General features: G+C 42.8%; 1 long non-coding RNA gene across 1 annotated transcript; it reads left to right on the top strand.

Moving 5' to 3' along the window:
• Nucleotides 1-38,886: 38,886 nt before the first annotated feature.
• Nucleotides 38,887-70,030, top strand: LOC115089289. The gene is made up of 3 exons (XR_003856042.1): nt 38,887-39,307; nt 39,671-39,762; nt 69,952-70,030. It is a non-coding gene; the product is annotated as an uncharacterized LOC115089289 (long non-coding RNA).
• Nucleotides 70,031-72,089: the final 2,059 nt, after the last annotated feature.

The raw sequence follows: 72,089 nt of genomic DNA, 5'->3' as shown, positions 1-72,089 counted from the left end.
TATTCTTGATATCTGATTTAAAGTTCTGTTTTATTTTCTTTGTACATATGTGATTGGAATTTAATAAAATATAAATTATAAAACAAAAATAAAACAGCAGACACATCAGATAACACCCAATAATTAAAACAAATAAGAATTTTAAAAATCCCCCGTTTTCTATATTTTCCAGTCACCCTGAGATTGTTCTGGATTAGTAGGGGTGAGGGAGTGCACAAACTTTCTCTTCCCTCACACACATGCTTACACACACACACACACACACACACATATACACACTCCTTCGTACCCGCTGATAAATTCACTCACACACACATACCCACTGTTACATACATACAACACACGCTAATTCTCACCTGCTGACACATACGCACATATGCTTCCTCATACTCACTGACACACACACCACACACACTCCCTTACCCACTGATACATTCACTCACATACTCACATGCACACACTCACACATATACACCCATGCTTCCTTGCACCCACTGACACAAACACACACACACACACACACACACTTCCTTGCACCCACTGACACATACACACACACACACACACACATTTCCTTGTACCCACTGACATACACCCACTCCTTCATACCCGCTGATACATTCACTCACATACTCACATGCACCCACTCACATATATACACCCATGCTTCCTTGCACCCACTGACACATACACACACACACACACACACACATTTCCTTGTACCCACTGACATACACCCACTCCTTCATACCCGCTGATACATTCACTCACATACTCACATGCACACACTCACACATATACACCCATGCTTCCTTGCACCCACTGACACACACACACACACACACACACACACACTTCCTTGCACCCACTGACACATACACACACACACACACACACATTTCCTTGTACCCACTGACATACACCCACTCCTTCATACCCGCTGATACATTCACTCACATACTCACATGCACCCACTCACATATATACACCCATGCTTCCTTGCACCCACTGACACATACACATATTGGGCCGGATTTTCAAAGGGTTATGCGCGCCGGGCATATTTTCAAAAGGCCTGGCGACACGCGTAAAGCCCCACGACACGTGTAAGTCCAAGGGCTTTATTAAAGGGGTGAGATGAGGCGGGGCCAGAAGCCTCCGACATAGCAGCCAGAGGCAGGCACAAAAGGTAAGACAAAGGTCAGGGGGGGTTAGAGTAGGGCTAGGGGGTGGAAAGGTTAGGGGAAGGGGTGGGAAGGCCAAGCTAGGGGGAAGGGAACGGGGGAAGGCAGCACGGCTCGGCGCGCACCTACTAAAATCTACCCCATTCTCCCTTGTACCTGTTAACACACATACAGATGTCAGTCACACCCACTGACACACACAATGCCTTGCACCTACTGACACATACGCACACATGCATGCTCCCTGACACACTTCTACTTTCTCTCTTCTCCCCTGTCACATCCGAATATGTAAAAAAAAATACTGGTGGGCAGGAGGGATCCAGGCAGTGCTACCAGCTGATGGCTCTGCTGTGGGAAGAGGTAGGTAGAAAGGCCCAGTGCAGCAGGGTGGGTTATATTTTGCTGTGACCCCAACATAAGGAGGGCCATTGGCAGAAATCAGTCCGATAGGCCAATCTGCCCCTGTCTAAAAGGCAAAGGCACCACTTAGAATTAGATGGTTAAATGTGCACATATTTGTACTTCAGCCTGAAGTCCCCCTGTTTCACCCAGAAACCCCCATCCAGTCATTTTTTCACTTTTAAGATGTTTACAATCACTTACACCCGATATTGAGCAGGAGTAAAAGGTTTCAGCGCGTCACTTTGGCAGGCTGTAAAACAGCGAGCTACCTGCGTGAATGTTGGCCCCTCCCTGGAATGCCCAGGCCTTCCTCTTTTTCACACGCGCACATTTACTCGCAGTCCCTATGTATCTTGCGGTTTTTTAAATCCTTGGGGTAGATTTTAAAAATTTGCGCGATCGCGTACTTTTGTTCGCACACCAGGCGCGAACAAAAGTACGCTGGATTTTATAAGATACGCGCGTAGCCGCGCGTATCTTATAAAATCCGGGGTCGGCGCGCGCAAGAGGGTGCACATTTGTGCAACCTGCGCGCGCCGAGCCCAGGGTGCGCTGCCTGTTCCCTCCGAGGCTGCTCCGATTTCGGATTTCGGGTTTTTAACAGCAACTGATAAATGTGGTTGAAAGGTCTAGCAGGAACAGGATTCCTGACCCTCCTTGATCCAGCAGTAGCCACATAGCATCTCTTAAAAAGATGATCACTGTCTCAGTGCTCAACGCCAACCAAAATTTGGATCACGCTGGATCCTCTTTGACTTCCACCCCAAATCTCTAAGCTGGTAGTTAATAATATTGGCTGTTGATATCTATCAACAGCACTAGGAAAAGAGGAAAGTTCCACTCTTGTGTTTTTACTTCGTGTAAAAAAGGATTTCCTGCTAATACGCATTCATCTCTTATATTGGCTGAAGAAACCGATGCAGATTGTCAAAAGACTTAAACAGTCAGTGTTAATACTGCTTTTTACTAATTCACCTTCTTGGAAAAGCAACAAGGGAAGGTGACTAAAAAAGCTCATTATTAATTTGTTGGTTGTACCTTTAGGAAATTACCACGCTGGCACAAATTTAATTGGCCTGTTTTATTTTTTTATTCTCATGCTGATGCTTTCATTCTGCCTTTTGGGACTGAGAATAGAAAACCAGCATCTGGTGTTGAAGGATGCGAGGGAATTTAGACCGTATTAATGTGTAGCAGCCGTACAGTAAATAAGAATATGAGTAATGAGGTGCTTGGCATGAAGACGGTCCTCAGAAGATGCCTACGGAAGACCAGAGACATGTGCTTCATGAATGTGTCATGGCCCATAGGGGAATTAGCACAAAGATTTCCCAAGCAGAAAGGAGAAGAACCATTAATCAAGGTCGGCAGGTACAAATGAGAGACCTTGTACTCTCTAGCTGTTTACTTTAAAGTTACTATTACAAGAATTTGTGAGTTCTTTTAAATGATGTAAGCTTTTTCTCTGGGCACAGGCAATTGCATGTAAAGAGCCATCTGAATCCTATCTGTACCTCACATATAATTAAATATCACAAAGTTGCTGCTATGGCCTGGAGGTCTGCTCTGCTAGGCAGGGCCAGATTCCAGTGGTGAACAACCACAGGCAATGGGAGGAAAGGAGAAAGGGTATGATTGCCCCCCCTATTAGGAGATGACCTTTTGTCCCCCTCCAAGTCGCATCATCAGCTCCATGGCTTCTGTTCCACAGCAGCAGTAGCAACACTGGAAATTTAAAAAAAATCAGCACGGGGGCTTCCTGCAGTCCTCACATGCTGCCAGATCCTGTGGTGCCACGCCTCTCGCATGGGTTTGCAAGGTAAGAGGAAGCCCATGAGAGAGGAGGGTGGCAGGGCCCCACGGTGACTGTCAGCACACCAGGGATGCAGAAAGCCCTGTGCTGATTTTTTAAAATTTCCAGTTGCTGCTGTTGCTGCTGTTGCAACCGTTGTGGAGCCAGGGATACCTAGAGGAGACAAGTGGTGGCGTGGCAGAAGATCTGGATGAAAACATGGCAGTAGCGGCGATGCTTTGGCACCTATGAAAATTTGGCACTGGAGGCAATTGCCTATGTCTAAATCCGGGCCTGCCCCTAGGCCTGGAGGTGAGAGAAGGAGAGAAAATTTGTTGACAAACACCAGGAATCCTTTCGCTTAAGCTCCATGGACTGGGCAGGATGGTAGATTCTCCATTAAGAACATAAGAACCTGCCATGCTGGGTCAGACCAAGGGTCCATCAAGCCCAGCATCCTGTTTCCAACAGAGGCCAAACCAGGCCACAAGAACCTGGCAATTACCCAAACACTAAGAAGATCCCATGCTACTGATGCAATTAATAGCAGTGGCTATTCCCCAAGTAAACTTGATTAATAGCAGTTAATGGACTTCTCCTCCAAGAACTTATCCAAACCTTTTTTGAACCCACGTGTCGGCACGCGCATGTTATAAAATACGATTCCTGTGTGCACATACGCGCTGGATTTCAATGTCCATGCACACTTGTGCAGGCGGATGGCCTCCTCCGCACACGGGGGAGTGGATTTTAAAAGAATTGTGCGGTGACGCAATCGGGCCTTTGCCCAGTTCCCTAACCCTAACCCTATCCTCCTCCCTAATCCCTAAACCTACCCTAAACTAGGGTTTATTTTCTTGTTGAGCTTACCCACTCCTCTGAGCAGGAGTAAGTTCCGCGTGCCAGCCAGCACCCGGCGCGTGCTTCCCCAGGACAAGGCCTAATGGCCACTGTCCCGGACGTCCTCCTCCCCGCTCCTCCCTGCCCAGACCCCGCTCCCAGCCTGCCCCTTTCTTCAGACCTGGCACTTCTGCGCTTATCAGGAGATATGTGCATGATCGGGCCTTTTTAAAATGTGCTCAGCGCATGCAAGGCCCAGCCACGTGTGTATCTCCCTGATTTAATGCGCACAGGCCTTTTAAAATCTACTTGCTAATTCCCAACGCTGCCCACACTGCTGGTGCAGACAGGCCCTATATAATGTTCTTTTACCCACTTACAGCCTGATTTTTAATCCCCTGCGTGCGTTAAAAACAGAGGTTACATGCATGGCCGGGCCTTGCAGACGCCGCACACATTTTCAAAGGGGCCCGGCCACACGCGTAACTCCCTTTACCCTCAGAAGTGCCGAGCCGAAGAAAAGGGGCTGGAGGCAGCCGGTACAGCAGCCATTTGCCGCTGTACCGGGGAAGGGACGGAAGGTGTGCACAAGTTGCTTACTGCTCCAATAGAGCAGTAAGCAACAAAATAAAATTTGAAAAAGGTAGGAGAAAGGGTTTAGGGGTTGGGGAGGGGAGGGGAGAAGGGACAGGGAGGTTAGGGTAGGGGGTAGGGAAGTTCCCTCCCAGTCCGCTCCTTAATTGGAGTGGACTGAGAGGGAACTGGGGAAGGTTGTGATGCATCACCGTGCGAATTTGCAGAACTTTATCCCCTGTGCGTTATAAAATTGGTCAGTCCATGTGTGCAAGCGCACGCACCTATGAAAATCTACCCCTTACTGGGCAGGGCATTTTTTGAAAAGCCCATTTCTTTGGGTAAATTTCAGTGGTCCGGGTAGGGCTACAGTTTGGGTGCACAATACACGTGTGGACTTTAGCCCAATTTTTCAAAGCGGAGCGGCTTGGAAGGGAACCTCCCTTCCCCCTAACCTAACCTTCCCACCCCTTTCCCTAACCTTTCCCTCCCCAGCCCTACCCTAACCCCTCCAAAATGTTTATTTTACCTTTTGCGCGCGCCGGCAGCCTGCCGGCATGCGATCCTCCAACACAGCAGCAATGGCCACTCTGTCGGAGGCCTCTGGCCCCGCCCCCGCCCCATCCTCAGACCACCCCACCCTGCCCCCAGACCGCCCCTTTAGTAAAGCCCCGATACTTACACATGTCCCAGAGGTTTACACGCATCGCCGGGCCTTTTTAAAATAGGCCTGGCACGCGTAACCTTTTTAAAATCCGGTCCTATGTGTATCACTTTGCACTTGTCCACATTATTTTATTTACTTACTTAATTAATTACTTATTTAACATATTTCTAGTCCACTGATAGTAATATTGTTGTGCTCAGCGGTTTACAATGGAACATTAAAGCACAATTGTAATATGTACACGACAAAGCAAAAAATAAAACATATAACAAAATAATAATTTATAAACATTATACAAAATGTTCATGAAAAAGCTTCAATAACTAATAAACTCTTTAATGTCTTCCTAGAAATCTTCAAATCAGTAAAAAGCCGAAGCTTGTCTGCTGTAGAGAGAGACTATAGATAGTGAGTAGCCAGGGTATGCTGAATACCTAACCAGTAGAAGATGATACACTCACAATTGTAGATATCTGTAGTGGCTTCTATGCAACAGAGAGTCTTCAGTATATTCAGGAACAGGAGCCGTAGGCGAGTGTTGGTTCCTATATGCAGTCTGGAATGAGAACTCACAATATCTGTGTATGAGATGGCTTATGGAATAGAAGAGAGGCTTTGGAGGGTTTTAGGAACATAGGCCCTCGTGGAGCGAGTACCGATTCCTATCTGTAATAGAACTCACTGTGTTCATGTCTGCGATCGCTTCCAGGTAGTAAGGAGTCTTCTGAGCATTCAGGGGACGTAGGCCCTCGAGGAGAGAGTACCGGATCCCGTCTTAGCAATCTGAAATCAAGAAGAGAGAGTGGGGCCCCTGAGGAGCGGGTACCCCTAGGTAAGGTGGTGGAGGCAGAGCAGCGGAGGATGAAGCGGGTCGGAATAATCCCCGCAATCAAACACCATGCTAACTCAACTCGTAGTTGCAAGCAAAGACCTTTTAAGGTGGAAGCAGATGATGTCACTACAGGGGGACGCCCCCGAGGTTCGCGCCCTTGCCGGTAAAAACTCTGGAGCGCGTGCGCGCCCTTACGTCATCAGGAACATGGCGGATCCGCAACGTCAGGTCAGCCCAGGGATTCCAGGAAGTATGGTGAGGAGAAGCTGCGGCAGCATCTGTCCATCAGACCCGAAGGGAGCCGTCTGTAAGGTAGAGAGGGTGGAGCGAGGGCGAGAACAGGCACTTAATAGCAGTGGCTATTCCCTAAGTCAACTTGATTTAATAGCAGTTAATGGACTTCTCCTCCAAGAATTTATCCAAACCTTTTTTAAACCCAGCTATACTAACTGCATTAACCACATCCTCTGGCAACAAATTCCAGCGCTTAATTGTGGGTTGAGTGAAAAAAAATATTCTCTGATTAGTTTTAAATATAAGAACATAAGAACATAAGAAAATGCCATACTGGGTCAGACCAAGGGTCCATCAAGCCCAGCATCCTGTTTCCAACAGTGGCCAATCCAGGCCACAAGAACCTGGCAAGCACCCAAAAACCAAGTCCATTCCATGTAACCATTGCCAATGGCAGTGGCTATTCTCCAAGTGAACTCAATAGCAGTTAATGGACTTCTCCTCCAAGAACTTATCCAATCCTTTTTTAAACACAGCTATACTAACTGCACTAACCACATTCTCTGGCAACAAATTCCAGAGTTTAATTGTGCGTTGAGTAAATATGCTACTTGCTAACTTCATGGAGTTCCCCCTAGTCCTTCTATTATCCGAAACAGTAAATTACCAATTCACATCTACTCGTTCAAGACCTCTCATGATCTTAAACACCTCTATCATATCCCCCCCTGAGTCATCTCTTCTCCAAGCTGAACAGCCCTAACCTCTTTAGCCTTTCCTCATAGGGAAGCTGTTCCATCCCCTTTATCATTTTGGTCGCCCTTCTCTGTACCTTCTCCATCGCAACTATATCTTTTTTGAGATGCGGCGACCAGAATTGTACACAGTATTCAAGGTGTGGTCTCACCATGGAGCGATACAGAGTCATTATGACATTTTCCGTTTTATTAACCATTCCCTTCCTAATAATTCCTAGCATTCTGTTTGCTTTTTTGACCCCGGCAGCACACTGAGCCGACGATTTCAATGTGTTATCCACTATGACACTTAGATCTTTTTCTTGGGTGGTAACTCCTAATATGGAACCTGACATCATGTAACTACAGCATGGGTTACTTTTACCTATGTGCATCACCTTGCACTTGCCCACATTAAATTTCATCTGCATTTGGATGTGCAAATGGCACTTGTAAATGGGTCTCTTTAACTCCAGGGATCTCCAGTAGCTTTAGATGTCCTCACTTTTTATCAATAAATTAAAAGTTATCAAAATCTGATCAGACTAGGGCATGGGGGAAATGGTCAAAATGGTAATGGAATCAAAGACCATGTAAGGCTCCAAAACCATCAACTGATCGAGAGCATGACCAGCCCTGTGAGCGAGGATATAATTCTGCAGAAATAATCCAAATGATGATAACAAAGAAAACATTTTTTAAAAATCCCCCTAGGTGCAAATTAAAGTCACCTATATGCCAATTGAAAGCCTAGGCTCCCAGTCTCACAAGCTCCTCTTGCAATTTCTTCCAGTCTGTTTGTGATTTAACCCGTTTGCAAGTCACAATAGAACTGTGTTAAATGCTTTCTGAAAATCCAGATATACTATATCCACTGGCTTACCATATGTTAACCCCTTCAAAAAATGTATCATATTGGTGAGGCAAGACTTCACTTGAGTAAACCATGTCTATATGTTCAGTAATTTTGTTCTTTAGAATAGTTTTTACCATTTTTCATGGCACTGTCATCAGGCTCACTGGTCTATAGTTCCTGGATCACCTGAGCCTTTCTTAAAGATTGACGTTACATTGGCCACCCTCCAATCTTCATGTTCAATAGATGATTTTAATGATAATTCACAAATTATTAGTAATAGCTCTGCAATTTACATTTTTTAGTTCTTTCAGAATGCTGGGATGTACACCATCTGGTCCAAGTGATTTCCTACTGTTTAGTTTGTCAATTTACCAAGGAGGATATTTCAGTGATGTGATGCACAGAGAGAGAAAGCGGAGAGAGCAAGTTCAAAGGCAAAAGATAGTCTTTCTTGTGTAATTTAGACATAAAGAAATGTGAACTGCATTTAGGAAAGATTAAAACCACTCCCCTGAAGCATGCAAATTACACTGAAACATGGTCCATGTCAACACTGCTGCTAGATAGGATTCATTTCATGTTTTTATTTATTCATTTATAAACCGCTTTTATAACATATGAAATATAAATCAAGCACTGTACAGAATAAAAAATAAAGCATAATCATAAAAACAGCAATAAGACAACACATCAATATATAAAATCACAACCATTATGCATCTCTGTTTTCCTGTCCTGTATAATAACTGCTTGGCTCTGTATAATAACAGCTCCATTCTAACAGCTCAAAACAAACTAGCCTAATGGGGTTATGTGAGCTCCCCAGCCAGTGTCTTCTGTCATACCCATTTCGGTGAAGCACTAGCTTCATGTGTAACAATTTGGGAAATAGTATCCAGGATTTCCAAGTTAACATTTTATATTTTATGTTATTTATAAAAAGACTTAAATTAATTGTTGATCTTGATGGCACATTGTTTGCACTATATCACTCTGTGGTCATTCATAAGCAATTATCAAATAAAGTAAACTTTTACAAGTCTGCAGTATTGCCAGTAATAGTGGGGGAAGAGGTCGTGGCAAGCTTAAAGGGCTTCTGCTCTGAGATGGTCTGACAACAAACTCGGAATATATTTAACAGCAGATTTTTGCAATTTGTAGTCTACAAATAATGGAGGAGATCTACTATACTGTGATATTTTACAGTGGGAGGGGCAGAATATCACAGGGAAGAGTTCCCATGAGATATGGCCATCCCCAGCAAAATACTGCTGCACTTTCCCCCTGATATTTTTTATTGTGGAAAAAAACCGGTATTAAAAAATATTGCGAGGAAACAGGGGAAAATCCACGCTGAAGGCCCCCTTCATCTGAGGCCATCTATTAAAGGGCCGCACGGCCCAAAAATAAGCCCCTCCTCCCAAAGTATAAAATATCTTCTGGGTCTTCATAGTCCCCTGTCCCACACCACCCCTGCCAAATGCCAAGGTGGCTCCACAGTAAAAACAAAATTAAAAATAAATGATTTTAATGGCATTTGGCATCACACTGCCCCTTCACAAAACCCCTCCCCTTTGAATAAAACCCTGGTTCAACTGCCCCCCCCCCCCAGGCATCTTCCCATCCCAGACGCCCCGCCCCCTTCCATGGAATAGAATCCCTGGCCCTTTACATTGAAAATAAACGGGGACCATGAACCTCCCCTTGTCCCCTGGATCCCCTCATTCCTTTATGACATCTCTGGTGATCCAGGGCAGCCTGGAGTGCCCCCTTGCTCTGGGGCCGGTCAACACCATTTTCCAAAATGACTGCTGACCGGCCTTTGCCCCTTTTGGACAGGGACTTATTTTTGGGCCACTTGGCCTTTTAAGAAGCATCCCAGGGACAATCGGATGCATGTTAGGGTCCCGTTGCCCACGGGTTCGTTCATCGACAACTTCTAAGTTTGCGGGATAATAACCTGGCTTGCTTTTTTTGTAATCCACCACTATTAATCCACAACCGTGGGGGTAAATACAATTATGCACCATTCAGAACCCACACTTAACCTACTCTTATATTTTTTTATCTTTTTTATTTAAGTTAAACTTATTTATTTAAACCAAACTTATTAAAATTACTGTGTGAACTCACACCCAAAAACCATTAATTCCTACCATAAGTTTGCTTTTTTTGTAGGCAAGCTGTGTTATTGCATTTGCTTAAAGGTGAATTTTAAAAGCCCTATGCATGCCGAAGCCGGGAGATACGTGCAGAAGCTGGGCTGGCACACACACTACACGGATTCTAAAAAGTGTGCAAGTATGCGCATATCTCACGGTACGCACACAAAAAAGCTTTTACATAAAAGGGGTGGGGTCTGGACGGGGCACGAGCATTCCAGGAAATATGAATGAAACCGGCACGGAAGAATTTCTGCGCACGAGCTCACGCCGGAGTCCCTATCTACGTAACTTTACTTCTGCTGTGGATGGCATGTAACTAATAAAAACAAAAAAAAGGAGGCTAGTTAGCTACATTTTAAGGGTTGGGGCTAAAAGGGTAAAAGGAAGGCTTATTAACTAGGGGGGGGGGGGGGGTTTAGAATGTCCTATCCTATAACTGGGCAAAATGGGAATGGACTGGGGAAACTGGTAATTAAGTTCGGCGCGCATAGCTACTAAAATTCCCCCCTATTTTATATCATGCCTGCATATATGCGCGTTATGTTATAAAATGGCGCCAGCCGGCATACTCATGTACATGTGCGCCGGCATGGCTGTTTAATAGTTACCATCTTAGGATTACCTATGCTCTAGCTGCATTGCATGCATTAATACATTTTATGCATGCAAAGCAGCTAATTTCAATAGGGGAGGACCTTTATGTGAAAAACACATTATTTCATGAATATCACATGATATCATGTGATATCATGTGATATTGGCTGCCCATCCACTTCAGAATAATCTACAAGACCATTCTCACCATTTTCAAAAACATCCATCAATTAGCCCCAATCGATCTCCATATTCCCCTCCGATTACACCATTCCACAAGACCGACAAGAGATGCTTACAAAGGATCACTTCAAGTACCTCCAGCCAAGACTACCAGACACATCACGCTTAGAGATCGGGCATTCTCCACAGCCGGTCCAACATTATGGAACTCCATTCCCCCGGATCTTAGAATGGAACCCAACATCTCAACATTCAAGAAAAGACTCAAAACGTGGCTGTTCACGCAGGCCTTTCCTAACTCCAACCCCATCTAACTCCCTTCATGCAACAAGCTCCGCTAGTATTAGCGTTAATAGCCACCTCTCACAATGTTATTTATACATATATATAACTTTCTAATCTTCATTTCCCTTCTCATTCCAAGTTATTGTTTTCCTTGTTATATGTAACTGCTTTTCTGCACTATTGTTTAAATGGTAAAGTTTATTATAATTTCACCCCTGTTTCTTGTGAACCAGCATGATGGGACCACCGTCTTGAATGTTGGTATATAAAAAACTTAAATAAATAAATAAATAAATATCACTGTAATATGGATATATCGGGCAATTAAGAGTGTTTCACGCACGTTGTACTCTTATCACAGCTTAGTAAATCTACCTGTATCTGTTTGCTAGGAATGAAGGCTCCAGAAAATTGAGAAGTGTATTTTTCAATTTATTTATTTATAGAAATCTTTATTATTTACCTATAACAAATTAGTGCTAAGCGAGTACAATGGTAATAATACAACAAAACAAATTACAATAATGACAAGTGAATATAAAACCAATACGTAGAACAATATTTAAAATAACAGTCTGAGCTACCTGTTTATTGGCCTAAACATGTCTTCTTAGATATTTCCAAAAGCCTCTTGTGAATACAAATGTCTTAAGCTGTCTCCGAAGCATTACTAAATCGTTGCTCTCTCTTATATTATCTGGAAGACAATGCCAGCAGTCAGGTTCTACAACAAAGAATGCACAATTTTTTAGTGCTAGTCAGCCAGACAATTTTAACGGTGCATACCAAAAGCAAAATATTTCCACAATGACCATGCCAGGGTGTAAGGGATGAGAAGAGATTTAAAGTAGGTAGTGCCCCTAAGCTTTAGTACCTTAAATATAATTGTTAAAACTTTAAATTTCAAACACTGTTGTAAGGGCAGCCAATGGGCATTATGTGCTCAGTCCGATGCCCGCCAGGAATCAGGAGGGCCGCGAAATTCTGCAAAATCTACGAAACTTTAATATAAGAGCTTAGCAACACATATTACAGCGAATTACAATAATTGATACAAGTAAGAATAATTGCTTGTAAGATGGTACAAAAATCACTTGGATCTATTATGCAGTTTATAGCTGCTGTAATTGTGGTTTAAATGACAAGAAAGAGTCAAGGAAAAGTAAGGAGGTGGCTGGGAACTACAGGAATCGCTACTAAAACAGAGGATGGTGCAATTTTTGGAATGCAATGGATTGCAAGATCCGAGGCAGCATGGTTTTACCAAAGGTAGATCTTGTCAGATGAATCTGGTCAATTTCTTTGATTGGGTGACCAGAGAGTTGGATCAAGGAAGAGTGCTAGATGTAGTGTACTTGGATTTCAGTAAGGCCTTTGACACAGTTCCACATAGGTGACTTATAAATAAAATGAGTGCCTTTGGTATGGGACCTAAAGTGACAGACTAGGTTAGAAACTGGCTGATTGGGAGGTGACAAAAGGTAATGGAAATGGAGTTTACTCTGGGAAGGGGGTGTACTGCAGGGATTGGTCCTTGCACCAATTCTTTTCAACATTTTCATGAGTGACATAGGGGAAGGATTGTTGAGAATGGTTTATCTTTTTGTCAATTATACCAAAATCTGTAACAGGGTAGGCAGCCAAGAATATGTGGAAAATATGAGGAGGAATCTAGTGAAGCTCGAAGAATGGTCTAGGGTCTGGCAGCTAAGATTTAATGATAAAAAGATGCAGAGTCATACTTTTAAGATGCAAAAACCTAAGAGAGAGGTATAGTATTAGGGGTGAAATTCTAAGTGGGATGTGGGGCTGATTGTACCTGATGATCTTAAAGTGGCCAAACAGGTGGATAAAGAGACAGCAAAAGCCAGAAAGATGTTTGGATGCATATGGAGAGGAATGGACCACACCTTCAAAAGGATATAAACCAGTTAGATTCAGTCCAAAGGGTGACTACTAAAATGGTCAGTGGTTTTTGTTCTAAAGCATATGGGGATAGATTTAAAGATCTAAACATTAATACCCTAAAGGAAAGGCTGTAAGAGTCATTGACCCTTGTTGCTGTGGTGGAGTTAGCTCAACCTACAGGGAAGGTCCTGTAGGTCTCCATTGACAGATGGTGGAACTAGGAGAGAAGAGACAGTTCTGGAGTTTCACCTCTACCAGCCCCTTTTTCCTTAGGTTGAGCCCTCGGGTTCCGGGGCCAGCAGGTCTTAGGCTGGAGCCTCTTAGTACAAGGTTGGAGCATAGGTCCAGAGTCAGGCTAGGGTTAGAGGCAGTCAGAAAGCAAGCATGGTCATTGTCCAGGCTGAGGTAAAGTCCATACGTCAGTGTGAAGATAGGCAAGGAAAGGGACTGGAGATGGCAAAGCAGGCTGGGCAGGGGAGGAGAGGCAGGGAGGGCTGGAGAGACAAGGCAGACAGGACTCGGAGAGAAGTGGCAAGCAAGGCTCGGAGAGATGAGGAGCAGCAACTCACACTACAACGATGCAGGTAACCCTTTGCAGAGCCAAAGAGGAGGCAGCAGGAAAGCCCTTAAATAGGGCTCTGGCAGTGACATCATCTCGGGGGCGCCGCGGCATGTTCCCAGCCTGAGTCCTTTAAATCTGGGGATGCTGGCTGTGCGCATACCATAAATGGACAGCGTCCTGCCTTGTGGGTGGAGGTTGGCCGGCATCTGCTGCGAGTGAGAGGTCCTGACCACCGGCGGTGTTGGGTGAGTGAGTAACAAATGCAAGATAGAGGAGATATGATAGAGATGTTTCCATATACATGACATGGGCCTTTTTCAATGGAAAGGAGGCTCTAGACAAGGGGGTGATAGGAGGTAGACTAGAAGTAATCTTAGGAGATATTTTGTTACAGAGAAGGTGGTGAATGTGTGGAACAGACTCCCAGTGGAAGTGGTGGAAACAAAAGCAGTATCTGAATACAAGAAAGCATGAGATAAACAGAGGGGATTCTCACAGGACAAGCAGGATGGTAGTCCTCACAAATGGGTGACATCGAGGATGGAGCCCTGTACGGAAAACTTTTCTGTCAAAGTTTCAACAAGCTTTGACTGACACTGGCACACTGGGTGCACTGAGCATGCCCAGCCTGCAATTATCCCTGTGAGCCACAGGTGTCTCCCTCAGTCTTCTTTTTTCCGCTCTGCAGTCAGCATAGCGGTTGGAGCTCTGTGAGGATTTTTTTTAACTAATTACCTCATGGAAACACTTAACTTTTCACTTCAAAAAACACTTTTCCCTGCACAGGTCTCCCTCCGCGTACGTTTTTACGACGCTCGGTGAGTACTAATTCTTATTTTTCGGTCGGTTCCTGTCACTATCTTAAGGCTGTTAACTGACTGAAGCCTTCCCTTCCCCCATTTTTCAGTTAGCTTTAAACAGCTTGCGAGTATCTCTGTGACACTCTGCTTGCTTATGCTAGTGGGGTAGGGATTTTTTCCTTAACTTTAGGACCTCTGTAGCTTCAAGTCCTTCGTTCCCTGGTACCCTCACGCAGTCGATACCCTATCGCTACACCGGGACCCTCCTAAACCGCCCTGGGCTTTTATATGTCATCAGCGCCCCTCCCCCCACGGTGCCCTGATGCCTTTATCCATGTTTTTTGCTTTTCAGTGCTACCAGGCTTTTTCCTCCTACGCACTGTTTTTTTCCTTGGGCTTCCTCGGTGCCGTCCCTACCCGGATGCATGCCATTGACGCACACGCTGTTAGTCACTGCCATGCATACTCGGGTCGCCGCCACCGCTGCCCGAGACACTTTTTAACGATCCCAGGGTCACTTCATCGATGCCACCCCCCCTTTTGGGGATGCCATCGATGCCCCATCCTCCCCACCGATGTCCAGCCCTTTTCCATCGGTGGGCATCGGTGCCACATCGATTCGTCGGTGGGCATCGATGCCGGATGGTCCCCATCGGTGGACATCGGTGCCGGATGGTCCCCATCGATGGACATCGGTGCCGGATGGCTTGTCCGTCGATGGCATTGGTGCCGGATGGCCGTCCGTCGATGGCATTGGTGCCAGGTCCTTTTGCATCGATGGACACCGATGCCCAGGTGTTTCATCCATGGGCATCTATGTTAGAATGCATCCATCGAGGGCAGTCGATGCCAGGCTGCTCCCATCGGTGAAATTCGATGCCCAGGTGGGTCCCATCGGTGGGTATCCATGCCGGCTCGATTCCGTGGATGGGCGTTGATGCCAATGCCAGCCTTATGGCTGGCATCGATGCCCATGCCGATTCCAGGACTGGCGTTGATGCCGGGATGGAATTCATCGACTGGGAGATCCATGCCATCGATTCCATACGTGTCCATATCGATGCCACCGACACACGTGTCTGGGGCACCGATGCCATGTACACTTGGAAATCTGAGTCTGTCCAAATCGATACCGTCAACGTCTGTGGCCCTATAGTTGATGCCCGTGGCCATGCCACAAACGGCATAAATGCATTGGGCTTTGTTTCTTTTCTCTAAGCTTGTGCCAAAATTCCCAAGAGTTTTCTTTCTTTCCCACCCTAGAGTAATTGGGGACACTGGAAATTTAGGAAAGTGCTTAAAAGAGAGGAGGGAGGATTAGGCCTTCCCGATTTTCAGACTTATTACCAAGCATATCTGCCTGTTACCTCAGTGCAGTGATGCAAACCTGGCCCCATCAACACTGGGAAGAGCTGGAGAAAGACAATTTTCAGGATTGCCCTCTGTAGTCGTTTCCGGTAGGCAAAGATGACCTGGGCACTCTTATGATCAGTCGAGCATGGAGATCCTTTTGTGCTAAGAAAGCTCTGAGTTGTTTTTTTTCTTCAAATGAATGCTTGTTAATTAGGGTATACTGTACTCAAGTATAGCTTGGAAGGGTGCAGGACAGACTATAGAGCTCAGCCCCTAGTTACATTCTCCTGTTTCGGGAAGGCATTTTAAGCTTCATGCCTAGCTTTCAGGAGAGTTCTGAGTTGGAGGACCTCCTGTTTTTTTGCCTTCCTACAGCTTTCAAACCTCATCTAATATATCTATTATCAGCTTTTGAAACTGGTCTTTAAAAGCATTCAAACCAGAGGTAGGTTAAGTCAGACAGAGGAAGAAGCTAGATGTCTCTTTTCCAGCTATTCAGGTATAGATCAAGAGCTGGGTATGGTCGCTTCTCTAGATGCCTTTTACATTTACAAAATGTTATTGACTTTCAGCATTAATATGCGAAAAGAAGTATGAAATTCCTTGTCGAGCCCCTCTCACCCCTGTTCCATTATAGACTATCTACCATCACAGGGAGGAGAATTGCTGGAGAAACCATGGTACGAGCGGCTCGCTTCTGTGCGATCCTGCAGAATTTCTGGAGATTAACGGAAATTATGAAAGAAGTGGTAGGGACTCCACCTTACAGAGGACTGCGGAACATTTCTCTTGGGCTTTCTTCCACTTTGTATGGGCCAAATGTTGAAGACTGCACTGGCATAAAAGGCCTGATTAGGCAAATCCTGTGTGATGCTTGCAAGGGGGAACGTGCCCCCCTGATGAGTGAGTGGGTGAAAGACACGGGGAGCACGTGTGAAATGGATTCCTTATTCCAAAAAAGATTGACTACAGAGAATAAATTCCAGATGGCTCTTACGACATTGTCTTTCAATTTATTTTTCTTTTCTGGCAGATTCCATGATAAAGCAGGTGAATGGGGGTCCAGGCTCCTGGCTTTGATTACATTTTTCTCATCTGCCCACAGAGGTTGTGAGGGGGAGAGAGAGGACAGGGTGGTCTGGTGAGGTTCCTTTCTGCTTTTTTTTTTTTTTTTAATGACAACTTTTCTATTTATTATCAATATGGGGACAAAACGAAAGAAAATGCTTTTTGTTTTGAGTGGGAAGCTGTCCATCCAGCACATTTCCTGTATCCTGTTTATCCAGTCAACTTGCTTCCCCAAACGTCTGTTAATTTTCTTCATTTGTGACTTTAAATAAAATTCTAAATTTAAAAAAAAAACAAAAAACAACAACAACAGCTGATGTGGACAGAGAAATAAAACACAAAATGCATCTATATCTTGGGTAATCAAGTATTGCAGCCCACCCAGATAGCACTGGTTCTCCCAATGTGGCAGGACACACCAGGGTGTGTTTTTAATCTCCTACAATCTGCTAAATGTTATAGCACGGCCTGTGATTGAGTCTTCATCCATGGAGTTTTCTAAGTGCAGTAGCAGTTTTATTTCCACTTATTTATTTTGCCTGCTGCTTATGGCACATTATTTATACTTGAACCTCTAAAAGCATCAATTCAGAATAGATTTGTGTTTCTCCCCTAGCAGTGAGACAAATCTTACTGGCATAGTAAATGGCACCCAGCCTGCCATTCATCTTAAATTAACAAATCTGAATGAAAACTGTTAATCTGAAGGCAGATAAAACTCAGGTATAATTCATTTTGATGATAGCTAACATTGCAGTGAGAAAGGAAGAATCGATTGTAACCTAGGTAAGCTGCGTTTATCTGTACCCTTCCTTGCCCCCCCCCCCCCCCCATCCCCAAATCTTGTCTCGGCGCCTTACACCCCTTCGCACTACATGCCTGAAAAGGCTTCCTCAACGCGTGTGCCGGGCCCCTCTCTTACCCGGTACAAACGCAGCCTGAAAGCTCACCCCTTCCCGCTCATGGAACAGAATTACCAAGCCGGGGAGTTCACTTCTTCGTCCTGGACAGAACAGGGGCTGCCATTCCAGATAAGGGAAGGTTAATAGCCAACGACTTACAAACCAGAGCTCTCCGAACATCAGATCTTGCTACTACTCCAATAAAAGTAACCCTCCTCATAAAGCCTCTCAGTCATGGCCTTGCTGTTTTAACTCCAAAGCCTTGTTTGTTTTTCGGTGTGCATACTGTCTGTCTGTCTGTCTTGGTCAGATTGTAAGCTCTCAGGAGTAAGGATTGTACATAAGGACGGTAACTTTCATAGTGGCGTGTGGGCAGACGTGTGCGTGCGTTTGTTGCTGCGCACCCGGGACTAGGCTATTTTATAACAAACGTGCGCATGTTATAGAACAGCCTGGCCGAACGCACACGCACGTGCAATTTTAAGTGGGCGCGCACCTGTGCAGGCAAATCCCGCTTCTACTGCGTAAATAGGGGGATTTTAATAGGAAGGCAGGCCGACGCCATTGCCAGTTTTCCCAGTTCATTCCCAGTTCGCCCAGTTAAGGAACAGGTGTTCCAAACCCCTGTAGTTTAATAACCTTCCTTCCCCCCTGTTAGCCCCGACCCTTAAAACCCCCGCTGATCTGCCTAGATCTTTTTGTTTTATTACTTACGCGTCATCTATAGCAGAAGTAAAGTTACGCAGCAGCGGCATTTTCAAATGCTCACGGCCACGCTCGTATCTCCTGGTACATGCATAACAAAGTTATTTTTAAAAAAGGAGCAGGCCGGGGGAGGGGTATGGGCGGGCTGCTCGCGCCGGGATCGACGGAGCCGCGCAAGCTGCTATTGCTCCAGACCTCAGGTAAGTAGCAAAACAAACAAAAAAAAAAAAATAGGATAGGCAGCGGGGTTTTAGGGGTGGGGGTGATTAGGGGAAAAGGGAGGCAGGTTAGTTAGGGGACGTCCACTCCTTTAGCAGAGCGGACTGGGAGGGAAGTGGGAATCCGGCCATTCGCGTCGCCGCGCACAACTTCAAAAATTCCCCCTCCCCCCTTCCGCACGCGCGCCGATATAAAATGATGACACGCACATGTTAGAAAATCTGCGCGCACATGGACATCCATGTGCATATTATTAAAGCTACCTTTAAGGGTTTTTCCCATAGAAAGAAAATGGGAGAAAAGCCTTAACGAATCTGGCCCTTAGCCAGATGAACTTATCTGGCTAACTCTGGAAGGAATAGTCAATAGTGGAACTGTATTATTGAATTTATCTGTTATCTTAAAGATAGCAGATAACTTTAGCGCAGCTCTTTGGCATGAGCAGACTTAGGCAGATAAAGTTATCTGACCTACTCAGAATATCACAGTACCCGGATAATCTAACTCCTCCCTGGAATGCCCCTAATAATAATCTTTTGGCCGGATAATAAGATATCCAGCTAAAATGTAGCCAGATCTGTGCCCAAATATTCATTTAGCTGGAAAACGTCTGAGCTACCTGGCAAGATGCCTCTGAATATGGACTTCAAGCTGACTTCCTGGTGTATGTGTGTCTAGGGGGAAGAAGTTACAGAGAAAAGCAGGGGAGAGAACAGAATAGTCCTGGTGAGCACCAAACACCCTGCCTGCCCCCCCCCCCCCCCCCCCAAGAAATGGCTGAACAAGAATCAGCAATAAATCTTGGCATTTATCAAAGCGTGTTTTACCGTGGTCTGGAAATCGCCTGTTAAAAGACAGATAACCACTAGGGCTGTACACAGACTTTTTTTCCTTTTATTTGGGGAGGAAGATGAGTTTCTTTTGTTCGTTTCTTTTTTTTTTTTTTTCCATTTATTTAAAATGAAAAATTCCAACAAGCAAAATCTGAAAAAATAAACAAAAAAATGTCAACATTGTCTCCCCCCCCAAAATATTCCTGGGCTATCCTCACAATTTCCCTTCCACCCCCCCCCCGAAAATCATCTTACCAGGTTGATATTCTTCAATGGGGCAAGAGCAATCCCTCGTCACTTCTGTCCCACTGCCACATGCTTTTTGGAAACGAAAGGAATGGAGATGAACATCCCCAAGCTTGGCACACACCAAGCCCAAGCCTGGAAGGGTAATATCTTAATATGCTAAGAGACTAGGTTCTCTATTTGCAGGTCTGTAATGCTAAAACACGCATGGGGAGGGAAAAGACATTTCAGTTTCACAGACGTGATTTGGCCTCTTCTGTACACACTGAGGACTCCTTTGGCCTGACTTATCTAATATCCACAGCCATTTTTTTTTTTTACTTCATAATGAAAAACCAGAAAACAGCCAGGCATTAAATCAGCAAGTTTTAATTGAATAACCCTTGTGCTGAAAAAAAACCCCACAATGGCTAGTACTTTTGCTTGAATAGAAAGGACAAACAGAGTTATCATCAGTCACTGTGTGCCTACCACATTATTTTATTCCTTGAGTGCGATAGTGCAAACAATGAAGTCCTTCTGTGGATGGCAGCATTATATAATTAATTAGTTCACATTGCCTCTAGAACTGAAGGTTATTTGTATGCCACGGATCAATCCACGTTAAGCTTGAAGAGACAAGAGTTCATTGATAGCAGCGTAACTGATGTTTTAGCGCTAATCTTTTTAAAAGATTTAGTCAGGTTCAAAAGGATTTCACAAACCAGGATGGAGTAATGGGTCTGATAGGCGACTTATTTGAAAAATAAGAAATTAAACTCATTGGTCTTTCAAAGTGCATTCACAATGGATACACAGAGCGACCCCGTTTGCACACATGCCAATATCTGAAAGTGCTTGAGAGGAGATTTTGAAGGAGAAAGGGGGGAATGAATTTAGCTATCACTGAAATGCACTGAAGGGAGGGAGAAGAAAGGCAGCAAACAAAAGGTGAACTAGATGCAGTTTTGCAACTGAATCAGAGCCACCCTTTTACTTAGTAACACAGCAAATGATGGCAGAGAGAGAGAGAGACCAAAGTGACTCTTCTTGTCTGCCCAGCGGAGATTCAGCCACTCCAGGTAGAAACATTTCCATGTGCAACTCAGCATATTCTCCCTCCTTCATTAGGTCTTTTTCCTGACTTCTCAGACCTTTTCCTCCACCTGCCCTTCCTATCTGTCTCTCACCTGGCAAACATCTGTTGCTGCGATAGCCTCCACCACCTCCGCTAGCAGTCTATTTCAGGTCTCGCCATCCTAAAAGTTTGCTTCTTACAAGACTAATGCTTAGGCCAAACAACCAGGCCCCCCTCTATATCTTATTGCCAAGTTTTGCACTAATCCCTGCTGCCACCAAGGTTAGCGAGGCTGTTGTGAAGCGTATGCGGCCACCCCGTGCTCATTAAAGTTTGGCTTTCAATGATCCCTCCAGGCAGGTCACTCGGAGCTCCTTGGAAGCCCGAGGCTGTTGTAGTTGCAGCTCTGAGAGGTCACGCATTCATACCACGGCTGTTTGAGCTGAACCAGTGCCCACCCACCCCCCCTCCGTGATCATCTATATTTATCTCATGCTTTTTTGAATTCTGTTACTGTTTTTAGGAAGAGAAAGAGAGAAGTTGCAATGTCTTTCTCACTGCAGCCGATTTAGTGATGGCTCCATAAAACAGAAAAGACTAAAGATGGGCAAAGCTAGAGAGAGACAGAGCCCAAACACTCGCATACGACCTCTCTCATAAAAGGGGAAGGGCAAAAGAAACAGAGCTGAGGAAGCAGTTCAATTATTCTACCCCTGGTTACCATCCCTGTTTCTCCAACGGTGCAAAATCCAGGAGCATCAAATTGATTCCAGTTTGTCCATGAAAGCTCAAATTAGCGAAGTGGTGAAATCATTTTTTAAATTGCACCTTTTGAAGCATCTGAGAGCACTGCTGGAGTCACAAGATTTTAGCTGTTTACTCCAATCTCTTATTCTAAATGGCCTGGATTATTCCAATTCCCGGTGAGCACCATTCGCGCAATGCAGGTGGTGCAGCAGAATTCTACCGCCAGGATCCTGCTGGGAGCTAGGATGCGCGATCACGTAACACCCATACTCTCAGCATTACACTGCTTACCAACAAAGAGGCAGATCTTGCATAAGATTGCCTTTATTATACACAAACTATTGAATCATGTTATGCATATGTAAACAGTCATGATCTCTCCGATCTGCAACTAAACATCTGCTGGAAATGCTATCCCCAAAACAGCCCACCTAGAAATTATGCAAGAGAGGCCTTTCTCAGTGAGTGGTTCACGTTACTGTAACCCCTTCTCTGAGCAACTGTGGTCTGTGCAATTTACAGACATCATTTTAAAAAGCCTTTAAGACATACTTATGTACATGGAAGGCCTTAAATTGCATTGAGTGGCAATCCAATCAGACCTAGGTAGTTTTAGTGTGTGATTATGTTCTTCTGTTGTTTTTAATATTATATATGTGTATTTTTGTAATCCACCATGGACAGTCCTATATATGTGTGCAGAATAGAAATTTTTTCAAATAAATAAACCCTAGGCCAGTATTACCTCTGTGACTCACCAGTGGCTAAAATCACATACCTCAGTTGTTCTATAAGGTCACCGCTCCAAATAATTTCCTGTATTTTTTTTTTTTAATTGGTGCTTTAAATTGATATAATCTGAAATGGGGTCTTGTTGGCATGCAACACCACAAAATAAAATCTCTCCTTTTGTGCCCAAAGGGCTTATGATAATGGAAACCTTTAATAAATCTTACTTACTGTGATGCAATTACAAATTAGGGAAATGGCAGCTTCGTTTGCAGTACTACTTACGGAGTACAGAAAATATCAACCAAAGTGGTGATTTCTCAATTTCGGCATGGCCAGGACTTAACCTTTGAAACACTTGTGCTGTGCTGGAGAGCAAACCCCATTGTTACTAGAATGGTAAATGATCTGCCACCTTTGCACATTAGCAAGGGGGAACAGAGGAGGCAATTGGCAGCAGCTTCTATTAGTCGTCCGAGACAGAGTCAGACGAGGGGAGGTGTTGCTATAATTTAGAATTTTTGTTTTGCTCCTGATTGACATTGTTATTTTAAGTCACAGCAGGTTTGTGGCCTTTTGTACTTTTGACTACAGCCAACCAATGGAGGGGTTTTTTTTGTTAATGTATGAAAGACTTCGGCACAATCATTTTAAACAGCCACCATTCCTCAGGACTGGAAGGTGGCCAATGCAACGCCGAGTTTTAAAAAGAGCTGCAGGAGTGATCCAGAAAACTATAGACTGGGGAGCCTGATGTAGAAGCCATCCTTAAAAATAAATCTCTGTCCATATAGATAGACCTGGCTTAAAGGGGAAGTGTCAAAGCGGTTTTTTTTGCAAGGTAAATCTTGCTGTACCAATCTTTTAGACTTTTTTGAAGGTGTAAATAACCATGCAGATAAAGGTAAGCTGGTTCATATGGTGCATTTGAACTTTCAGAAGGCATTTGAGGGAAAAATAATCCCAACTGTGGATACACAGTGCTGGATTTTGTGTTGGGAGTCATCGCCCAGGGAAAAGACCTTGGAGTCCTTGTGGACAATGCGTTGAAATCCTCGGCTCAGTGTGCGGCGATGGTCAAAGAAGCAATAGAACGGTAGGAATCATGGATGGAATGCAAGAGAATATCAGCCCGGGGGATATTTTCACAATAGGCCCCCCGGGTTATATGTGCTGTGTGGGCAGCGTTGTGCTCCATCATGGGACCTAGAGCCAAAACGATCTCGAACAGAAATTCTACCTTTCTCCTAACTAACTAAGAAGCACCCACCCTAGGCCAGGGATGAGCAAACTCAACTGCAGTCCCCCCAGCCAGTAACATTGTAAATGTCAGCAGAAAAAGGCCCAATTGGTCCTTCCGGTTTTATTTTTGTTTATTTTATTTGCCGGTGTGCTCATATGGATGCGTCGATTTTACAATATAAGCGCGTAGACGCATGCGTGTTATAAAATTGGCTACACTCACATACATGTGCGAACAATTTTATATTGACGGGCACATCTGCATGCAAATGGCAACTGGCGCGTGTAAGTGGGGGGGGGGAACTTTAGTAGATACACGCATCGACACAATTACCTGTCTCCCCAGTTCGTTCCCAGTAAAGGAGAGGACTTCCTAAACCCCCAACTAACTTGCCTCCCTTTTACCCTATTAGCCCGACCCTTAAAACCCCGCTGACTAGCCGAGTTTTTTTTGCTGCATGACTTACACGCTGTCCATAGCAGAAGTAAAGTAGCGCAGTAGGGGACTCTGGCACGCGCTCGTGTGCATAAAGACTTGCGCGCAGACATCGTGCTGCAGTTCTGGCCTGCCCATGTCCTGCCAATTGCCCGCCCAGACCACGCCCAGACATGCCAACGCCATGCACCTTTTGGCGAAAATGTATTTGTGAGCGTACCGGGAGATACACGCGTACCCGTGTAGGTTTTAAAATCTGTGCGGCGCGCACCATGCCAAGTTATGTGCATATCTCCCAGCTTCGGCGCTCGTAGTGGTTTTAAAATCTACCAGTCAGAAGGTAATGTTAAAAAAAGTTACACCTGCAAATGTAACATACTATCATAGCAAATTACAAAAGCCCATTCACACAATTACAGTACACTTACGTGTCTCAGACCTATTGACAATTCAATGGCATATATTGTAGCAATTTTCAAAAGCTCACTTACATGCATAAAGTGCATTTCCACTTGTAAAACCCAGTTTTAAGCACATAAATGCTTTTGAAAATGACCCACCTAGTGAGTGTTCATGCATCGTTATGTAAAGTTCTTGCTTGCTGCCGGCCCTTCCCCAGCCAGCATCACTCCCTCCCTTTCCCACCCCCACTCTCCAGGAGGCTCTTTGGTTCCACAGCCCATCTGCCCCTCTCAGAGCTCAGCCCAGCCACCTCAGACAGAAGCCTCACTAACAATGCAGAGGCATCTCCTCCTGGCTCACCCGCTCCCTTTCTCTTACTATAGCTTGCCTCCAATTCTCCAACCCCCCTCCTCCCCCCCCGGTTACTCCAATGCCTTCCCATTGACTGTGTGAAACATAGAAACATAGAAATGACGGCAGAAGAAGACCAATAGGCATATCCAGTCTGCCCAGCAAGCTTTCACACTTATTTTCTCATTCTTATCTGTTACTCCAACCGCTGAGTTCAGGGCCCTTATTGGTAACGTTTTGATTCTAATTTCCTTTCACCCCTGCCATTGATGCAGAGAGCAATGTTGGAGGTGCATCAAAGTGAAGTATAAGGCTTAACGTTTGAGGGTAGTAACCGTCGTATCGAGCATGTTACCCCGATGTTTGTATACTCATACTGCTCAGATCAATGCCTTGTGATATGTTGTCTGGATGTAAATCCTATTTCTTCATTCCCCCCTGCCGTTGAAGCAGTGAGCTGCGCTGGATATGCATTCAAAGTGAAGTATCAGGCTTAATTTGTTAGGGGTAGTAACCACCGCAATAAGCAAGCTAATCCCACGCTTATTTGTTTACACAGACTGTGCAATTCAGCCTTGTTGGTTGTTGTCTGAATGTAAATCCTCATTTCTTTATTCCCCCTGCTGTTGTAGCAGAGATCTATGCTGGATATGCATTGAAAGTGAGATATCAGGCTTAAGTGGTTTGGGGTAGTAACCGTCGCAACAAGCAAGCTACTCCCACACTTATTTATTTACCCAGACTGTGCAACTTTGTTGGTTGTTGCCTGAATGCAAATCCTCTTTTCCACATTTCCTCTTGCCGTTGAAGCATAGAGCAATGTTGGAGTCGCATTAACCATGTGAATGTTTATTGAATAAGGGTATTAATCACCAGTAGTAGCCGTCATTCCCACAAGCTACACAGTCTGCTGATTTTACAGTTATAGATTTCCAGGTTCTGCTCTGCCTACTTACTCCAGGGTAAGGGAGCAGAATTGATCCATGCCACTGGATTCTTCTAGAAAAGATGATTTAGCCATAGCGAAGTCTGCTTGCATCACTGCTGCATCTAAGACTGGGGACAGCCACTGATACAAAGCTTGAAATGGATTCCTGCTTTCCCACATGGGGCTAGTGCAGCCAGGGCCCGTGCACGAGTATTAGGCACCCTAGGTAAACCTTTACAGACTTGCACCTCCTACCCTCCGCACTCACAATTAAAAATTATGCATTTATAATTGAATTTACATGAAAAAATGACATTCAAAGCACAGTCTTCTGAGCTAAAACATAATTTATAACAACATGTATATTATATTTACTTGTACTACTGTGGTGCCAATCCCAAAACTTTGCAAAAGACATTTGGAACCCATATGGTATTAAGCCTATTGTTAGTCATGGACTCAGCCCTTGCAAAGTTTTGCGTAAACTGAATTGCAATATCGTAAACCTCTCATACCAAAATAGCACTACCAGCCAGCATTCAGACAGTAACAACCTCACTTATGAAAAGGCAACATTATGAATATTGCACCAGCACCAAAAACATCAATTCACCTCTTATTAGGAAGTTAGATTGCTACTGATCCCTACACAGAAACTGCACACTAGCAGAATCCCTCACCTCGGTTACACATGCAGAAGACAGGCAGACCCTCACCAAATAAAGAAGAAACCATAAAGTATAAATAGAATTGTGCAGACAAAACTGGAAACCGCAACAATCCAGTCTCTGTGTGCAGTGCAACAATGGAAAAACAGAAATATCATCATGTCTCATAAAATAACAAACACTAAAATCAAGAAAAATACAGCATCAATTATAATAGAAAAAAACATGCTAATAGAAAGATTACATATTTCAAAACAGTTAATAAATAGAATATCCAATAATTACAATTTAATATAAAATATTTAAAAAATTTCTCAAATATGATTAGGAAAATCCTATTAACTGTGTAGAAACATTGTTTAAAGCAGGGGTGGGCACTTCCGGTCCTCGAGGGCCACAAACCAGTCTGGTTTTCAGGATATCCCTATTGAATATGCATGAGAGAGATTTGCATGCACTCTGCCTCAGTTGTATGCAAATCTATATCATGCATATTCATTAGGATATCCTAAAACCTCGACAGGTTTGTGGCCCTCGAGGACTGGAATTGCCCACCCCTGGTTTAAAGTATTTAGGTCCAGATTTTCCATTAAAGTTGAATTAAAAAATAGTAATGCCTCATACAGCCAGAAAAAGACGGGCGAAAGAACGTTCTTGCCCTGGAGCCAGTCTAGATCCCGCTTTGACTGGCCCAATGGAGTTTCATGTTATTGAAGCTGGGCAACAATTGGTGCTTGAGCCGCAAGAGTGGGGGTGCTCTTGTTTTTGAGCAGAGTACTTCCCCAGGCACTGACATATCACTTTCGCCGATATGGAGGGAAGCTCCTGCAAATCCAGCATTGCAGAGAGGCTCGGCGGAGGAAGAAGCCACAGTGTCTGCCGATGTTGCAGACAAAGGTTATGGTCTGCCAGGGAACCCAACTCCAAGAGACCTCAACGATAACACCGCTCAGAAAAGCAGCGGTGAAATTGCAGGCGGCATAACCTTGGGAGAGCGAGGAATACCTAGGCAAATGATATCTACTCCTACAAAAGTAGTTTTTGACTTTCAAATGATTAAACCTAATAATATAACGTTAGATTCACTTTGGGAGGCTGTAGAGGGAATAGGGAGGTTTATTTCTGGACAGATTAGCTCTTATTCTGAGAAATTACAAGATCATGAAGACTGTATTCATACATTAGAAAAAACAACAACTAGTTTGATTACTCAGAACTCTGAAAATAAAAATGATGTGGAGGCTAGTAAAAATGTACAAAACGCCTTAGTTAAAGATAATCTGAATTTACAGGTTAAATTAGAAAATATAGAAAATATTTTGAAAGGGAGAAATCTGCGCTTTGTAAACTTCCCACAGTTACCTCTTATTCCACCTAAGGAGATGTATAAAAGGTATTTAAGAGAAATTTTGAAAGTATCAGAAGAAAATATACCACCAGTTACTAGAGTATTTTAAATACCGTATAGAGATCAGAGAAATGAAATAGTAAGAACGGAGAGTGGTGAGGTAAAAGGAGACCAAGGAGAAAAAGTCGCTAGTCTAAATATAACTGAAATGCTTGAGACTGCCGATACAGAGTTGGCCAAACCGGCCACCATGATTGTTATGTTTACCTTGGATTATGACAGGGATTGGGTCTTTAAAACAGAATGCAGACCTTTTTGGGTTTGCATATAAGGATATTCCCTGATGTATTTAAAACCACCCAAAAGAAGAGAAAGCAATTTCTACTTCTTAGGCCCCTAGTGTTACAGTTGGGGGCTATATTTAAACTTAAATTCCTTGATGATGATTGGTCTCATATAAAGGTACTAAATTTATTTTCTTTATACCCTCTCAATTAGCTCAATTTTTTAGAAAAAAAGAAAGAAGAAAAAGAACAGGTTAGCGAGAAAAGTGGTATCTAGAGTCTGGTGTATGAACATCTCCAATACAAGGTTATGTTCTCTCTAAAATAAAAGAAGGCTTAGCTAACAATATAAAGTGGTTTCTAATTAAATATTATAGTATGTTATATAAACTTAATTAGGATTTTCCTTTTCTTTAGAACTTAATTTGAAATTATGGATCAGTTTTTCTTGTGTTAAAGATAAAGCTGTATATTTGTTTTCCTTATTTATGATGTGATGATAGACTTCAAATTCTATGTCAAGTGATAAACTTTCTTGATTGTAAAATTGAATAATGAATAAATAAAAAATAAAATTTCTCAAATGCCAATAAAATATTTCAAAACAGCAGACACATCAAACACCCAACAATTAAAACCAATAAAGATTTAAAAAAATCCCTTACTCTTAAATAAAATAAAATAAATAAATAACTACAATACCTCAGAACTTTTGATTCCAAAACCCCTGAGATTTTCAGGGCTGAGAGATGTGCAGACTTTCTCCTTTCGCTATCATATATACACAATTAACACATACACACTCTCTCTCACACTCAGATGTTCACTCACTCAAAACACTGTCACACTGACTCATACATAAACCTAGTCATACACACAGTCACACATACTCATTGACTAACACACACAAAAGAGTAATTCACACACAATTATACGTACTCACTGATTTACATTTTCTCACAATCTCGCTGGCACACACACAAATGCTCAATCATGCACACACATTCTCACATGCTCAGTGACACACACGAATGCTCAGTCTCACAAACTTTTTCAGACACTCACTAACACGAACGCTCAATCTCACATGCTCCCTGACACACAAAAGCTCAGTCTCACACACACTTTCTCATATGCTGAGTCACACATGCTTACTCACATATAGTCACACACACACACACACACACACACACACACTCTGACTGGATCACTCACACACTCTCTTTCCCCGCCCCCAAAAAATCCAGAAGCAGTAGCAGCAGCCTATTATTAACTTTAAAAAAAAAAAAAAAAAAAGGTTTTTACTTACATTGGTGGTTAGAGGGATGCAGGCAAAGCCCCGGGTTAACAGGGTCCTGGTGAGCTGGCTGCCTGATGCTGCGGGAGGAGGCATCCTTTGCCTTAGGAAGGGACAGGCTGCGAAGCCTCCAGACTCTGGGTTGTTTTTTGTTTTTTTTTGGGGGGGGGGGGGGGGGTTCACAACCCGAGGACTATGGGGACCAGCGCCAGAGGAGAGTAAGGCATGCAGCATGGATCCAGCAGTGAGGCAACAGTGGGAGGCCTACCATCCGCCTCCCGAAGGGATGGACAGAAGCCGACCTGTGAGGGGAGGTGGCTGCCCCGTTTCTTGCCTCCGCAGAGAACGTGGGGGAGGGGGCGGGTCTGAAACAGCAATAGGAAGAAGAGAAGGAAGGCACTGCCACGGGAACCTTTGATTATGGATAGCCTCGGAGCAGGCGCCCGCCATAGAGAAGCATGCTTGAGGCCCGGGTTGGTTGCAGTGGCCCCGCAGGAATGGGGCTGCTACAATGAATACTAATCACGTGCCCGAAGCCCCAATAGACCAATCCACCCCTGTTAGGAATGATTTGAAAAGGAATGGAGAATAAAACTGAAAATAGCATATTGCCTCTTTGTTGAGCCATGGTGCAACCACAACTTGAGTATTATATGAAGTTTTGTTTGCACCCCCATCTCAAGAAAGACATTGAGGAACTAGAAAAGGTATAGAGGAGGGTATAGAGGAGGGGATAAAGGGGATGGGACACCTCTCCCATGATGAGATACTGCACAGGCAAGGGCTCTTCAGATTGGAAAGGAGACGGCTGAGAGGGGACAGGATAGAAGTTTATAAAATCATGAGTGGGAAGGAATGGTTAAATAAAGGGTGGTTATTTACCCTTTCAAATAATACTAAAACAAGGGGCTACTGCAAGAAACTAACAATCAAAACAGATCCTAGAAAGCATTTTTTCACTCAGAGTACTATCAAGCTGTGGAATCTGTTGCCAGAGGATGTGATCAAGGTGACGAATTCAGCGGGGTTTAAAAGAGGCAAAGTCCATAACACATTATTAGCCAGACAGACTAAAGAAAGCTATTGCTATCCCTGGGAGTGACTAACAGGAATTAGATCTACTTTATGGGATCTGTCAATTATTTAACAACATAAGATTTGCCAAACTAAGTCACACTAAAGGTCCATCATGCCCAGTATCCTATTTCCAACAGTGGCCAAACCAGGTCACAGTACCTGGTAGGTTCAGAAAGGGTAGATAGATTCCATGCTGCTTATCCTACTGCTACTACTATACTACTACTGCTGCTACTACCACTATTTAACATTTCTATTGCACTACATGACATACACAGCGCTGTACAAACATAAAAAATATAGTCCCTGCTCAATAGAGCTTACAATCTAATAAACATACAGGACAAGAGACTTGGGGTAGTTCATGAACCAAGACAATGGTTAAAAGAAAAAAAGAAAAGAAAGTTAACAAGACTTAAAAGCAGACAGTCAGGCCTAAGATTTAAAAGCAGTTTCATAAAGGTCTTTAGATAGGATTTAAACATGATAAGAGAGGGAGCTTGATGCACCAATTCAGGAAGACTATTCCAAGAACATGGCGCAGCCAGGTGGAAAGCATGGAGTCGGGAATTGGTAGTAGAGGAGATAAGCAGTGGATTTCTGCAATTCCACCTTAATGATGGTTTATGGACTTTTCCTCCTGGAAACTGTCCAAACTTTTTTTAAAAATGCAGCTACACTAACATCTTTCACCACATCATCTGGCAATGAATTCCAGAGCTTAATTAGTTTTAAATGTACAGTTTAGTAACTTCATTGTGTGATCCCTAGTCTTTGTACTTTTTGAAAGAGTAAATCACTGATTCAGGTTTACTTGTTCCATTCCACACATTATTTTATAGACCTCTATCATATTTATTTATCTTATAAGGAGCAGTTATTGATCACCTTATAGATTAGGTAAATCTCTCAAAGCGATGTACAATAAACAGAAACACCTAGGGATGGAACATCGAACCAGAGATATTTAAACCAAACAAGAGATAGAACCAGGAACATACACATAATAAAATTAAAGCAGTTGTGAAGTAACAGTTGGCCAATGGTGACTGTGACGGAGTGGGAGGACACCTAAATTATGAAACCTTTTATTTAAATTTTCAGATGATGTTTGATATTTCAACCACCTGGGAAAGGCTACCATGGGAGATTATAGGGTACTTAAGGTAGCAATGACAGGCCAATCATGGGGGCTAGATGCCTTCCTGGTGAATGGCATTGCTGGTGGTAAAGAGGTCTCTTCTCCAAACTGAAAAGTCCTAATCTCTTTAGTCTTTCCTCATGGGGGAGTCATTCCAGCCCCTTTATGATTTTGGTTGCCCTTCTCTGTATCTTTTCTAATTCTGCTATATCTTTTTTGAGATGTGGTGACCAGAACTGCATATAGGGGTAGATTCTCAAAAGGTTATGTGCGAAACCCTTTAAAACCTACCCCTGCGCGCGCCAAGCCTATTTTGCATAGGCTCGGCGGTGCGCGCAGTCCCCGGGATGCACGTTTGTTCCGGGGCTTTGAAAAAAGGGCGGTCCAGGTGGCAGTCCGGGGGTGGTCCGGAGTCCTCTGGCACAGCGGCTGTGCCGGGGGTTGGCGATACGGCAGCCATCCAGCACACGCAATTAAGCCTGCCAGAGCCAGGTGTAACTCCTGCAATAAAGGTGGGGAGGGGATTTAGATAGGGCAGGGGGGTGGGTTAGATAGGGGAAGGGAGGGGAAGAGCAAAAGGAAAGTTCCCTCCGAGGCCGCTCCAATTTCGGAGCGGCCTCGGAGGGAACTAAGTGCATCACTTTGCACTTGTCCAGATTAAATTTAATTTGCCATTTGATTTAACAACTTTGAATAATTTTGTGTCATCAGCAAATCTGATCACTTCACTCATTCTCATTTCCAGGACATTTATAAATACTTGCAACCTAGATTGGGCACTGTTGGGATCAGGATTCAGGACTCGATGGACCTTAGTCTGATCCAGCATGGCAATTCTTCTGTTCTTCCATAAAGACTAAAGCAAATGTTCTAGATGTATGGGGCAAATTTTAAATTAAATGTGAGACTTGCAGTCCCATGTGTATGTTGTACCCACAGGACTGCAAGCAGATTTTCAAAAGGAATCCCAACACAGGATTTCCCTTTGAAAATCTTGCCATCAGCACCCAGCAAGTACTTAGTGCTCATGTACATTTACACCTGCTTTAATGAAAGGCCGTGAGTACTTTCCTTCCTGTGCAGACTTGCTATGCCCCTTCCCCATCCTTGTTAGCATACAGATATTTGTTAAAGATAGCAAGCAACCCAAATCAAGATAGCAAGCACAAATACTACCTGGATTCTGGTGCATCATACTAATATGTTTACAATGAAAGTGCATTCACTTGTTTAGACAAATTCTACAAAGCAGAGATTTGCCTTGCAGGTGGCAGGTTTGTTGAAACAAAGGGAAAAGGAAAACTCCAGTTGCTTGATTGATGAGGGGGAAGTTTGAATTGTTGAATTTATGGATGCTTATTGGACTCCTGAACTGGATGGGAATTATCTAAGTCTTTGTTACATGATAGAAAAAGGTTATGAAATCCATCTCAAGGACAATGAATGTATAGTGGAGAGAGATGGTGAGATTTTGCTAAAAGCAATGAAAACAAAAGCAAACGTACTTGAACTATTGCAGCCTGCAGACAGGTGCAACGCAATTAAGGCTTTTTTACATGGAAACAGAGGGATACATTTATGGCACAGATACTTTGGGACATCTTTTCAACCGTCTTGCAGTTAGAACGGAGGAACCGAGGCTAGCGAGAGCGTCTCTTTAAATATTTTGTTGGCGCCGAGAGCGAGATCAAGGCATCACTCTATGCAAATGGGAATACCCAAACAAACTATCATGATGTCAGGTAGATGACGGAAAGCAGAGAAAATATCTCCTTAAATACACATCAAAAACCGATATGTCTTAACCCAGAAAAACATGTAAGTCCAATTCTGTGTTCAGACCAGAGGGATTAATTTGTAAATTCACCGGTGTTCCAAATGGAGAAGATATAAACCTTGGTTACCTCCCCGCCAATGTTGGACTACTTGATCGATGACACAAAATGTTAGATCATCAAAAGAATGTCCATGTTGATTACAATGGGTTACCAAAGGCTCTTCCATTTGACCAGTTTTTATATTTGATCGATGCTCGATCATTCTAGTTTTCAAAATCCGTTTGGTTTTACCAATGTAAATCAAATTACAAGGACGTTTAATTAAATATACCACCATTGTAGAATTGCATGTGGTGTGATGTTTGAGGTAAATTTTGAAACCAGATGGTAATTTTAAGAAATCCTCAATGTTCAAGGAATTTACACACACTGAACATGATTGACATGATTTGTGAGAGCCTGAGTGCTCAACAATGGTAAAACCAAGCGGATGTTGAAAACTAGAATGATCGAGCATCGATCAAATATAAAAACTGGTCAAATGGAAGAGCCTTTGGTAACCCATTGTAATCAACATGGACATTCTTTTGATGATCTAACATTTTGTGTCATCGATCAAGTAGTCCAAAATTGGTGGGGAGGTAACCAAGGTTTATATCTTCTCTGTTTGGAACAACGGTGGATTTACAAATTAAATACAGTTAATCCCTCTGATCTGAACACAGAATTGGACTTACATGTTTTTCTGGGTTAAGACATATCGGTTTTAGATGTGTATTTAAGGAGATATTTTCTCTGCTTTCTGTCATCTGTCTGACGTAATGATAGTTTGTTTGGGTATTCCTAATTGCATAGAGTGACGTCTTGATCTTGCTCTTGGCGCCAACAGAATATTTAAAGAGAAGCTCTCACTAGCCTCGGTTCCTCCGTTCTGACTGTAAGACGGTTGAGACGACATTCCGGATGAGAATGGTAGCCCTTCATATAAGCTAAGTACTGCTGTCTTATCATTGATTATTTCTACTTATATATTGAATTTAGATTTCTTGTCATAATTTTTACAGATAAGATAAAATTTCTGATTAAATGCCCCTGAAGAAGCACTACGTGTGTGAAACACTGCCGTGTTGGGCGCTTGAACATTCCTGGACTGGGAGTATTTAAAAAAAAAAAACATAGAGAAAAATTCAAAAAAAGCAAATTGAATAAATTAGTTTGAAGGTCGATGATAGAGAAGACCGGCTGGTTTCGATTGTAAACACAGCGACAGACTTGCTGACACCTTCATGGAGGCTATGTGTAATATTTAATTGTGTTCCCATTTTTTGATTACTAGATTTCAATTACCCCAATATTGACTGGGTAAATGTAACATCAGGACTTGCTAGAGACTTAAAGTTCCTGGATGTAATAAATGACTGCTTCATGGAGCAATTGGTTCAGGAACCAACAAGAGAGGGAGCTATGTTAGATTTAATTCTTAGTGGAATGCAGGATTTGGTGAGAGAGGAAACGGTGGTGGGGCCACTTGGCAACAGTGATCATAACATGATCAAATTTAAACTAATAACTGGAAGGGGGACAATAAATAAATCTGCAGCTCTAACACTAAACTTTCAAAAGGGAAACTTTGATAAAATGAGGAAAATAGAAAAAAACTGAAAGGTGCAGCTGCAAAGGTTAAAAGTGTTCAACAGGCATGGACTTTGTTTAAAAATACAGTCCTAGAGGCGCAGTCCATATGTATTCCACACATTAAGAAAGGTGGAAAGAAGGCAAAACAATTACCGTCATGGTTAAAAGGTGAAGTGAGGGCAAGAAGGCGATTTTAGTCTGCTCGCTGGACACTAAAGGCCCAGTGAGAGATTACTGGTTTAAACATATGCGCACACATGAACTCTACCTATATCGTCACCACCCTTCTACTAAGGTTGCTGTTGATCAAGTGTGTTGATCGTGTGGGCCCCTTTCTTAACCTATATACAACCTGGGCCTTCCACATCCTAGAGAACGAATATGAGTGATCTGTCTCCAGGTTGCGCGTTGCAGCTCAGGACGCCACTGGAGTGGTTATATACATTCAGATTGTATATTCTCTTTGTGGTATACCCCCATGATGTAAGAACCTGACCGTATGTAGTGTTTCTCCTTATGAACTCCATCAATGTACCCTGAAGGCCTGTGGAAACTTTTTCTTGTTTGTTAACTCATTCATAATTTATCTAGTATTCTCTTTTCTTTTCAGTACCAAACCACGAACAGACTGTACCCCAGGGAGGGAGGGTAGGGTTGGGAGGGAAAGGGGTTAAGTAACATAAGTAGGATGGGTAGCCCCTACATTCTAAAGAAAATCTTATGTATTTGGACCTGACAAGTTACAAGATCCTATACATTAACAATGGGGCTGTGCATGTTCATATAGCCATATATGTCTTAATCAAATATGTGGTAACATTCTACGTTTCAATGGTTCATAGAACATCATCTATATAGACCAGGCCTCGCCGTGAGATTCGTGGATGGGGCAACATAGCCCTGCCCCTCCGGTAACTATCACCCCAGGTACCTGGTTTCCTTCTTCTCCGGATCGTTTATTGATTGCTGAACTTGTTTATTATTGCTATACTGTCACAGATCTTTTGTGTTTTGATGTTAATATTGTACGTCCAAATACAATAAACACAATTTGAAAAAAAAAAAAGGTGAGGTGAAAGAGGCTATTTTAGCCAAAATAAATCCTTCGAAAATTGGAAGAAGGATCCTTCTGAAGAAAATAGGATAAAACATAAGCATTGTCAAGTTAAGTGTAAAACGTTGATAAGACAGGTGAAGAGAGAATTTGAAATGAAGTTGGCCATAGAGGCAAAAACTCAAAATAAAAACTTTTAAAAATATATCCAAAGCAACAAACCCTTGAGGGAGTTGGTTGGACCATTAGATGACGGAGGGGTTAAAGGGGCTCTTAGGGAAGACAAGGCCATTGTAGAAAGACTAAATGAATTCTTTGCTTCCGTGTTTACTAATGAGGATTTTGGGGAGATACCAGTTCCGAAGATGGTTTTCAGGGGAGATGAGTCAGACGAACTGAATGAAATCAATGTGACCCTGGAAGATGTAGTAGGCCAGATTGACAAACTAAAGAGTAGCAAATTACCTGGACTGGATGGTATGCATCCTAGGGTACTGAAGGAACTAAAAAATGAAATTTCTAGAAACATAGAAACATAGAAATGATGGCAGAATAAGACCAAATGGCCCATCCAGTTTGCCCAGCAAGTTTCGCACTTTTTTTTTTCTCATACTTATCTGTTACTCTTGGCTCTTAGTAACCTTTTGGTTCTATTTCCCTTCCACCCCCACCATTAATGTAGAGAGCAGTGTTGGAACTGCATCTAAGTGAAATATCTAGCTTAATTAGTTAGGGGTAGTAACCGCTGCAATAAGCAAGCTACACCCATGCTTATTTGTTTACCCAGACTATGTAATTCAGTCCTCGTTGGTTGTTGTCTGTATATAGATCCACTTTTCTTCATTTCCCCTGCTGTTGAAGCAGAGAGCTATGCTTAAAATGCATTGAAAGTGAAGTATCAGACTTTCTTCCCTGCCATTGAAGTAGAGAGCTATGTGGATATGCGTGAAATATCAGTCTTTCTCCCCTGCCGTTGAAGCAGAGAGCTATGCTGGAAATGCGTGAAGTATCAGTCTTTCTCCACTGCCATTGAAGCAGAGAGCTATGCTGGATATGCATTGAAAGTGATATATTAGTTAAAATTTGTAATCTATCATTAAAATCATCCATTGTACCTGAAGACTGGAGGGTGGCCAATGTAACCCCAATATTTAAAAAAGGCTCCAGGGGCGATCCGGGTAACTACAGACCAGTGAGCCTGACTTCAGTGCCGGGAAAAATAGTGGAAACTATTCTCAAGATCAAAATCGTAGAGCACATAGAAAGACATGGTTTAATGGAACACACTCAACATGGATTTACCCAAGGGAAGTCTTGCCTAACAAATCTGCTTCATTTTTTTGAAGGGGTTAATAAACATGTGGATAAAGGTGAACCAGTAGATGTAGAGTATTTGGATTTTCAGAAGGTGTTTGACAAAGTCCTTCATGAGAGGCTTCTAAGAAAACTAAAAAGTCATGGGATAGGAGGCGATGTCCTTTCGTGGATTACAAACTTGTTAAAAGACAGGAAACAGAGAGTAGGATTAAATGGTCAATTTTCTCCGTGGAAAAGGGTAAACAGTGGAGTGCCTTAGGGATGTGTACTTGGACCAGTGCTTTTCAATATATATATAAATGATCTGGAAAGGAATACGACGAGTGAGGTTATCAAATTTGCGGATGATACACTCAACGAACAATAAAGCTCTGGAATTTGTTACCAGAGGATGAGGTTAGTGCAGTTAGTGTAGCTGGGTTCAAAAAAGGTTTGGATAAGTTCTTGGAGGAGAAGTCCATTAACTACTATTAAACAAGTTTACTTAGGGAATAGCCACTGCTATTAATTGCACCAGTAGCATGGGATCTTCTTAGTGTTTGGGTAATTACCAGGTTCTTATGGCCTGGTTTGACATCTGTTGGAAACAGGATGCTGGGCTTGATGGACCCTTGGTCTGACCCAGCATGGCAATTTCTTATGTTCTCCAAGGAGCAGAGATTATAACTTCAGTTGTTTTGTTTTTTTTAAAGGCTCCCAGTCAAACCAAAACCCCCAAAAGATAGGTAGCTGTCACAAACAAACTGAGACATTAACATTCATTCCTCTGTGTTTTGGAGGAACAACTACAGCAGGGATGCACACCCTTGATTCTCCAGGGAAGCAAACAATTCTGGTTCCCGGGATAACCAAGCTATGGAAAGTAACCTTGCTCTCAAATAAAATGCATGTAAATATGTCTGATGAATATTAATTGTGGTGTCCTGATAATCAGGTTAGTTGTGCTCCTCAAAATCAGGGTTGGGCACCTCTGGACTGGATGGGAACCACAGAGAAGTACTTAACTTTCAACTTCACTCAGACCAGGAGCTGGTCAGCTAGCTCTACCAAATGCTACTAAAGGAAGAATAACCCTGAAACATAGCAATTCACACTCATAAAGTAAAAACTGTTCAAATGGCTCTTGGAGGACTTGGGTACATCTCTCTTCTGGTGCTCATTAAGAGTCCCAGCCTTCCTCTGACATGACAGTGGACCGCCCTCCGCCCTCACCGCCCCGCCGAGACCCGACGCAACCATCTCCCCGCCCTCCGGCGGAACTCCGCCCGCGCTCCGCCCCGTCCGGATCTGTTCCCATGGAAACCGCCCACGCCAGGGCGAGTTGTCACGGCCAATGCCAAGCCCCCCCCCCCCCAGGCGACGGGACCCTCCCCTCGCTACCCCCGGATTGGTGGCGAATTTATGACGTAGGCGGCCGTTCCGCCGCCGCGCTGGCTCCCCTCCCCTGTCTCCGCTGTAGCCGAGAAAACTGGGAGGCGGGAGGGGGGCAAGCGTGGAGGAAAATCAGCTCCCTCTGCGGCGGGGATGCCCACCTCCCACCCCCTCTCTCGCTCTACCCTCCAGGGCTGCAGGGAGGGGGGCCGGAGCTAGCGCCCCCTGCCTGCCGACGGCACCACAGCCGGGGCGGGGAGTGGGAGAGGCTTAGGAGACGCGCCGTTGCTCTGGCAACAGATATGGTGGCGTGCCTGAACCATATTTATGCACAAGAGCAAAAAAAAAAAAAAAAAAAATCCGGAGAGCAACAGCAGCTTCTGCAAAACATATTATTTATAATTCTCAGCTGACTTCCTCACTGCCATCTTCCCGTAGCAGTGTCAAGCGCTGAACGGGCGGCAAGCAGCTCTGGCCGTGTCATGCGGGTCTGGAGAAGGTGAGGAGGGGGCGCGAGACAGGAACCCTCCTCCCGCCCCCCCCCCCCCCCGTGTGAGGCGCGGGCGGGATTTTACCCGGGATAACCCCCCGGAGCCTCCCCTTCCCCGCGCGCTGCTAACTTTGCAACCAACTGCGGTGCAGCCTGGAAGGGCCTGAAGGGAGGTGGCGGCGGCTTTTGGGGGGGGGGGGGGGGGGTTAAAGACTTTTGAAATGATTGCCTACGTTTCTGAGAACTGGGTCGCTGCGGGGAGCGGGGTGGCTGCTGTCAAAAGCTTTTTCTTCTTCTATCGTTTTTGTTTTGTGCTGGCACAAAGTTCAAAACTAATAAAAGCTGATGATGATGTTCATTTCGTTTATGCAGCCCTGAAAACAACCCAGCCAGTTGGCAAGCTTCTGCTTTCCTTACACTGCCGTTTTGCCACCATGACTTTGGGGTCTAATTTGCAATGGGAAGTAAGTACTTTTTTGCGCGCCCCCCCCCCTCCCCTCGATATTATTTATGGAGTAAAGGAAGGAGGAAAAGGAAAAGTTTGCAAGACACCGTTTTGGTTTTATTTTTTAAAACACATTTTAAGAGCTTTCATCGTAGATTTAAAAAATAGCAATTAATACTAACCCAAGGAAAGTTGGCTTCAGAAAGTGTCCGTTTATTTTTATACATTTAAGCCTCCTTTTTGAAAAAAGGAAAGTAGGTTTATGACATCGGTGCGTCAGTATCCCTCTCCTTCTTCAATAACTTTTATAACTTTTGTGTCTACTGTCCATTTCATACCCAGAGTTTGGTAGTCAGGGAGTCCAAGGATATCCTGACTTTTATTTTTAATCTGGAATTTAGGCTCCATTAGTTCTATATGGAATTTCTTGTTTATGAATGCAAAAAAAAAAAAAAGAATCCAGTCAGTATAATTTTTTCTTTGTTTATAGTCATTCAGATAGAGTTTTTCTGTCTAAATATCCAGATTTTGGGGATGTGTGACTGACTGACTGAACAGGAATGCTGGTGGGACCACACTAGTAACCTCTTCAATCTTCCCACCTCCTCCTGGCATGATCCTCGCCCCAACCCCTACCCCACCCCTGTTGAAATCCTATGCCACCAACAGGACAAGAGCAGCATTTCTTACTTGCTTGCCTCCTCCTCTGCATCTTCACTTTGATGTCTGAACCCCACACAGGGCCTGTAGTCTAGCAAAATCCTCTGGTCCCAAACTTCATAGTGAAACCTGCGGAGGAGGCAGCAGACATAGGTACCGGTATGAAGGGCTGCTAGTCTTATGCTGTTGGGTAGGGATCTCGCCAGGAGTGCATGGAAGAGACATGCGAGAGATGATGGTGCCAGCTTGGGAGGATGAGCAGGCAGCCCTGGGATGCTGGATGTGCGAGCCCTGCATCGACTGCTACTACTAGGCCACGTTTGGGAAGTCCTGGTGTAGGAGGCCTGGAGTCACAGTGCATTTGCTGTTCTGTTAGGGAAGATGGTGAACTCTGCTGGAAAGACTTTGGAGCTTCCGGCAGGCAGTACCCCCATCCTGAAAGATCTGTGGCAGGGGCTGCTTTAGTTTCAGACCCAAGGGAAATGGGAGGGTGGAACCATTTTTAGACACGCGCACAGGTTGCTATTATCCGAAGGCTGGCCCTGCCCGGAGTGCTATTCAATTTCAGAAACATAGTTAGCCACCTCTGGGATAGACGTCCTCACATCATATTTCTGGCATCTGAAATTTTTGAGGTCTTCCAAGTGGGAGGAGAAAATGAATACTAGTATTTTTTTTTGTTATGCAATTTAGTTTGAGTACTTGCCTGCACAGAGAAAGTAACTTATCCTGTTATCCAGGGTCACGAAGCTGGGTTTGGGATCTGTGTTCCAGGAGTCTTCTTTGATTGTAGCTCTGTCCTGTATTTGGTATTATCAAGTAAACTAAATCTTCTCCCTAACTGACATTAGATGAAGATTCTAAGCCACTGAACTAGAAAATAATTTGTCTGTAACTACATTGTTTGTTATTTACTCTGTACATTGTACAGTAACCTTAGCACAGCTTGATAGCTGTATTCCAGTTGTTTTGATTTATCAGTTTTAAATTGCTTGGAGTGGTTCTAGGAAAAAGTGTTCAGAAAGGAATGAAGATGGAAACTAAAACTGTCATAAGGCAGTATTGGGTGCAATTCTGGTCGCCCCATCTCAAAAAGATAAAACAGAACTGGAAAAGATACAGAGGGGAGCAACGAAAATGATAAAGGGCATAGAATGGCTGCCTTATTAAGAAAGGCTAAATAGGTTAGGGCTCTTCAGCTTGGACAAGACTCAACTGAAAGGGGATATGTGGGTGGAACAGATAAATAGGGATAGTATTTACCCTTTCAGATAATACTACAACTAGGAGACACACCATTTATTTATTTATTTATTTTTAGATTTTTATATACCGGTGTCCCTGTATAAAAATACAGATCACATCGGTTTACATTGAAACATAAAAGTTACGCCGAGAGGCGGTACATATAACAAGGTTATAGAACTTGGAAAACAGGGAAACTAGATTCAAAAATTAACATTGAGAAAATTGTAAAGTCTCTTTGAATATCCAAATCATAAAATAAGGTGTAACTGTAAAAGTTAAATGTGATCTGCAGAAGGGATTTGAATCAATGTCAAGTAATATAAAAGTTCATTCCCAATACTTTTTGTCCATAATTTTAAGTCCTACTCTATTGAATCTGAAGTAATATAAAAGAACATGAATATTGCGATGGTGAGAAAATCTTAATAGCTGGAGGTGAAGAAAAAATGATCATAGTTCTGGAAAAGCTTGGCTAAAGAGCCAGATTTTAATTTTCTTTTTGAAGGAAGCGTAGCAGATCTCAAGACGGATGTCTGGCGGGAGCATGTTCCATTGGACGGGTCCTGCTAAAGAAATGGCACGTTTCTGATGTAAGGATATTGTTGAAGGTACATAGAGTGTGCCTTTATAAGCTCCTCTGATAGGTCTGGTTGAAGAGTGAAAACGTAGTTGGGTGCTTAAGTGGAGTGGGGATATGTTGTAAATAGATTTATGAATTGCTGTATATACTTTATAGAGAATCCTTTGCTTAATAGGCAGCCAGTGGAGGAGTTTTAGTATGGGGGTTATGTGGTCTCTTTTATTCGTATTGGTAAGGATTCTGGCTGCAGAATTTTGAATCATTTGGAGGGGTTTGATAGATGAGGTTGGAAGGCCAAAAAGGAGCGAGTTGCAATAGTCGATTTTTGTTAGTATAATGGCTTGTAGAACCATCCGAAAATCATTGAAGTGGAGAAGTGGTTTCAACCATGAAACAAATAAGTAGCACATTTAAAACAAATTGAAGAAAGTACTTTTTCACTCAGTGCATAATCGAGCTGTGGACTGTATTTGTGGAAGATGTGATCAAGGCATCTAGTACTGCTGGGTTTGAAAGGGGTTTGGACAAGTTCTGGAGGAAAAGTCCATAAAACATTAATAGCCAGGTAGACCTGAGAAAACTACCACTTTATCCCTGAGGGTGAGCAACAAAGAATGGACTATTCTTTGGTATGTTCTGGGTACTTTCTAATGACCTGCATTGGCCATTGTTGGAGACAGGATGTTGGGCTTGATGGACCTTTGATCTGCCGCAATCTGGCATTTCTTTTGTTCTTATGTCAACCAATATACCTTCACTCTTGCACTTGGAATGTTCAGCCTTTTCCTGGTTGGACAACACATTAAGAAAACACCATTTCTGTGCATGTGTCATTCTTTTATAACTTAATAGAGTAAAATAAAAAAGTTGCTGTTCTTAACATAGCAGTAGCACTTTTGGAGATGGGCATTTACTGTTGGGACCCTGAAAAGCAGGATATAGCTACCAACTTCAGACTGTATGATCCTTCCCTAATATTGCTTAAAGGGCCAAATGTTAAAGCAATTAAAATTTGTTCTCATATTCATCTTTGTTAATGATATTTTTTTTTTGGCTGGGGGGGGGGGGGGTAATGAGGTTGAGGGCCTAGTAGTTTCCTCCTGCTCCTTTGGGCTATTAGCCCAGTTAGAAATGGGGTTGGGATCTGGTGCCATGAGAGTTCATTTGCAACTACCTTAGGGGTATCATCTCTTATTTGTATATCCTCTCCCCAACATTTCTAGTCTTGTCAGTGCTGCGACAATCCTGGGCCAGTCGCCATGCCCCAGGGCTTCTTTTGGAGGAACATCCGTAATGAGTTTTAACTTTATATTTTAGTCTTTTTGGCTTTATTTTATTGGCATAAATTAAATCAGTTAAGTACTAATCATGTTAAGAAATCTGATGATCATCTGCATATAATATAATTTGTTTCACTCCAGTAGTAAATTAGCCTACCAGATGTACCATGTGCATAGTCCAAGACAAAGTTAGGATGGTCAGTGCTTCAGCAATTACACTACGTGGGCTTGATTCATCACAAATTCTTTGGCCTATGGAAGATAAACCCTTACATAACAACTATCACAAAAGCAGGTATTGTCTAGGGAAAAAAAGCCTGAAAAAAGATATTTTGAGCATGAAGTAGGAAGACATTCATTAACGCCCTCATACCACGCCCAGACATGCCCATGTTTTCTGAGTATTTTTCCACCCCGGATTATAATATTTAAGTGCTACAAAAAGAGCATATCTGGAAACCCGTACTCTGAAATACGTGACCGAAGGTGTCAAAAGAAATCTGCCCAGTCATCACACACGGGTTGCACCCAGTGGCCAGACTGGGGTTGTATGCGTACTGGGTTTTGGAAGGAACTGAGATCTGTAACTCCTACTAAGGAATGTCTGTGCAATACCTGGGCTACATGGAGGGAGGGGGCTGTTAAACAAGGAGGAAAGCCCTCACACTGAGGGAAGTGATGCATTATGGCTCTGAAGCCCAGTAGATGCTGGGTCCAATTGAACTTGGAAGGGAGCAAGAGGAAACTGTTGTGTACAAACAAGAAACCAGACAGATCAGTAAAGGTCAAAAGAGCTGCTGCTTATTCTTAAGTGTCTGTACTTTCCCCTTTTGTGCTTCTTCCTTTCAGTTTCCCTTCACAAACTTTATAACTTAAGATCCCTAATTTTGTTTTATTCATGGTACAGTAATCCCAACCTTGATGATGCATTACTGAGATTAAGGTTAGAGCGGTATCAGTTTCCCCATGTTAATTCTCATGAAATCAGCAGTCAGTCAGTAATGACCTGTGTAAGACAAAAGCAAGGATATCTGTGGTTCATTTGTTTTCTTATGAGTAACTGATTATGATGGGGATAATTAGCATTATACTTTTTGTATCTTTTCTCATGCCAGCAGCTAGTGACAAGTTTTTCTATTTTATTTTTTTCCTTCCTCTTAGTTCTGGCATTTATTTTTGTTTTTCTGTCAATAAGCAGGCTGAATTGGTCATTACATGTGGGATGACATCATCCAGCAGCGCCAGAATGCACTCGTTTGCCTCCTGTCTCTCTTCATTCATTTTTTGTTGGAGCACAATTTTTCACAAGATTTCACTTCTTTTGGTGTATTTGCTTCATAAAAACTGTTCTTAGTTGTCTCACTGTCTCTGCAGCCCCACAACAGCACTTCCTAGTGCTACTGGAAAAAAAATGATGAAGCATAGCCCTACCTTCCATCATGTCTGGCCAGAACAAAAAGTCGAGTGGGTTCAAAAGCTGTATCTGTGGCAAGATTATATTTATTTATTTATTTAACAATTTTATATACCGACCTTCATAGTAGATTACCATATCGGATCGGTTTACAGTTTAACAAAGGGAAAAAACTAGAGTAACAAATTCACGTAAACGAAAGATAACCAAAGCAGGAATAAGTCAAAGTTACAATCAACAGGGGGCGAGAACTTGGAAGCTTGCAACAAGCTGGAAAGAAGAAAAGGCCAGTAAAGTAATTTTACCGTAGAGTGTACAAGTTACAAACTTAAGAACGGTGCTTTAATCTGAAGTCTAAGAGTCCATTTATTTTTTTTCTTTGAGAAACGGAGTGACAGACTGGGTAAGAAAGAAGGCCAGCTAGTGATTGTCTGGTGGTTCAGGGAAGGCTTGGAGAAAGAGCCAGGTTTTAAGATTTTTCCTGAAAGTTAATAGGCATGGCTCCAGTCTGAGGTTTGATGGGATACTATTCCAGATGGAAGGGCCTGCTGTCGAAAAGGCTCTGTCTTTGGTCGTAGCGAGGCGTGTAGCTTTAGTGGGTGGAACATTAAGAGTGCCTTTGTAAATGTCTCTAGTTGGTCTGTTAGAGGAGTAAAGTTTGAAAGGTATTTCTAGGTCAAGTTGAAGTTGATGATGGATGGTTTTATGGATTAAGGTGATTGATTTGTATAGAATTCTGTAATTTACTGGTAACCAGTGTAGGTTCCTGAGAATTGGTGATATGTGTTCGTAGCGGCTGGTGCTGGTCAACAATCTTGCTGCCGCATTTTGAATCATCTGAAGAGGTTTGGTAGTGGATTTGGGGAGTCCTAGTAGAAGGGCGCTGCAGTAGTCTATTTTGGCGAACAGTAGCGCTTGGAGGACTGTCCTGAAGTCATGGAAGAATAAGAGAGGTTTAAGTCGTTTTAAGACCTGTAATCTGTAAAAGCAATCTTTCGTTGTTGAATTGACCATTTTCCTTAGGTTTAGACGATTGTCTAGAATCACCCCAAGATCTCTAACCTGCTTACATGTGATGTGGGGGTTGAGTGGTGTTGGTTGGTGGATATTGATATCATTTGAGGAGATGAGGAGAAGCTCTGTCTTAGAAGCGTTGAGGACCAAGTTTAAGCTGTTGAGTAGGTTGGTGATGGATAAAAGGCAGTTATTCCAATGGGTGAGCGCTTTTGAGAGTGATTCTGTTATGGGGATTAGAATCTGTACGTCGTCTGCGTACAGATAATGAGTTAGATTGAGATCTGTTAACAATTGGCTGAGGGGGAGGAGGTATATGTTAAAGAGGGTTATTATATCCCTTACTGACGGTCACAAACTATGTTACCAATACCTTAGACTGGAATGCAATCAGAACTGCTATGCTTGTGGATGGATGTCCCTGTGCTCACAGCATTCTAGGGCACTTCATATTCATTATTTTTATATACCGACATTTGGGATATCACATTGGTTTACATTCAGGTACTGTAGGTATTTCTCTATCCCCAGAGGGCTTACAATCTAAATTTTTGTACCTGAGGGAATTGAGGGTAAAGTGACTTGCCCAAGGTCACAAGGAGCAACAGCAGGACTCGAACACTGGTCTCCTGGTTCATAGCCCACTGCTCTAACCACTAGGCTATTCCTCCTCCCTTGATCAAGGAACTGTGTAAATTTCTGTGGGGTCACAGTAAGTCCTAGTCTCGTAGTACAACATTGTCTGCTCGTCAGGAAAAGAGCTGAGCGGAAGATCCTCTAAAACTCTCCCATCTGTTCGGGCTGAAGCTGTAGGATCAAGTTCGACCAGCTGCTTTTCATGAAAGATGAAGTGGCATCAATTGCTGGGGCCATTACAGCATGCATCAAAGAAGCATAAACACTCTAAGCGCATCGAATCAGCACTGGTACTGTTTATGTGGCCATCATCGGCTCCATTGACACAAGCAGCATCAGTGTTCATGACACACAATGCATTGAGCCATCCAATGCATCCTGCACTGATGCATTCAATGCACAATGCACTGATCTTGCATTGGATTCTTTGATGTGTGTCTCCGAAGATCTGCCCAAGCATGCAAAGTCATCCAAGGCATCTAAGAGTTCTATCCCATCAAAGCTACTGATGCACCTGCCTCAAAGCACACTTTATCATGCAGCTTTGCCAATACAGCTGTATACAGCCCATCTTATATCTGCAAATTAAGGAGTTGGGTTACCTCTGCCCTCTCTAATAACGAGGCTGCTCACCCTGTCTGGAGTAGTGGTGGAAGGACTTTACCTGGGGACTGCAGAACCGGTATCCTCTATAATACTGCTCACCTCCAACAGACTGCCTATTCTAATGTAGGAGCCTATCCTGGTCTCAGAAGAAGATATTCTACCACTTGTGCCAGGCCAGAAGACACACCAATCACTCGACCAAATCGCAGATGTGGTGAAGAGTTTCTTTACCTCTCTGACTAAGGAGAATTAAGAACATAAGAACATGAACAGTTTTTCATGCCCATTGGATGTTTGTAGGTCACCTGTTTAGAAACTGATGAGAGAGTTGATTTTGAATTTCAATTGCCCATTTAATTAATCTATCTTTATCTGAAGGATAAATTCCTATGAACTTCAACAAGCTGCTGTTCAGCCTCTTCTAAAAAAAAACCCCAAAAATCCCAAGTTTGATTTGTCGGATCTAGCGAACTATTTCTTTGTTCCCTTTTATAGCAAAACTTTTAGAAACTATAGTTTTACAGCAATTAGAGGATTTCATTGAAGATTTATTTATTTTAGATTTTTATATTCTGCTTTTTGGCACTTCAAAGCAGGTTACATTCAGGTACTGTAGGCATTTCCCTGTCCCCAGTGGGCTTACAATCTAATTTAGTACCTGAGGTGATGGAGGTTAAAGTGACTTGCCCAAGGTCACAAGGAGCGACAGAACTCTGGTTTTCCTGGTTTGTAGCCTGCTGCTCTAGCCACTAGGCTACTCCTCCACTCCTAGGAGTTCTAGGCCAACATCAATTTGGTTTTAGAAAATTTTATAATATAGTATTTTTATTGATGATCCTTATCGACACATTTAGAAGAGGCATGGATAGGGGTCCAGGCTAAATTGTAATCATGCTGGATCTTGCTGCCACTTTTGATATGGTTGAGCATGGAATACTGATACACCACTTACATAGCCTAGGTTTCTCAAGCCAGGTTCTAAGCTGGTTTCAATCCTACTTACATGACAAAAAGCAACTAGTCTGGAATAAAGGGAAATGTTCAAAGATGTACGACATGTACTCGGTGTTAACAAACGACCTGTTTCTTGCTGACTGAGTAGTCCCGCAATGGCCGCCGTCAGCAACAGAGGTTCCATTGGGAAGGAGGGCGACGTGAAGCACGTTCCATTTTGGCTCCTCCTTCCTGCCACACTGAGCATCCCTGCCAGAAGTTCCCGTGGAGGAGATCAAGGGCAGGAGATATATAAGCAATGTTTCCGCTGCAGTACTGTGCCTCGGCAATGGGCTGTGAGTAGGTGCTTGCTATTCTCTCGCATTGTGTTGCTTGCTTTGTTCCTTGTGTTTCCCCTGCCTCTTGGTTTGTCTTGTGAGTTCCTCTGTGTGTTAGTTCTGTCTTGGGCTCCTCTGTGATCTCGACCCATGCCTGGACTCTGGACTGGACTGGATTGTTTGCTGCCTGCCTCGACCCCTTGCCTGGACTTTGGATTGGATTGTTTGCTGCCTGCCTCGACCCCTTGCCTGGACTCTGGATTGGATTGTTCTCTGCCTGCTCTGACCCTTGCTGGACTCTGGACCAGGATTGGTGCTGCTCCTCAGATCCACTGTCTGATCTCAAACAACTTCTGCTTGTCCTGATTTCCTACTTGACCTGGTCAAGGACTGCTCAACATCTCCATTCAAGGTAAGACTGTTACTTTCTCCCATTGGATCCACAAAAATCGTAACACTCGGGAGTCCCACAGGGGTCAGCCTTATCAGCGTCATTGTTTAACATCTATCTGGCGCAATTTGTGAGCCCTCTTTGAGGGCTTCCGGATGTATGCTGATCATATTCAGTTTTACTTTCCTCTGGAAAGTTATTGGCTTGAGACATCCTGTAAGCATGCGATTACTTCTTGTCTCTCTGATAATAGACTTGCCTTGAATTTGTCAAAAACTGAAATCATGTGCATTAGAAATCGGGAGACAGTTTTAATTCCAGAATATTTCCATATAAATGGGGTGAAATACAAGTTGTTGCCAAGGTAAAAAGCCTTGGAGTGGCGATTAACTCCAAGTTATGTTTTGCTCTGCAGATAAAGTCAGTCGTCAGGTCAGGCTTTTATATACTATGCCTTTTATGTCCATTAAAGAGCCTTTTGAAACCCTGCGATTTTTCACCTGGTTGTTCAGGCAATGATAATGCTGTTCCTGGATTACCGCAGTGTGCTGTATCTAGGATTGCCTGCGACATACTTGAAGTCCTTGCAGCTTTTACAAAATACTGCTGCCCGGCTCATTTTTGGGCAGTCAATCTGAAAGCATATCTGACCTTCACTGGCTGCCTGTTCAATGGAGGATCAGATTTAAAACTTCTATACTGGTTCATAAAATGCTTGGGCATCCCACAATTCCATGGACTTGTAACCTGCTTAAACATTATGCCCTCAAAACATCCTTACTCTCTTCACAAATGGCGCTGTTAGATATTCCATCTCTCCGTGAAGCATGCCTAACCGAGTCAAGGCTTTGGTTCTTTTCGGTAGCAATTCTTGAAGCATGGAACAGTTTACCAATCAAAATATGCTTTGAAAAATTGTATTAAAAGCTTCAAAAAGCTTTTAAAGACATTCTTATTTGAACAAGCTGATGGTGACTCTGACCAATAGGAGATGTTCCCTATCAACGCTCTGTGTTTTAGGATCTGATGGAGCTCCTGCAGTCTTAGAGGTTTTATAATACGTTTTTATCTGATTGTACTCACCATGTGATTGATGTATTTTATGGTTTTGTTTATTTGGTTAATTTTTGTGCTGCCCATTGTGGTCTATTTTATTTATTATGTATGTTTTGTTGTTAGCCAGCTAGGGTTTTCACATAGGTAGGTTATAAATAAATATAACCATAGCCATAAGTCTTGCCATACTGGGTCAGACCAAAGGTCCATTAAGCCCAGTATCCTGTTTCCAACATTGGCCAATATAGGTCACAAGTTCCTAACAGAATCTCAAGATTTCAAGAGGTCAATATTTAAAGCTGGCCGTAACTTAGCCAGTTATAACTTATCTGACTAAATCTTGATGTATATTCAGTGGCACAGTGATGCCACTGAATATATGCATGTATGTGTGCACTTTGCCGGATAAGTCTACCTGTCAACGCTTAGGCCTGCTCTGTGGGATGTCTAAACTTAGACATACACTTACATACCTAATTCTGAGTATCAGTAGTTAGGCATATAAGTTATACATCTAACTCGCTCTGCTCCCAATCCGCTCAATGTACGCCCACTTTATTTTGTGCATACATTTTAGATGTATAAGGGACTTGTACAGCTAAGCAGTGGCTGCTGTCATGGGCGCATATTTAGTGGCCGCTGCATATCCAATTAACTCTCATTTATCCAACTAAATAGCATTGAACATGCTTTGAATATTAACCTCCAAGCTGCTTATCCCAGAGATAAGCAGTGGATTTCTGCAACTCCACTTTAATAATGATTTATGGACTTTTCCTCCAGGAAATGCAGCTACACTAATAGCTTTCACCACATCCTCTGGCAATGAATTCCAGAGCTTAATTAAGAGTTGAGTAAAAAAATATATTCTCTTATTACTTTTAAATGTGTCACCTAATAACTTCATTGTGTGTCCCCTAGTCTTTATTCATTTTGAAAGAGTAAACATTTACTCGTTCCATTCCACTCATTATTTTATAAATCTCTATCGTATCTTCCCTCCAGGGGTGGATTGACCTATCGGGGGATCGGGCTTCCCCCGGTGGGCCGGTCACTCCTGTCACGTGATTTTTTTTTTTTTTTAATTATAAAGTTTCCAGGCTTCCAGCCAAAGTATTAGGGGGCGCCGCGAGCAGTGGTATCCCGAGGGGAGCCAATGCCCCCGGGCGCAGGGAGGCTCATGCGGCCGCCAGTGACACGCATGTAGCAGGCAGATTGGCAGGGCCGTGGTGGAGCTCATGTTACCACGGCCCGAAGAAAAAGATCGCGTTTAAACACGCTGATGTTCCTCCTCCTTCCTGTCCGCGCGGTCCCGGAAGTAAACGTTGCTGGAGCCACGTGGGCAGGAAGGAGGAGAAGCATCAGCACGTGCAGAAGAGGAGCAGAACTTGCGCTTACGGGCCACCGCGAATCATCTCAGCGGCCGGAGAAGAGGAAGAGGCCCGGTAGCAGGGCCGCTGCGGCCAGAGAAGAGGAAGAGGCCCGGTAGCAGGGCCGCTGCAGAGCCCAACCTGCGGCGACCCGTGAAGAGGAGGCACAGAGGTGAGAGAGAGGCTGAGGGTCTGTAGAGTGTGTATGTGTGCTTGCATGAGATGAGTTGAGAGACTGTGTGGGAGTGAGAATCTGAATGTTTGCAGAGACAGCATGTAAGAGCCTCTATGTGTATGAGAGAGACAGCATGTGACAGGGAGAGCCTGTGCTTGAGCAAGACAGCACGTGGGAGTGAGAGAGAGCCTGTATGTGTGTGTGTGTGAGAGAGACAGCATGTGCCAGTGAGAGACTGTGTGTATGAATGATTGTATGAGAGAGAGCATGTGACAGTGAGAGCCTGTGTGTGTGTGAGAGAGAGAAATGCATGTGAGAATGAGAACCTGACTGTGTGTTTGAGGGAAGAAGATGGAGAGAAAAAAAGATAATATAAAAGGAATTGAAAAAAAAAAAAAAGAAAGGGAAGGTGGAAAAAAAAAAGCCTGTGACCAACTAATTTGAAAACTAAGATCAGCCAGCAAAGGTAAAATAAAAAAATAAATTACTTTTTAGTGATTGGCACATGTAATCTTTGGGAATGTGCAAGAATAGCACTTTCTCTATGCAGATCTCACGATGTACGAGATCAGCATGGAGAAAGTGGAAGCTCACGGGGCCTGCACAGAGGAGGCAGCAGAATGGGCTTCAGTGTCAGTAGCAGCAATCTGCGCCTCCCCAATAGCCATGCGGTAGCAGTGACAGTGGCAGCAGAGGAATGAGAGAGGTTCTGAGGTTGCTGGCAAAAGAAAGAGAGGGGGATCTGCCTTTAGTGTGTGCATGTGTATGAATGGGAGTCTGCCTGGGGGTGTGTGTGTGTGAATGCATGGGTGCCTGCCTGGGGGTCTGTGTGTGTGAATGCATGGGTGCCTGCCTGGGGGTGTGTGTGTGAGAATGAATGTGTGCATGCCTGGGGGGTGGGGAGGGAGTGTGAGAAAATGAATGGGAGCCTGCCTGGGGGTGTGTGTGTGTGTGTGTGTGTGAGCCAGTGAGTGTGAGAGCATGAGTGTGTATGAGAAAATCCAAGGGAGTAAGAGTTTGTGTGTGTGTGGAGGGGGAGAGAGTGTCTTAGAGCCTGTCAGTGAGAGCGAGAGGTTATGGTGGATATAAGAGCATGAATGTGTATGTATGTGTGAGAGAGAATGGACATGTGAGTATGTGTGAGAGAGAGAGGATAACCTCCTAATCCTTGACAATATCAGGGTGACTGGAAATCAAGAGCTCCCACAGAAGGGGACAGCAGGGGCTTTTTAAAATCCTTATTAGTTTTAATTATTGAATGTTATTTGATATATGTACTGTTTTGAAATATTTTATTAGTGTTTGGGATATTGTAAAAAATGTATATGATTTTAATTAATAGAAATTCTATTTATCAGTAGTTTTAAAATATTTTTTTATTATGGTTTTACTATTATAACTGATGCTTTGTTTCTTGATTTTATTTGTTTTATGAGGAATGGTGGTTCTATTTTTCTATTGTTAATACACGGAGTCTGGCTTCTTGGGGTTTCCATTTCAGTTTTTGTCATTTGTACTCCTTCATTTTGTATTCTGTATTTGGTGAGAGTTTGTGTTCTGCATGCAAAGACTGAGATGAAGCATTCTTTTAGCATGTGTTTTCTCTGTAGGGATCTGTGTAGTAGCTTGGCCTGTTCTGTTTTCCTGATAGGAGGTGTATTGATATTTTAGATTCTGGTGTAATATTTGTGGTATTCTTTTTCATAGGTGGGGTTGTTATTCTTTGAGTGTTAGCAAATAGTACTGTGATACGGGAGGACCATACCGAAATATAGGGGTGTGTACATATATATGTAAATTATATTGTATATGTAATTGGTTACCCATGGGCCAGTATGGAGAAAAATCCCCCTGGCTACTATTTTCCCTCATCTCTTCTCCAAGCTGAAGAGTCCTAACCTCTTTAGCCTTTCCTCAGAATGGAATCGTTCCATCCTGCTTATTATTCTGGTTTCTCTTCTCTGTACCATTTCTAATTCTGCTATATATTTTTTGAGCTGTGGTGACCAGAAATGAACACAATACTCAAGATGAGGTCACACCATGGAACGATACAGGGGCATTATGATATTCTCTGTTTTATTCTCCATTCCTTTCTTAATAATTCCTAGGATTCTGTTTGCTTTCTTGGCTGCTGCTGCACACTGAGCAGAAGATTTCATTGTTTATTTTCAATGATGACACCTGGATCCTTTTCCTGAATGGTGACTCCTAATATGGAACCTTGTATTGTAGCTTAAATTGGGTTATTATTCCCTAAGTGTTTCACTTTGCAATTGTCAACATTATATTTCATTTGCTATTTGCATGCCCAGTCTCCCAATTTTGCTAGGTCCTCTTGTGATTTAACAAATTTGAATAATTTTTTGACAATGGCAGATTTGATCACTTCACTCGTTGTTCCTTTTTCCAGGTCATTTATAAATATAGTAAAAAGCAGTTGTCCCAGAACAGATTCCTGGGGCCCTCCACTATTCACCCTTCTCAATTGTGAAAATTTACCATTTAGCCCTACTCTCTGTTTTCTGTCTTTTAACCAGTTCGCAATCCACAATAGGATATTGCTTCCATCCTATGACTTTTTAATTTCCTAATAGGTCTCTCGTGAGGTACTTTTGTCAAATGGTTTTTGGAAATGCAGATTCACTATAACAACAGATGGAAGGAATGTTCCAGCCTCTTCTTTCCACTACCACTACGGTGATACCTCAGACCGGAGTCCTGATTTCGTCTCTAAGGATGAACTCATTGGAACTCTTGATTAGGAGTTCTTCATTGTCTATTGCAGCAGAATCCAGTAGGTCAGAGGTGATAGACCAGGCCACTCTTCCTTGGAGTCAACCAAGTTGGTTCACTCTCTTCAGCATTGGAGTCCTGGATAAGTGAGCCAGTGCCCTTAGGTTCAGATGAAGACTCTACTGGCATACCCTCTGACCCACTGACAGATCCTCTGGATCACACCTCGCCCCCAGAAGATCTCACATATTCTAAGTTTGTGGAAAAGATGTGTGCAACACTGGGCATCCATATCTGCAGAGACAAAGCCCCCCCGTTCTGAGCTCCTTGGTCTTCTTCAGATACTGGATACTCAAGCTGAACCAGCAGCCCTTCCAGTTTGCAATATCCTCAACACTCTGCACATGAGAATGGGAGAAACCCCCATTTCAGGCACTCCTACGGCTAGAAAGCTGGATCTCAAATGCAGAGTTCAGCAAGCACTGGGTTTTGGTGTTATTCAACTGCCTCACCAATCGTAGTGGTTGAGTCTGTTATGAAAAAGATGAAGAAAACATGAATTTACTCACATGCTCCTCTAGGAAAGGACCACAAACTTCTAAATAACTTTGGCAAGAAAGGTTTTCAAACCACAATGCTCTCTCCTTGCATATCTATCCACCAATTCTACATGATGCAGTATATTTCCACTGCAAGGCAACTACTATCCCCAACCACTTCTGGTTGTGGAGGAGGGCATCCACCACCTACTCCAATCCATCTATGAATACTTTGATTCTATTTCATGTACTTCCTCAGCTTCTATTGGAGTTAGATGCATGGCATGGTTTTGAGTAAGCAGCATCTGCAAAGATATTGACGACAAGCTGGCGGACTTTCCCTGCTTGGAGGACAATCTTTTCAGTGAAAAGCTCCAGGAGACAATCGCCCAGATAAAGGACCAGATTGTGGCAGTGATATCTCTTTCAGTGGCTCCTGAATAGTCCTCCATGTTGAGATATCACTTCTACCCATACAAATGATAATATTTCCAGAGGCAGCCTTACTGGTCTTTTCAACAGTACTGTCTGCCACCCCTTCTGGCCCAGTGTCAACAGCCACGTCTGGCCATGCCTCGACAAAGAGAATGCTGTCAGCTAAAAACCACAAACCAGGCCCAATCCAAACTAGGGTCTAGTTTTTGATCCCTCCAAACAATTTGTTCCCCTCTCTTCCAGTAATGGAAAGAATCCAACATTTCGTGGAGGTGTAGCATTATTTCCCCACAACCCCTGGGTCCTCCAAATTGTGCAGTCTAGGTATCAGCTGCATTTCTCCTGACCACCATCCCTTACACATTGTTCAGTGTTCCATCTGGATCTGTCTCATCAACTTCATCAAGAGGTTTAGTTGCTTCTTCAACAACAAGCAATATAGCATATGTTGAGATGTTGAGATTAGCTCTATTTCTAGGCCAATATTTCTTTATCTCAAGAAAACAGAGAGACTGCGGCCCATTCTGGTTTTGAGATGTCTGAACAAACATAATCTGGGAGAAATACATAATGAAGTTCATCAGCATGATTCTCTCTTACATTACAAATGTATGTGTGCACTGGATTTAAAGAATGCATATGTTCACATCCTATCCACCCTTTTCACTGGTGCTAACCACACTTCCAGGTTGCTTCTTTGCATTACCATTATAAAGTACACCCTTTGGGCCTGTCATTAACCCCAAGAGTCTTTATAAAATACCTTATGGTAGTGGCGGCTCATCTGTGTCGCTAGGGAATACAAGTCTTTCTATACCTGGGCAGTTGGCTAATCAAAGTGAAATCACGAGAGGAAGTGCTTCACTCCCTGTGCACAATGATATGTCTTCTCCACTGCTTAGGTTTTCTAGTCAACTTCGAGAAGTCAAGCCCACTCATAGACTTGCTGCAGGAAAGAGCATGGTTGCCTCCCAACCAAGAAACCACCATGACATTGCTCATTTGCAAGCTACTGTCCTCTCCACATTCAACAGCCAGAAGGCTCCTCTTGGTCCTTGGTGATATGGCAGTGGCTGCCCATGTGGTTCTGCTGACCCATCTTTATATCCGCTAGCTCCAGTAGGGCATACATTCCCAGTGGGATCAACTAACTCAATTGCTTTTGTTTCCAGTACAAATAACATCGACAATGAAATGGGAGCTGCAGTGGTGGCTGTGTCTGAATTCTCCAAGAAGGAGCCTCTCTTTGCTCACTTCTCCATCAAGTGCTATTGGCGATGGATGCTTCTATCAAAGGGTGGAGAGTCCACACTGGGACCATTTGAACACAGGGCATCTAGTCTCTTAACGAGAGCCATTGTCAAATTAATCTAGTGGAGTTGAGAGCAATCGGGCACACTCTCAGTATTCATGCATCTCCTTCAGGGAAAGAGCATCCAGATTCAAAACGACAACCAAGTTGCCATGTTTTATGTCAACAAGCAAGGAGGAACGAGATCATGGCCAGTCTTCCAGGAAGCTCTAAAAATCTGGAATTGGGCAAAAAGGAATCGAGCTGTTCTATAGGCCATCTATTTGCCAGGCATCTCCAACATGATGGCAGATTGACTCAGCAGAGTTTTTCAACCACATGCATGGATTCTGCAGCAATTGGTACATAAGAACATAAGAAATTGCCATATTGGGTCAGACCACGGGTCCATCAAGCCCAACATCCCGTTTCCAACAGTGGCCAATCCAGGCTACAAGTACCTGGCAAGAACCCAAACACTAAGTAGATCCCATGCTACTGATGCCAGTAATAGCAGTGGGTATTCTCTAAGATAACTGCTATTAATCAAGTTAACGGACTTCTCCTCCATGAACATATCCAAATCTTTTTTAAACCCTGCTACACTAACTGCACTAACCACATCTTCTGGCAACAAATTCCAGAGCTTAATTGTGTGTGGCCAACAAACTGTTCAGTTTATGGGGGCTGCCATCTGTGGACCTATATGCATCATAACAGAACAGAAAACTAAATCAAGTTTGCTCGATTCTGCCAAGCAATCACAGATTAGCTCAAGAAGCTTTACTCCTTGATTTGGGGACAAAGCCTTATATATACTTTCCCTCTGTTACTGCTCATTGCCAGAATAGTGCAAAGGTTTTTTTCAGGACCATATCAGCTGATCCTCCTAACTGTTCTTTGGCTCAGCAGATCTGGTATGCATATTTTGTACAACTTTCTAGCAGGCCTCCCAGATATCTTCGAACAGATCCTGTGCTGTTAATTCAGGAAGACAGGGCATTGTAATAACCAAAACCTTTCAGCCCTCAACCTCACAGCTTGGATGTTGAGTGCTCAGTGCTTGCAGATCTTCACTTACCTACAGAGATTGTGGACATACTAGTCTCATCTGAAAAGCCTTCAACTACAAGAAATTATGCCTTTAGATGGAGTAGGTACTCCAAATGTGTCAACAAAACCCTTTGGACACATTTTCTTGTGAACCCAAACATTTGCTGAAATACTTGCTCCACCTTTTCAATGTAGGTCTCGCCACTTCTTTGATGCAAGTGCATCTCAGAGCTGTAGTGTCTTACCGATCTCTACTTATCCGCTGATGTCTCATTTCATGAAGGGTCTATGGCATGTCAACCCCCAGTACAAAAAACACCTGTTCCATGGAATCTGAATGTGGTCCTTTCCCAATTATTGAAGCCTCTCTTTTGAGCCATTAGAATCAGCTTCGTTAAAATACTTGATGTGGAAAGTGATGTTCCTCTTTGCAATGAGTTCAGCTAGAAGAGTCAGCGAACTTCAGGCTCTTGTCCACTATCCTCTATACATGTAGTTCTCCGAACCCAGCTGAAGTTTCTGCTAAACATAGTCTCAGTTTTCAATATCATTCATACTACTTGCCTTTCTTCCAAGGCCCCCTGTGCATGAAGGTGAAAGAGCCCTCCATACTGTAGACTGCAAAAAGGCCTTAGCCAATTACAAGTAGCAAATTCAGCCACATTGTCAAATCTCCTGTTTGCCTCATACGACCCCCAACAGGCTAGGGGTAGAATTTACTAAACGTTCTTTTTTTAACTGGCTGGCCGAGAGTATTTGCTTCTGCTACACCTTAGCAGGACTGCAAGTCACAGACTCTGTGAAGGCCGTCAGGTGAGAGCCTTGGTTCCTTCTCTTACTCATCTTCGAGAAGTACCCATCAAGGATATCTGCAAAGCTGCAACTTGATCCTCAGTTTATTCTTTTTTTTTTTCTTTTCTTTGCAATATTTATTGTCTGTTTATACTAATAAAATTATCATGCTAAGCGGAGCACAAAATTAACATTAAAACTATCAAACATCAGACATAACTGAAATACATACTTTACAAAACAACACTTCACCACATAAAAGCATGTTAAAATGCTATCTATTTATTGCACCTGCCCAAAAATCTCCCTAAAAAGGCAAACCTTAAGCATTTTTCTAAACAATTTTATATCCTGCAGTTGCCTTAACTTTATGGATAAGTCATCCATAATTTTGCTCCCACAGTGGATAAGGCTCACTTATCCTGTAACCAAGCCCTATCCACTGATGGTATTTCTAGTAAACACTGATCTGAGGAATGTAAATTTCTGGACAGACCACAAGACCTAAACAAATTCTTTAAATACTGCAAACTATTGAGTTCTAATGCTTTAAATAATAAAACCAAAACCTTAAATTTCAATCTCTTAGCAATTGCCAACCAATGTAAACATTTTAACTGGGGAATAATATGTTCAAAATGAGCTGTTCTTATACTATCAAACAGAATTTTGCAATAATTTGCAAATGATTTTTTGGCAAACCAATATATATAGAATAGTCTACTTAGTCAAAATAAAAGCTTGCACTATAGCTCTAAAATCAGGTGGATCTAAAAACCATCGCAAATGATGAAGCATTTTTAATTTAAAGTAGCCCTTCGAGAGTATAGATTTCAATGAACTGTCAAAAAAGACCCCTAAGTTTCTAACTTGCTCCACAAATAAAAATCTTTCCCCATTTATTACCACATTGTTCAGAGGATCCAGTCTTGATTTTCTTGACACCCATAATGCCTTAGTGATAGAAAAATGTAAAATCATCGCATTAAGATCCATCCAGTTTTTCACAGCTAAAAGAGATTCCGAAATCTGTAATAGGGATGTACTGCATCTCCACTGACTTGAAAATACAATTGTACATTGTCAGCATAGCATTTAAAAATATTTTGAAAGAATCCAGTAAAACACATAATGAGCTAAGAAAAATATTAAAAAGGATAGGAGAAAGGAATGAACCTTGAGGTTCCGCCACTGGGGTTTTAAACCATTATGATTTTGTAGATTCAATAGTTACCTGATGCTGATAAGAATGTAAAAGATTCAAACCATAAAATAACCCTTTCCCCAATGTGTTACGTGCCCCGCCCACGGCCATCCCGCTCAAGGACCTGCTCACCTTCATGGTTCCATAGCGGGTCCCGGGATGACCTCCCTCGAGGTAGTTGTCAGTCCTGCCAGGTCCTGGTGTCCCACGGCGGCGGTCGCCGGGCCTTCCACTGCGCGCCAGGCCTCACGCCGAGGCTTGGCGTCCTCGGCCATGTTAGCCACGCTCATACGCGTGCGCAGACTGCCCGTACTCATGTAGGGCCAAGGGCGGGTCCTAGCTCCGTGGCGCGTCCTAATTGATCCCTCGATATAAGGAAGTTCCTGACTCTGCTTCCTTGCCTTGGCAATCGGGTCGGTTTGTTCTAAGATTGCCTCTGTGCTTGTACCTATTCCTGCTTGTTCCTAGTCTCGCTCCAGGATCCTTCTGACCCAGTTCTGTTCCTGACTTGTTCCTGTGTCCTGCTTGTTCCTGTGTTCGTCTGTCAGTCTACCCAGGTAGTACCCTCGGACTGTCTTACTGGTCCTGACCTCAGCTTGCTCTTGACTTGCCTGCCTGCCACCTGCCTCAAAGACAATAGCTTGTTCCTGACCTGCCTGCCGCCTGCCTCAAGACCTCAGCCTGCCTTTGACCTCGTCTGAACTCCGGTAACTGACCCCTGCTTTGCTGACCATTCCTCGGACTGACCTCTGGATCTTGACCTTTGCCTGCCTGACCTTGTCTCCAAATTCTGGCTCTTCCTCGCCTTGTCATCATCAACTCTGATCTGGTTCTCCTTGCCCCATCCAGCAGCCACCTTTGAACCCGATCTCTCTCCCCCTGTCTCCGTGGGCACGCCGGACTTTCATTCTCTTAGGAGACCCTGCGAGGCCCACCTAAGTCCAAGCGGCCCGGGTCCCTATGGGCTCCTCCCGGGGGGACCTCGGGCTTCCAGTGGTGAAGCTCTTCCTAGCCTCTGTCTCCTCCAGTGCTCCGCCCCCTGAGGGCAGTTACCTCCTGTTCCCTTTCAGGAAGCATTACATCTCTGCCCCAGGACAAGGGTCCACCCCCGAGCGCAACAGAATGCAGGTCAGATTTATAAAACATCACCACTCCACCACCTTTCCTATCTGGCCTACATTTGAGTAGAATCTTGTAGTCACTTGGCCAATAAAGCTGTAAAAGAGGAATATATGTGTCTTCGTGCCATGTTTCTGAAACAAGGAAAACAATCACATTGATTATCCATCAGTGATTGATGTACTATGTCTGTCTTAATTTTGATGGAACATATATTAATGTAATCTCTCTCTCTCTCTCTCTCTCTCTCTTTATATATATACATCTACATCCGTTCATATCCCAATATTTTTGTTGGCAACAAAGGCATTCACTTAGGTACAATAAAAACCTAGGTCTATCCACAAAATGATTAATACCATGATTCCCCAAAGGATTATATTGTCCCCTCTCCACCATTACCAAAATACCTTGTTCTGACATAGCCATATTTATCAAACTAAGCAATCCTAGAATAAATTCAGACATTAGTCCAGGAGAAAGGACAGGCAAAGGGACATGACCCTTTGATGTGGCTGTTTGTCGGTGGCCCATTTTAATCATATTACTGTCTTGATAACCTCTGAACGACTGACAACAAATTTGGACAAGCAGTTTTGCGAAATCTGTTCTTGCTATAATCTACCTTCCACGATGGAAGCTGGGTTGCTAACTAAGTAAATGCTTTGCTGCAACTCTTGACTTGGGACTTCTCACATGTAATGGCTAATTCAGCTTGCTTATTGATGAAAATAGTAAGTTTGCATACTGTACATGTGTTTTCCATAGATAGCAGAATGAATTAGCCATGGAATGCCTGCCCGCCTCCTTAGAGAGTCAACAACATAGGTAGAATTCGCTCTGATATAGACTGAAGTGGCTTACAAGGCAATGCCCATGCGGGGACCTCTGCATATGCTTAGTAGAGCTCAAAGCTCTACAGCTTTGAGAGATAATTCTGTTCAATGTCGACGGATGATGTCACCCACATGTAATGGCTAATTCATCATGCAATCTACGGAAAACACTGTTTATGGTAAGCCAACTTGCTTTCACTCTTTCTTCTATGAAACATTTTAATTGGGTCCTTTTGGCCATATAATCACTATTTATAATTTATAAAGCAGCACAGCTTCTTGATGTCAATATGCAATTGTAACAAATTGCTAAAAAAAAATGGATTTTTTAAAAACAAAAAATCCTATAACGTTAGCATTGGACACATTTTAAGAAAAAATATCTTTCTAGCATATTTCTTTTAATTCTTTTTTTTTTTTTTGACACGGCAATTTCTTCATGTTTCTTTGTGTTTCCAGCTGAATCAGAATCAGGGCTAGAAACTGGCGCACTGAGCCTTTATTTGCAACCACCTAGAAATTTTTACCTCCTAACTTGTTTAGTTCTGTCATTGCAGTGACTATCCTGGGCCACAGGCACCAGGGCTCTTTCTGGAACCTTACAATCATTGGCCCTGAATCAGGCACTAGAAGTCACCCTATGCAGGTCTATGAAGGTTACTTCAATCTTCTTATAAGCCTGATATGAGGGTTGTAACCATGGCCGCTCAGTATAGGATATTCCAGCCTTCCCTGAGAATTGATCTAGCCATACTGTTGATCTCTGCACATGGTAGGAAAGTGTCTAAGTCATTGACATATGTAAGAGTCCTGGAGGATTATTTTGAGGACTGGTGTTTAGGCAGAGGAATGCAACCCAAGCGAGCCTTGATTCCGTCCATTTTGGACTTTCTGCAGTAGGGTTTGAATAACGGCATAGTCCTCAATTTTCTGAAGGTGCAAGTAACCTGTTTCAGAAGATGTTTGTGGGGGCAAATCCTTGTCTGCCTATCCAGATGTTTTACGGTTCCTTCAAGGCGTTAACATATTCACCCTCTAGTAAGAGAGCTTGTTCTGTTAGGGTGCTTTGAAAATGTTTTTCCCATGACGCTATTATTACAGCACTGTGAATGTACACTGAATAAACTAGAATCATTGAAGGTTGCTGACAAGCTGAAATGTTATCATGTAGGTCAAAGGTCAAAAAGTTATGAACTTGGTCTTAAGTTTCATTTCTCTCCTCTGGGCTCAATTTACAAGAAATCACTTGACTTACAAGAATCTCAGTCTTATTAAAATATACATGAGAATTGTAATGCCATCCTATTAAAAGGATGTTATGTTAATGTCTACCAATTAGAACAATGTTATGAAAACAAACAAATGTAGTCATTGGTGTAGAAATTAGAGATGTGAACTCTATATAATTCCTTGTATCAGTGAATGATCTTTGAGAGAACTGATCCTGTTCTACTGTATGGTGAGCTAATATTGCTTTCTCAGTAAGATATGTACAAACATAGAAACATGATGGCAGAAAAAGACTGTATGGCCCATCCAGTCTGCCTATCCGTCCAACTAATTTAGCATTATAATTCTCATCACTTCCTTAGAGATCACCTGTATTTATCCCATGCTTTCTTGAATTCAGATACTCTTTTTGTCTCCACAACTTCCACTGGGAGGCTGTTCCACACTTTCACCACACTCTCTGTAAAGAAATATTTCCTAAGATTACTCCTGAGTCTATCTTCTTTTACCCTCTTCCCAGCACCCCCTCATTCTAGAACCTCCTTTCCATTGAAAAAAGTTCATGTTCTGTGCATGGAAACCTTTCAGATATTTGAATGTCTCTTATCATATCTCCCCTTTCCTTGTTAAGTCTATCCTCATAAGCTTTAGAACGAAGACCACTGACCATTTTAGTACCCACCCTCTGGACCTACTCCATCCTGTTTATATCCTTTTGAAGGTCTACAGTATTCCAAGTGAGGTCTCACCAGGGACCTATACAAGGGCAATATGACCTCTCTTTGTCTGCTGACCATTCCTCTCCCTATGCAGCCAAGCATCTTTCTGGCTTTTACCATCGCTTTATCCACTTTTTTGGCCACTTTAAGATCATGAGATACAATTATCCCCAGATCCTCTCTTCTGTTGTGCTTAGAAGAATTTCACCTCCAATACTGTACCTTTCCCTTGGGTTTTTGCATCCTAAATGCATTACTCTGCATTTTTTAGCTTTAAATCTTAGCCAGACTATAGACCATTTCTCGAGCTTTGCTAGATCCCTCCTTATGTTTTCCACTCCTTCCTGATTGTCCATCCTGTTACAGATTTTAGTGTCATTGGCAAAAAAACAAACCTTTCCCAAAAACTCTCCCATTACGTAGTTCACAAAAATGTTGAAAAGCTCTGAGACACACTACATAGAAACATAGAAATGACGGCAGAAGAAGACCAAATGGTCCATCCAGTCTGCCCAGCAAGCTTTCACACTTTTTTTTTCATACTTTTCTGTTACTCTTGTCCCTTTAAATACATTTTTTGGTTCTATTTCCCTTCCACCCCCTCCTCAGAGAAAACTTCATTTACCATTACCCTTTGTCGCCTTCCACTCAGCCAATTTCTAACTCAGTCAATCACTCTAGGATCCATACTGAGGGCTCACAATTTATTTATAAGTCTTCAGTGCTGAACCATATCAAAGGCCTTGCTGAAATCCACACTACGTGTAGTGCTCTCCCTTGATTCATCTCTCTGGTCACCCAATCAAAGAAATTGATCAGATTTGTCTGACACAATTTATCTCTGGTAAAACCATTCTGCCTTGGATCTTGCAATCCATTGGATTCCAAAAATTGCACCATCCTCTGGTTTAGCAGCAATTCTATGAGTTTGCTCACCACAGAGGTCAGACTGACTGGCCTATTGTTCCCAGCCTCTTCCATACTTTCATTTTTATGAATAGGAACCACATCTGCCCTTGTCCAGTCCTCCGGACCTACTCCAAACTCTAAAGAAGCATTGAAAAGGTCACCAGCGGAGCTGCCAGGACATCTCGAAGTATCCTTAGTACCCTTGGATGTATTCCATCTGATCCCATCGCCTTATCTACCTTAAGTTTGGTTAGCTGCTCATGAACATGCTGTTCTGAAAATCGATTGAAGCTTACCTCACTTCCAGTCTTATTTGTGTTTGTTTTATTTGGTCCTGCTCCAGGCCTTTCCATAGTGAACACCAAACAGAAATATTTGTTAAGCAATTTTGCTTTTTCCTCATCAGCCTCTACATATTCCTCCCCTTCACCTCAGATTCTCACAGTGCCACATTTGCACTTCCTTCTGTCACTAACATATCTAATAAAGAGTCTTGTCCCCCTGTTTTACTGTATTTGCTATTTTTTCTTCTATTTGAATTTTCACATTCCAGACTACTTTTCCAGCTTTGCTTAAATTTTCCAAATATTGTCACCTGTCTTTCTCTTTCCATGATCTTTTGTACTTTATGAGCACTCCTTTACTCCCTTACTGTTCAGCTAGTTCTTTAGAAAACCTTGTCTCTTTTTCCTTTATTTACATTCTTGACAAAAAAGATTAGTTGCCCTTTTAGTTTTGCCCAAAAGGAGATATCATAAGGGCAACTAATCTTTTTGTTTGGAATGTAAATTAAAAACAAATTGTCTCCACAAGCTGCTGGCTCTAAGTGTTTATTCAACCACAACAATTCCTGCCTGCGATCTGAATTTGAGGTCTTGAGGTCCTGAACCAGTAGCTGTTTGAGCCAATGAGGAAGACCTTAACAAGCATCTCTCTCTTAAGTCAGTATTTTTGGTGGCAATTTGTTCTGCCAAATGTATTTCAGAGTGCAAGCGTTGACATGTAGGAAATCTTTCTTGAGTTCTTTGGATTGAGGCAGTGTATATCCTAGTGGTGCCTTCCTTCCTTCTCAAAGTGGTTTCAGTTTTTCCTCTCAATTAAGTAGTTTGCCCACCTTCCAAAAGGAATTATCTGGATGTCAAAAGTATTTTACTCTGGATTTTTGAAGGTGACTAATAATTTCAGGAAGTCAGATCATCTTTTTGTCCTTGTAAAGGCGTGTGTATTAGGACCTCCTGAAAAGACCAGGACCAGCATTTAGCCTGATCCACGGCCCAGAAGGGAATTCTGGTCCTAGGACATTTCCCTTAGGGGAATAAGAGAGTAAACTCAGGAGGGAACAGGCAGGCCCTGGGGACAAGGAGAAGGCAGCTTCTACAAGACTGACCTATTGCTGTAACTTTAGATTTAAAGAACTGCTGAGGTAAGCAGACCTTCTACCTGTTTTGGTTATGCTATAAATAATAAAGCTGATTCTGTGGAGAAACAGCCAGCGTCCAGACTATTCTGTCCTCGTCCACCCTTATAAAGGCAAAAACTACTTGCACGTTATCACAGTTCTTTTCAGTGATCCCAGGAGGGGTGACACGGTTTTGAAAGCCTAAATAGCTCAGTTGATTAAAGAGACTATGGGTGCAGCCCTTTGTAGATTGAGGTCTTCTCCCTAAGAGGTTGAGGGCTCCCCAAGCCTCATTGCTGGGCATGCCAGAGAATTATGTGGTTAGCAGGTATCGCCTCAGCTCTTGGACTATCCTGGAATTATATGAGGAAATCCGAGGGGATCGGGATCCGGTCACAGAAAGGCCCCACGCTGTGCTGAGCCTCACAAAACTATTGGCTACCCTGCATTTCATGGCAAATGGCTCCTTCCAAAAGACAGTAGGTATCGTGGGGGGAATGTCCCAAACTATGTTTTCCCGCCGACTGGACCAGGTCATAACAGCTGTCTCTGACCGCATTAATCACTACATAGCATTTTTTGGGACAGACAGGACTTGATGGACTTAAACAGAGGCTTTTATGCCTTTGCAAACTTTCACAATGTTCTGGGAACTATCGACTGCACTCACTTAGCCATCATCCCACCCCATGAAAGGGAGAAGATCTTCCACAACAGAAAGCTCTTCCACTCCATCAACATGTAAGTGGTCTGTGATGCTCGAATGAGCATCCTCGACGTAGTGGCCAGGTACCTGGGAACCGTGCACGATTCCTTTATACTTAAGCAGTCAGGCCTGTGTGAAAATTTTGAGGATGTTCTCTATGGTGATGGTTGGTTCATAGGTAAGAGAGATGCTTCTTCTGTATTCCTTCTCTGGCTATGTGTTTGTGGCAAATGGCACGGACATGGGCCGAGGGGGGTAGGGGGGGCTGTGGGGGATGTAACAGCATCGCTGATATGACAAGTGGCTTGTACACTAAAGTCTGCAGGCCATTGTCCCAGGGCCTGCCTTTTTCTCCTCATGCTTCAGAAGCCTGCTAAACTTGAGAGGGTAAACAATGCACTTGCCACAAAGCTGGGTACTATATATTTTCTACGTGTTCACTTTCAAAAGTGACCTGTTCATACCCTCCCGTTTGGAACAGTTGAAATCTAACTAGTTAATCACAAGCTTGAAGTGTCCACACGACTGGTACTGCCAAATCACGTGTGGCCTGTTAGTGATGGGTCAGCCAGGATGTTGGACGCAGTTTGTCTAGACAATCACACAGCTAAACCAGAAGAAATGGCCTGCGCCTATTCCCTGTGTCAAGGCTCACAAATTAGTATCTCTGGAGGACATACTGCAGAGCAGGTGTGGCAGCTCTTATCTATTGTTCAAGGTTGATTGGCTGCTATGAATGAGTAGCCTTAGCTTGGTTGTAAGGACCTGGCACACATTTGTTGGAATCCCCAGATGCGATTTAGTAGTCCGGAAGATCTGAACTACATTTGGCTACTGCTATCCTGGACATATACTGTCCCAGAACAATGTGGCATGCACGTAGGGTACAGAAATGGGCTTTTAAGGCTCAGGCTAAGCTACAGGCTAGCTTTTACTGTCTTATAGCATGTTGCGGTTTGCCAGCCAGATCTGCAAGTGACTGTGCTGTGATTGATGCCCTAAATCTGTCTTTGCCGCAGGAGATTCTGGGTATGGTTGCAGGACCTGGCTTCTCACCCCCGTTGCCATTCCCAACACGCTAGCGGAGGCGAAGTACAGTGAGACCTTATGTTCTACCTGCTGTATCATAGAACGCACCTTCAGAGTTCTCAAAAGTAGATTTTGCTGTTTGGACAAAATGGGTGGAGCTTTAATGTATGCCCCACCCAAAGTAGGAGATATAGTGCTGCTCTGCTGTGTCTTCCATAATCTTGCTCTATGCCATGGACTACCAATGGAGATATTTCCGGATCTACTCCTGGATCTCCCGTGTACACCCGCACAAGCCGAGGACACCATGCTGAGTGGTAGCCAACTTCGGCAAAACCTTATGCAACGCTACTTTGCTTGTTAGGCATCACCTACCCCATTCCCTTTCAGGAAAGGGAGGCCAGTAGAGTATTTGCTGTTGCCCTCCTCTCTTATCATCTTTCTTTCACTCACTGCTCCTCTGTCTGGGTCAGTGTGTAACAGAAAACAAATATGCCTACTTAGGATTCCTCTTGACAATGGAGCAGTAGACTGTATTTGAAAAACAGTAGTCAAATAAAGATAACATCAAGTACATGTGGCTGGCATTATGTTTTTTGCATGATAGTGAGACTAAAAGAGGCATAAGAGCATAAGAAATTGCCATACTGGGTCAGACCAAGGGTCCATCAAGCCCAGCATCCTGTTTCCAACAGTGGCCAATCCAGGCTACAAGTACCTGGCAAGTATCCAAACACTAAGTAGATCCCATGCTACTGATGCCAGTAATAGCAGTGGCTATTCCCTAAGTCAACTTGATTAATAGCAGTTAATGGACGTCTTCAAGAACTTATCCAACCCTTTTTTAAACCCAGCTACACTAACTGCACTAACCACATCCTATGGCAACAAATTCCGGAGCTTAGTTGTGCATTGAGTGAAAAAAGAATTTTCTCTGATTAGTCTTAAATGAGCTACTTGCTAACTTCATGGAGTACCCCCTACTCCTTCTATTATCTGAAAGAGTAAATAACTGATTCACATTTACCCATTCTAGATCTCTCATGATTTTAAAGACCTCTATTGTATCCCCCCTCAGCCATCTCTTCTCCAAGCTGAACAACCATAACCTATTTAGCCTTTCCTCATAGGAAAGCTGTTCCATCCCCTTTATCATTTTGGTTGCCCTTCTCTATACCTTCTCCAGTGTGACTATATATTTTTGAGATGCGGCGACCAGAATTTTACACAGTATTCAAGGTGTGGTCTCACCATGGAGCGATAGAGAGGCATTATGACATTTTCCGTTTTATTCACCATTCCCTTCCTAATAATTCCTAACATTCTGTTTGCTTTTTTGACTGCTGCAGCACACTGAGCAGACAATTTCAATGTATTATCCACTATGATGCCTAGATCTTTTTCCTGGGTGGTAGCTCCTAATATGGAATCTAACATCGTGTAACTACAGCATGGGTTATTTTTCCCTATATGCAATACCTTGTGCTTGTCCACATTAAATTTCATCTGCCATTTGGATGCCCAATCTTCCAGTCTTGCAAGGTCCTCCTGCAATTTATTACAATCTGCTTGTGATTTAACTACTCTGAATAATTTTGTATCATCTGCAAATTTGATTACCTCACACGTCGTATTACTTTCCAGATCATCTATAAATATATTGAAAAGTACCAGTCCAAGTACAGATCCCTGAGGCACTCCACTGTTTACCCTTTTTCATTGAGAAAATTGGGCATTTAATCCTGTTTCCTGTCTTTTAACCAGTTTGTATCCACAAAAAGACATCACCTCCTATCCCATGACTTTTTAGCACACACATTTTTACTTAGGGATTCAAACTGCCAATGTCCTTTCCAGACTCCGCCTACGCCCCACCCATTTTAGTCTTTTGCATTTGTGCACGTACCAGGAGACACGCATGTCCATGACCGAATCAAAATGCCCCCTTACAATGGTCCATATATAGAGTATCAGACTGAGCCCTATAAAGAGTCTTTCTCTCTCTCTCTGGTATTCAGGATCCTTCTGGCCCAGAATGTCCAGACTTGCACTTTATCAGGACCAGTAGTAAAGTTACGCAGGTAACAAGGCATGCATTGCCATGGTCAGCCTTGCAAAATTTGGGGGTTACGTGCATAAGTCTTGGCCCCATGCCTGCCCCTTTTCTGCCTCCTTATTCTTGATGTGCGCACAGGTATGTATGCATGTCATACATCCCGGCCCACATACACATGTATGGGGCCATTTTTGCACGAGCAATGCTTTTAAAATCTACTTGTTAGGAGGTATGCTTTATTTCTTATTTATTTATTTTTGTTTTAAATTACTTATCTTTTCACATTATTATGCATCATTTGTTATATATTACCATTTTTAATTTGAAATATTTTAAAATTTATATTAATTTAATTTTTGTCCTAGTGATTATTTCTTCTGTTTTGAGTATTTTTTATTATTGTTTATTAAAAATGTTACTACTTTGTTGATAGATTTTTATGGTTTCTTGATAGGGAATAAAGATGATCGATTATATAATCACTCCTGAAACAGACATCTTATCAAAAATTGGCCATGTTGGGTGTATTGGTTTCATCATTTTGCTAATTTTATGTTTGATTTTATTATAAATATGTTGTTATTGATATTAAATGTGTAATATTTTATCATACATTTTAAAATATGTAGTGATTCATATATTTTATTATCTATTTATCTTTTTGTGTACCACTCTTATTGGTATGTGGAAAAGCACTTATCCAATGGCAAAAATTAAAGCCCAAGTGATGGCAGACTCAGCACTGATGTTGTGTTTCAAATATCATTCTTCTTCTGGGATTGGGCATTACTACTCTGATGGACATTACCTATAGTGGAAACAAAAAAATACAATTTTATATTCTTCTAGATAGGAAAACTGAACCAAACAGAATATTTGCCTGAGTGAATTTTTCATTGGTGCAACACTGTGATATTCTGCAGTGATATTAGATAAAGTTGCTATCAGCACATATTCTGCCATTCTATTTCATCATTCAAACCATAAGGCACCACATTTTGTAAAGTATATATCCAAAACTGCTTTAATTTATTGAGCAATGCATTCCAATCTTCTCCTCTCTATGAAACCTGAATGTGGTCAATAATAGTCCATCTCAGCTGATGAAAAGAGTGTTGAGCTGTCAAGCAGTGATTGACTGTTGGAGCCTGTATCTTAGGGATCACACAACTTCTGTGTTCGATTAATCTTGTGCGAATAGCCCTTCTGGTGCAACTTACATAGATCAATGGACATGAACATTGGAAGACATAAATCACAAACTGTGATGAGCAGTCTGTCCTAAAATTACGTCTCACTCGGTAAGCATCATATATTGACAAAGATCATATGATCCACATGCAATGTGTCCCTTCGCTACTGGCAACCCTTCTTGGTGAATGAGAGACAAAACTGCTTGAATACTGTGTCGAATATATTTTGACCCCTAGAAAAAGATTTTGGTAGCTAGTCAGCAAACATTGGCATATTTTGACAATGCAAGCAATGTTTTTAATAATAGCAGCCATTTTCTGTGCCTTATTAGTATACCGTAAAATACACACTTGCTTATGTGCCACTTTATTTATTTATTTGGATGATTTATATTAAAACAAATTTTCCTGTCCATGCATATGGCTCTTTTGTATATCGATTTAATTGCTTTAATAGGATAGGCATGAGCAATGATAAGTCCCTCTAGAATCTTAGCCTGACATTTAAACTCATCTAGATCTGAACACAGGCGCCTCATACTAAATCATTGATTAGTAAGCCACATTTAAAAGGTCCAGGATGAAAACTCTTGAATTGTAAAATGTTATTATATTCAGCAGGTTGATAATGTATTGATATCTCAGTCCCCATCTCTCCTTTGGTTATTGGAATGTCTTATGGAATTCTTTCATGATGGAAATTTAGGGTAAGTTGACGTCAAGGGTGTTTTATTTATTTAAAAACTTTTCTATACCATCGTTAAGTTAGATAACCATCACAATAGTTTACATAAGAGCACAACAATGAAACATATGGGTGGTATAGATTACAAATTGGTTATGTGCCATCATAGTACAGTAACAATTCATAATTATAAACTAAGTGTGTATGTTAAGCTTGTTTCCCTGTACGTACCAGGATCAGTCCAGACAGTGGGTTATGTCCCCTGTCCAGCAGATGGAGTCAGAACAAAAACTCCAGGGGGCGGTCCTATATGACCTCATCCCCTGTGACTCTATCCTCAGTATTTTCTGACTCCAGCAGATGTGAGCAGGGGACTAGCTAGTCCCCAGCACAGGATTTAGGTTTTAGGCCTTTCCTGCTTACTTGAGGGATCAAGAATTAAAAAAAAAAAAAAAAATATATAGAAAGATATATATTCAATTTAAATTTCAGGAGTTCAGGTTTCATATTTTTGTCTGAAACCGGGAGTTAGAGGGACTTGCTGACTGACTGTATCCTGAGTCTTTCTTTCTCTCCTTATTCTCTTCTATGTGGGTAAGTTTTTATTTACTTACAGGTCATTTTTATTCTTCACCCTCTTGCCGTTTTCGGCACTGGAGGGCTACGCTGCCGTTTTAGAAATTTTTGTCAGGGTTCCTGACTAATTCTTCTCAC

The sequence above is a fragment of the Rhinatrema bivittatum genome, chromosome 4 (assembly GCF_901001135.1).
Source record: "Rhinatrema bivittatum chromosome 4, aRhiBiv1.1, whole genome shotgun sequence".
Taxonomy (NCBI): Eukaryota; Metazoa; Chordata; class Amphibia; order Gymnophiona; family Rhinatrematidae; genus Rhinatrema; species Rhinatrema bivittatum.
This window is presented reverse-complemented; position numbering and strand designations above follow the sequence as displayed.